We start from the raw sequence: 65,251 nt of genomic DNA, 5'->3' as shown, positions 1-65,251 counted from the left end.
AACAGAGAATTCTCAACAGAGGAGTATCAAATGGCTGAGAAACACTTAAAAAATGCTTTTCAGGGAAGTGTAAATCAAAACAACTCTGAGATTCCATCTTACACCCATTAGAATGGCTTAGATCAAAAATTCAAGTGACACCACATGCTGGTGAGGATGTGGGGAGAGAGGAAGACTCCTTCATTGCTGGTGGGAATGCAAACTAGTACAGCCACTTTGGAAATCTATCTGGTGCCATCACAGAAAAATGGGAATAGGGCTTCCTCAAGACCCAGCTATTCCACTCCTTGGAATATACCCAGATGATGCTCCAGCACACAACAAGAAAATTTGCTCAACCATGGTCATAGCAGCCTTATTCATAATAGCCAGAACATGGAAACAGCCTAAGTGTCCATCAGTAGAAGAATGGATAAAGAAACTGTGGTACATATACACTATGGAATACTACTCAGCTATTAAAAACAAGGAATTCCCGAAATTTGTGGATAAATGGGTTGAGCTAGAAATGATCATAATGAGTGAGTTAACCCAGAAGCAGAAAGAATCAAAATGGTATATACTCACTTATATCTGCATACTAACCCAAGGGGCATGTCCAATGAAAGCCTTCACTTACCAGCAAACTGGGACAAAGGAAGGACATCCTATTGGGACTCTAGATGAGAGAAGCATAGGAGAATAGCAAAGTAGAAGGATCCAGAGGGCCCTAGAAACCTACAAGTAGAACATTATGATAAGGAAATTTGGGCCCAGGGGTCCTGCTCAAACTAAGGCACCAGCCAAGGACAATACAGGCAGTAAACTTTAAACCCCTACCCAGATCTAGCCAATGGACAGAACATTCTACACAGTTGTGTGGAGAGTGGGATATGACTTTCTCACATACTCTGGTGCCTCACATTTGACCATGTTCCCTGGAGGGGGAGACATGGTGGCACTCAGAGGAAGGACAGCAGGTTACCAAGAAGAGACTTGATACCCTATGAGCATATACAGGGGGAGGTAATCCCCTTCAGGAACAGTCATAGGGGAGGGGAATAATGGGAAAATGGGAGGGAGGGAAGAATGGGAGGATACATGGGATGGGATAACCATTGAGATATAACAAGAATAAATTAATTTTAAAAATTTTAAAAAGGAGTTATCAAAAAAAAAAAGATAGAGTGTCCCTCTTTGGTGTTGACAGACCCAAGCCAGAACATAGCAGATGTCAGAGCCGGAATGAGCTGTTGCTCTCTGAGGTCACAGGGATGCTTATCAGCCTTGTTGCTCAATGTGTTGCTTGGGGGAAAAAGGTAAAGACAAAAGTTGAGAAGGATGCGCAGGCAGCACTTAAAGTGGAAGGGACATAGCAGCTCCTTAGACATAGACCCCACCCCTCACAGTCTGTGGGATTCTTTGAAGCGCTCCTTCCTGAGAAGACAATCAGCTGAGAGCAAAGACAGACATCAGAAGCTGGGAGCCTTTCTGGAGTTGGAGCTCTTCTCCCCAGGGTACATCACAGTGAGAAGTCAGATGAAGGTGTCTCCCATGCTTTCATTCAAAGAGTGGCAGGGGATCCTGCTCATGGGTAAGTGACACCAATCCCTGACTGTGTGTTGGTGGAGGGGAACTTAGAGTGAGGCTCGAGTCTTCTAAAGAGGACAGGAACCCAAGATGAGACTCAGTGTTTCTGCTTGAAATAGTAGGGGGAAAAGTACAATTGATTCAGCCTCCTGAAGCTCTCTGGGGACAGGTAATGATGAGTAGAAAAGAGCCCCAATAATCTCTATTCAAACCAAATCACAGAGGCTGCTCTGTTCTGTAGACCGATGCTCCCAACCAGGACCAGGTGACTCTTCAAGTAGAAATCAAACAGTAGTGTCCAGCAAAATATCTCAGTGTGTGGAGGCCATGGCAACCTGAATTCAGTCTTCAGCTCCCACACATTAGATGAATGAAGAGACTCACAGATTCTTTTCTCTGCCCTGTACACTGTTGCTGTGGTATGCACTCTCATGTGCATACACTGAGATATGAGCAAGCCTTCACAAACCCACACATACAATACATAAGTAATATAAGAATATTTACATTCCCTTTGAGTATAACTATTTGTTTAGCTACAAACCTGGGAACTTTGTAGATTAACACATGGGCACACTTTTCATTCCTCCATTCATTCTTTCCTTCCTTCTGCCATTCATGTCCAGATGTTTTCCAGGAAGTTAACCATCCTAATATGGCAGACTAACCCCTGTCCTCCCATAGCCCTGGTCATAGTGGACCAGAAATTAGAGTATCTGCAAGATGATATTAGGGATTTCCTGGTACCACAAATGGAAAAAATGTCAGAAAGTGAAGACCTTCTAGAGAAAGAGGTTGATGAAGCATCCTCACACCAAATATAGTGACAGTGAAGGGTGAGCCAGGCATATACTTGAGCAGAGAATTGCTAAGAGAGGTAAATACACACTGAAAGATTCTCAGAAAATGGTGGTAATATTCCTGACTTCAATTTAGGTGGGTAGGTACACCCCTACCCACACACGTGAGTGATGATCACACCCACTCAATAGTAAATTGTTTCTCTTTCTTTCCTTCTAGCCTCCCTTGTAACATGCTGGCACCTGTCTACCACTACCTATGTCAAGATCGAAATAGTGCCACGCAAAGTGTTTGAGGGAGAAAATGTCCTTCTACTGGCTAAAAATCTGCCAAAGAATCTTAAATCCTTTGTCTGGTTCAAAGGGAAGGTAGAAAAGAGCCATCAGATTGCACTGTATGCAGTGAATGCTGAAGAAACTGTGACAGGGCCTGAATACAGTGGCAGAGAGACAATCTACAGTGATGGATCTTTGCAGATCCGGAAGGTCACCCAGAAGGACATAGGATTCTATATTCTACAAACGTATAATAGGCAAGAAAAAATTGTATCAACATCACCCATATACCTCTACGTGTACAGTAAGTGATTCACCCTGGATGCTGGGTAGGGATTATTCTACCAGACACACACATTGCCAACAGAATCATGTTCCTTTCTCCCCTTTATGTATTTCCTTTGGGAAAGACCTAAGTGGAGGTCTAAGGCATTTCAGAAAGGCCCAGGGACCACATGGGCAGACACATCACACAGCTGAGAAAGTGGTAGCATCATCTTGAAGCACTGCATGGGATGGTGCAGGCCAGAGCCCTCTTTCAGGGACTCAGGTCACCTCCTCACACACACCCAGGTTGTGAGAGGCTCCTGATACATCTGCTCCTGGGCATGTTTTCTGTGTCATAAGTCTGACTTGTGCTTGTAGAGAGAATGGGACAGTCCTCTCCCCCACTTAACACTCAGCTGGTTCTTTTGGATACCTCACAGGAATTTATGAAACATGCATGCTGAAAGCAAACTCCATGTTTCCAGAGCATTGAGAACACAGGTCAGACTTGGTTCACAGCTGGTTTTCTGTGTCACACAGTGAATGCTGAGGGTTCTTCATTGTTGCTGACAGATCAAGGCCAGGACACACTAGAAGACATATGGATGCTCAGCAGTTTGTAGCTCATTGTGTGGACTCTACGACTGAATAGTAAAGACAGAAGGGAGAGGAACAGCAGGAAGCATGGAGAGTGTTGCATGGTCTGAGGTCATTCATTCATTCACTCATTCTTTCATTCATTCGTTTGTTTTCCACAGGTGTTGAAATTTGTTTTGAGAGGTGATTTTTTCATTAATTTGTTTATTTAATCTCTTTAAGCCAGACCCTAGCCCCCTTCCTCCTCACCTCCCTGTCACACCCTCATGTTCCCTACACTCCCCACTTTCCTATTTATTTATTATGTATACAATGTTATGTCTGCATGTACAACTGTGTACCATAGGAGGGCATCTGATCTTACTATAGATGGTTGTGAGCTACCATGTGGTTGCTAGGAATTGAACTACAGACCTTTGGAAGAGCAGCCAGTGATGCTAACCTCAGAGCCATCTCTCCATCCCCTCTTTCCTTTTTATCAGAAAATGGGAAGACCCCAAAGGGGAATAATCCACTCAGGCACTTCAAATTGTAGCCAGATTAAACACATCCTCTTCAAATTTTGTTTCACAAGGCAACACAGCAAGGGGAATGGGATGTAAAGTCAAGCCACAGAGTCAGAGACTGCCTCCACACTCATTGTTAGGGAAGCCACATGTTGACCATGATGCACATTAGCCATATATGTGTAAGGGGTCTAGCTCCAGCCCATGCATGCTCTTTGGTTGGTGGTTCAGTCTCTCTGAGCTCCCATGGGCCCGGAGTATTTGACTCTGTAGGTCTTCTTGTGGTGTCCTTGACCCATCCAGCTCACTCCATTCTTCTTCCCACTCTTCCACAAAACTCCTTGAGCTCTGCAAATTTTTTGTCTGTGAGTCTCTGCATATGTTTCCATCAGAAGTTGGATGAAGTCTCTCAGAAGACACTTATCCTAGTCTCCTGTCTGCAAGCATAGGAGGGTGTCATTAACAGTGTCAGGGGTTGGTTCTCTCCCGTAGGGTAGATTGCAAATTGGGCCAGTCATTGGTTTGCCATTCCCTCAATCTCTACACCTTTATGCCTACACTTCAAGAAGGTAAAACAAATTTTGAGTCAAAGGTTTTATGAGTGGGATGGTGTCCCCTTCCCTCCACTGTAAGTCTCACCTGGCTACAGGGAGTAGCCACTTTAGACTCCTTAACCCTCAGTGGTAGAAATATCAGCAAGGGTTATAGATTCCTGGGAGCCTACCCTGTCCTGTCCTACCCAGTTTTTCGGGACTGTGTTTCTATATGGAGCTCTGGCTGTCCTGCATTCCCTATGTAGACCAGGGTAGCCTCCTACTCACTGTGATCCAATGGCATATGCCTCCTGAATGCTGGGATTAAAGGTGTGTTTCACCATGCCTGACCTTTTTACCCCATTCTTAAATTGGGTTATTTGTTATGTTGTTGTTTAATTTCTTGAATTCTTTATATAATTTAGATATTAGTCTTCTGTATGGTTGGGAAAGATGTTTTCTGATAGTGTAGGCTGTCATTTTTTCCTATTGACAGTGTCCTTTGATTTGCAGAAGCTTTTCAGTTTTATGAGGTTCCATTTATTTATTGTTGATCTTAGTGCCTAAGCTGTTGGTGTTTGTTCAGACAGTTGTCTCTTGTGCTAAGGGGTTCGATGCTATCCCCCACTTCCTCTTCTAATATATTTAGTGTTAGTTATTGGCTTGGTGTATATTTTCTTTATTGTGTTTAGGTATGCTCTTTGTATCTCTGATCTCTTTAAGACTTTTATCATGAAGGTGTGTTGGATTTTGTCAAAGGTTTTTCTACATCTAATAAGATGACGATGTGATTTTTACTTTCAGTTTGTTTATATAGTGGATGGCATTGATACATTTTCATTTGTTAAATACCCCCTGCCACCCTGGGATGAAGCTTTATAGATCATGGTGGATAATATTTTTGATGTGTTCTTGGATTTGTTTTGTGAATATTTTATTGAGTAGTTTTGCATCAATGGTCATGGAAGATATTGGTCTGGAATTTTCTGCCTTATTTGAATCCTTGTGTGGTTTAGGTATCCGGATGACTCTAACTCCATAGAATAAACTTGGAAATGTTCCATCTGTTTCTAGCTTGTGCAATATTTTAAGGATTAATTTTTTAAGATCTGGAAGAATTCTGCTCTAAAAACATCTGTCCCTGCGTTTTTATTTTGGTTGGGAGATATTTTAAACACTACTTCTATTGCTTTTGGTGTTATAGGACTATTTAAATATTTTACATGATTTTTATTTCATTTTTGTAAGTGGTATCTATCTAAAAATTTGTCCATTTTGTTCAGATTTCCAAATTTTGTGAATTATAGGTTTTTTCACATAAGACTTAATGATTCTCTGGATTTCCTCCGTGTCTGTTCTTTGTCCCCTTTCATTTCTGATTTTGTTCATTTAGATGCTGTCTCTTTGCCTCTTAATTAGTTGGGTTAAGTGTTTATCTATCTGGTTGTAATTATCAAAGAACCATCTCTTTTTATTGTTGATTCTTTGCATTGTTATCTTTGGCTCTATTTTACTGAATCAGCCATGAGTTTGATTATTTGCTGCCATCTACTCCTCTTGGTGTGGTTTTTCTTTTGTTGTTTTTCTGGAGCTTCGTGTGGGCTGTTAATTCAGTAGTGTGGGATCTCTCCACTGTCTTTATGAAGGTGCTTAGTGCTATGAGCTTTCCTGTTCTGGCTCCATGTACTGTATCCCATAGATTTGGGTATGCTACACCTTCATTTTCATTGAATTCTAGAACTTCTTTAATTTCTTTCTTTTTTCTTTCCCAACTAATGATTGTTGAGCATACACTTATACAGTTTCCATGGTCTTTTAGGCTTTCTGTTGTTTCTATTGTGGTTGGAGTCCAGATTTTATCCACAGTGGTCTTATAAGATGCAAGGGGTTATTTCAATTTTTTTGCATCAGTTGAAGTTTGTTTTGTGATCATATATATTCTCAATTTTGATGAAGGTTCCATGAGCGGCTGAAAAGAGTGTTGAAGTCTCCTACTATTAATGTGTGGGGTTCATTGTGTGATTTAGGCTTTAGTAATGTTTCTTTTGAGAATGTGTGTGCCCTTGCATTTGGGGCATAGATGTTCAGAATTGAGACATTATCTTGGTGGATTTTTCCTTTGATGAGTATGAAGTGTCCTTTCCTATCTCTTTTGATTAATATTGATTGAAAGTCTATTATGTTATATAGGAGAATGGGTATTCCATCTGGCTTCTTGGGTAAATTTGCTTGGAATTTTTTCCCAGACCTTTATCCTGATGTAATGTTTATCTTTGCTGCTGAGGTGTGTTTCTTATATGCAAAACAAGGATGGATCTTGTTTTCTCAGCCATTCTCTTAGCCTATGTCTTTTTATTGGAGAATTGAACCCAGTGATGTTGAGAAGTATTAATGACCAACGATTGTTAATTCATGTTACTTTGATATTGGTGGTGTGAGTGTGAATGTTTTTGTGTGCCCCCCCATATTTTGTTTTTGCTGGTATAAAATTATATTTTTCCTGTGTTTTCTTGAGTACAGTTAATCTCCTTATTGGTTTTGTTTTGTTTGGGGGTTTTTTTGGATGGTGGTGGGGAGGGTTGCTTCTAGTATTTTCTATATGGCTGTATTTGTGGATAGATATTTTTTAAATTTGGTTTTGCCATGGAATATCTTGGTTGTCCATCTATGGTTAATGAAAGGTTTACTGGATATAGTAGTCTGGGCTAGTATCTGTGTTCTGTTGGGGTCTACCTGATATTTGAGCAGGCCCTTCTGGCTCCTAGAGTCTCTGTTGATGAGTCTGGTTTAATTCTAATAGTCTGCCTATGTATGTTATTTTTGCCCTTATCCCATATGGCTTTTAATCTTCATTCTTTGTTATGTATATTTAGTGTTTTGATAATTATGTGTTGAGGAATTTTATTTTTTATTCTCTTTTTGGTTTTGGTTTTTGGTTATTTCAAGACAGGGTATCTCTGCGTAGCCTTGGCTGTCCTGGGCTCACTTTGTAGAGCAGGATGGCCTTGAACTCACAGTGATCCACCTGCCTCTGCTTCGCTGAGTGCTGAGATTGCAGGCATGTGCCACCACACCCAGTGAGGATTATATTTTTGGTCCAATACTGTTGGTGATCTGTAAGCTTCTTGCATGTTTATAAGTATGTCTTTCTTTAGGTTATGAAATTTTTCATCTGTGATTTTATTGAAGATGTTTACTGTGCCTTTGAGCTGACCACCTCATTCATCTATTTGTATTTTTTCTATGTTTGGTCTTTTCATGGTGTCCAACATTTCTGCATGATTTCTAATAGAAATTTTATAGACCGAGCATTTTCTTTTACTGATGTATTAATTTCGTCTATCATATCTTCTGTGCCAAATATTCTCTCTCCCATCTCTTGTATTCTCTTGGTGATGCTTGTGTCTGTAGTTCTTGTTCTCTTTACTAGGTTTCTATTTCTAAGATTGCCTCAGTTTGTGTGTGTGGGTTTTTTTTCCTTCTATGTTCATTTTCATGTTTTAGAAAGATATATTCATTTCCTTCTCCTGTTTACTTGTATTTTCCTGTTTCTTTAAAGGATTTATTCATTTCTTTCATCTGTTTGATTATATTTCCTAAATTTCTTTGAGGGATTTATTCATTTCTTGTTAAAAGGCCTCCATCGTTTTCATAAGATTAGATTGAAGGAGGTTTTCTTGCTTTTTTGTTGTCTTAGAATATCCATCGCTTGTTTTAGTAGGATAACTGGGTTATGGTGATGACATACTGCACTGAATTTTGTTGAGTGTGATCCTATTCTGGCCTTTAGCCATCTGGCTTTCACTGGTGTTGGCAGGCTTGGTGGAACCTGATGGCAGTATGCCTCTGGGATTGCAGGTAGATCTGGAAGTCTGTGATGGATGCGGGCCTCTGGTAGTCCCACAAGATGGTGGCTATGGTCTTGGTAGTACCTAATGACTGCCACTCCTAGAAATGAAGGTTGAGCTGGGTCTTGGTAAAATGGCATGCTGATAATTGTTTGTATTAGAAAACATCATGTTTTTTCCTTTTCATCCCCTTAAAGGTCAGTAGAATGCCTGACTTTTTAAGAGCAGCATTTTAAAAAGGCATACAGATATCAGTTCTCATAATAACCTAGTCATAGTTGGCTTAAAGTAAATGAAGGTAAAAGGTGAAGTGTAGTGTTGATAAAAACACAAGAGGAACAGAACAACAACAATAAGAGTTAGAGAGTGAAGTTCCAGATCTTGTAGGGAGGGAAGTTTTGGAGGAACCACACAATATCAATCTACATAGAGTATAAGCAGGGAAATGAGAGCACTAAGTTACAGCTATACTGATACACAAGAAAGAGTTCCATGTACGTGAAACACCAAATGCAGGAACACTGAGTTTATGGAAGTAATTTGCAGACCTCCATAAAGTAGGGTAGGAAGATGATCACCCACACAGCTTGGCTGAACAATGAACACATCTCAGGACATAGAGCTCCACCTTAAAAAAATACAAAAGTTCTAAGATCAATCTCTATTTTTCCTTCTAGATTACATTTTGACACTTGGATGTCCTCTCGCCTCTGTCCATCCCAGCATTGAATTAGTGCCTCCCTATGTTGCTAAAGGAGAAAATGTCCTTCTACGCGTTCACAATCCCCCAGAGAAGATTCAAGAAATTTTCTGGTACAGAGGGGTATTTGTGTTGAGTTACAAAGAGGTTTCTCGATACATAATAGCCAAGAATTCAAGTGTGGATGGACCTGCACACAGTGGTAGAGAGACCATGTACAGCAATGGATCCTTGCTAATCCACAATGCTACCGGGAATGACACTGGATACTATACCCTACGAACTCTGAGTACAGATGTGAAAGATGAAGTAGTGCATGTACAACTCCTGGTGGGTGGTAAGTGATTGTCTGTGATCAGTCAGTGCTGGGTGGCATGTAGACACGCAGGACTGTCACACATGGCAAGTGACCTCTCTTTCTCTGCACTGTGTCTCCATGTTGGAGTTTCAGTACTTAGCGCTGTACATGCATGGTGAAGAAAGGTGACATAGATTAGACTACTTTTCTAATCCAACTTTCATAGATGATGAGAGAGAGGGAGAGAGAGAGAGAGAGAGAGAGAGAGAGAGAGAGAGAGAGAGAGAGAGAGAGAGAGAGAGAGAGAATGATAGGAAATAGTTACTTAGTCAAGGAGCAGCAGATTCATTCCAGTTTCTTGAGGTTCTCACTCCGAACATGGTATTGAGAAAGATCCTGTTGGCTACTGGCAGATTTTGTGTCATAACAGAGAAGTGAGCACCAGGAAGGACTGGCTCCAGATCTCTGTTCTAGCTTGGACTACAAATGATCCTGAAACGTATTTTGCCAAGATTGGAGTTTTACTTTTGCAGTCGACAAGGAACAATGGTTTTCAGTCTCCCATATTTCATGGGAAATGAAATAGTGAACTGATTTGAGAGCCTTTGCTGAGCAAGATCATCTGTGCACCCCCTGAGACTTGGTATGAACAGCAGAGCAGACCAGGCCATGAGCCAATTGTCCATATCAGCTTATGAGATCTCACATGATGTTCAGGGTACCCAAAGGGAAGAACAGAGGACTTAGGTCCTGCTGGCAAGTGCTTGTCCTCTGAAGTCCAGCCATTCTCTCCTGTAGCCAAAGAGTAACAGGCTCTGCTAGTCTTGACAGCTCCCAGATGTAAGTGTCAGTCATCCTATTGATTAACAGGGAGCAGTGTTAGCTCATGGTCAAATACTGAGAAGCTGGTTTGCTGGAGAAGATGGAAGAAATGGTTTCCATTTCTGTCCCAACAGACATGGAAGTCTCTCCCAGAAGGACAGTTTGACCTACTTGCTGTTTCCTCTAGCCCAGAAAATTACTAGGGGACCCTGTTCAATATTTCTCCTTTCTAGCATCTTGAGTTGTGGAGAGAGTGATGACAGTGAAATTGCCAATCTAAGGACAGAGGCATCCCTAAAAAGTCAGGGTGGATGTGAGCAGACCTACACAATGTCTCAACCAACAAAGAAGGCTGGAATTCAGGGTCCTCACTGAACTGCTCCACCTCAGAGTGAGCCTACTCCTCTTCAGGCCTCGGAAGACCTGCTTCACATGCAGAACATGGATCTCCTGATACAACTAACCGATCCTGAATGTTTGTCCTGGAGCAACCCTGAATAGTAACACTAGTGATAATGGATGAGTGTCCTATCCCTGGTGTCACACAGCATGTCTCTTTCCAGCCCTCACAGACATCTCTGCCATCTTCTGGCTATGGATAAATTTCACCTTCCCAGATTTGAGGACATGGGGATTACTTGGTGCCCAATGGAGGTTCTGTGTCACCAAGGATGAATAGGGATCACAGAGTGCCCTTCTTGGTTGTGATAGAGCCAAGGCCAGTCAAAGCAGGGGTCAGCCCTGGGGTGAGATGTTGGATTCTGGCTCACAGTGGTGCTTATCAGCCTATTGCTCACTGTTTAGACTGGAGACTGAAACATAAAGAGAATGAGAGAGAGAGATGCACCTGGGAACACTGAGGAGAGAAGACAGCAGTGCCTCAGCCAAGCACCGAACCCACAGCTCTGTGACTCTGTGAGGGACTTTTGCCTCAGTGCAGACTTGGGTCAGAAGGAGGCAGGACAACAGAGATGCTGAAGCAGAAGCTCCTCTATACTGTGTGAGGTTGGCAATGGCAACAGAGTTTGTGGTGGTGCCACTGTTACTCTATAAATGGGGCACTATGGGCAAGGGCTAGTACCCTAAGTGAAGAGAGAATTCCCTGACAGTGTGTGATAAGGCACCAATCAGGCCCTGGCTAGAGTCTCCAGGGAGGACAAGAGTCTGAAGAAATTCAAAGTATCTGCTTGCCCCTGAGTGGGGTTGACACAGAGGTGGAGAGAAATTCAGCAGCAGGAAAATCTCAATGAAAAGGACATGGTAAAAGGTGCCCACAAAGGCCAGATTGTTCTCTACTCAAAGTCAATCACATTGTCAGCTATATTCTGAAGCGTGCTGCTCCTACATTGGAGTGATTCAGAAAAAAATTGGCATGGATAGGCCAGTGGGGTGCCTCAAAAAGGAAAGGCATATCTGCCAGGCCAGAGGACCTGAGGTAAATGCTCAGCTCCCTCATAATCAGAGAGAATTCTCTGACTCCTCATGGATGTCCCTTGCAACACACAGAAATACCACGGCATGCACCCACCTATATACACATCTATGCAGAAATGCATGTGGTTCACTCCTGCATGTATTCACATACATTTGAAATAGATATCAATTTAAAAGAATTGAATGAAAGTGATGTATTCACTCACCTCAAACCTGAGTCTTTTCATAAGTAAAATTGTGCACAAGCTGGACCTTAGGACCATCAGTTTCTCGTTAATTTTCATTCATTCTCACACTCATTTCTCAGGTGCACCTGAGTTTTTCCCTAGGCACCATTTATTCCACAAAAATATTTAAGAATGAGAATGTTCCTCACAAGACTCTATTCCATGTAGACTGGAAGAGAAGCCTGTGGAGGAAGCTACAAAATGAAGTCATGTGGGTGCTGTAGCCATTAAAGGAAAACAGCTACTACAACTACTACTACTACTACTGCTACAGCTACTACTACAAGATTCAAAGAGCCCAGGGACAAAGTCTATGATGAAGGAAGTCAGTGAGGCATCACCCCACCACCAATTTACACTGAGTGTGAACAGGGATCAAAATGCAGTGAGCCGTGGCCATGTTGACACCTGAGGAGAGCGTGCCATACAGATTACATGACAAGTGCGGGTATTGTGCTGACCTCCACCGGGTAGGATAGGACCCTCAGCTATGTACCTCTGCAGACCAATGGACACATCTGCTCAGGTCACAGGGCCCCATCTTTGCTGAATAAAAAGGTCTCAATATTGATGGATGTATCTGTTCCCTTCTAGCCTCCTTTTTGCCCTGTGGACGCTCTCCCACCTCTACTCACTTCAGCATTGAATCAGTGCCACCCAGTGTTGCTGAAGGGGGAAGTGTTCTTCTACTTGTTCACAATCTTCCAAGGAATCTTGAAATGCTTTTCTGGTACAAAGGGGTGGCAATGATCAAGAACCAAGAGGTTTCTCGGTATGTAATAGCCAATAATTCAAGTGTGGAGGGACCTTCACACAGTGGTAGAGAGACATTGTACAGCAATGGATCCCTGCTGATCCACACTGTCACCAAGACTGACACTGGATTCTACACCCTGCGCACTCTGGGCACAGATCTGAAAGAGCAAATGAGGCATGTGCAACTCCATGTGGATGGTAAGTGATTGTCTGTGAACAGTCAGTGCTAGTTGGGGCTCAGAATCACAGTGGTCTTGGTCTTCTGGTCTTGGAATACTGTTTCCATGATGTTAAGGTGTGAGCACTTGTAGCAAGACACACATGATGGAGACAAATGGGCATAGATCAGACTCCATTATCGGGCTCCCTCCTGCATCAAATATGATCTTCAAGGTAAGGAACTCACCCTAGAATGTCAGATGACATCAGGCTTGTGGGAATCTCAATACATGCTTTGCTAAGAAAGACCCTGTGGGCATCAGGCAGAGGCTGGTTGGAGAAAACTATGGCATCCTAAGAGTGGTAGTGACTAGGAAACTCTGGCTGTACTCATCCACCCTAGGTTCAATTTCTAGTGATTCTAGGGAGCATTTTCCCAGGGCTGGACTATTAGTTAATATCTCTCATTGCTGACAGGGAACAATGGTGTTGTTCATGTCACCTTGTTGTGTTTATATTCTCTAAAAGTGAGGGTCATAAATCAAATCTAAGAACTGTTGCAGAGAGTGTGGAGGAGTGCTGCTTACTGGCTTGCTCCTCATTACATGCTTAGCCTTGATTCTTGTAGCCCCAGCATCCCTTAGCACAGGAGTGGAACTTTTTGCTGTGGACTGGACCCTCCTATATCAATCCGTAGTGGCAGTTTTAATTGATGCTCCAACTTTCAAATCTACAGTTTTTCTTTTTAAATTTTGGTATTGCTAGGCAATTTCTCTTTGTAGCCTTGGCTTTCCTTCCTTCACTTTGTAGAGCAGGCTGACCTTGAACTTGCAGAGATCTGCCTGGCTTTCCCTCATTGAGTGCTGGGATTACAAGTGTGTGGCATTTTGCCTAATTTCAAATCGACTCTTGCTTGTGTGAAGCTCTCAAAAATCCAGTCAGAATAGTTCCTGAGCCTTTTCTAAAACTTGAGCCTGCCACGCAACCCAGACTGTTACCTGCACTCACACATCCTGACCTGTATGCTGTAGGGCAAAGCAGAAAGAACACCTGGAAGGTTGAGTCAGGGCTTGACTAGAGCTACAAGGAAACCAAGTAAAAGTCAGAGAATGAAAATAGGTCTGTGTCCCGAGGCCGTGGTTGTGGGTAGGGTGGGAGCCTCCCCTTTGGGTGCCCGTGGGGAAAAAAAGGAAAAGAAGAAGAAAAAGGAAAAAAATAAAATAAAAATAAAAAAATAAATGAAAAGAAAAGAAAATGGGTCTGTAGAGAAAAATTCTAGGGAGTCATAATCTCAACCTACAGTGTGCATGTGTGCAGTGTCTGACAGCCATGGAGACACCTGAGGAGAGAGATCCATGCAGAAGAGATGACATATTTCAGGTCACTCAGGGAATGAAGGATATCATGTTGCTGACTTCCTCCATGTGAGATAGATTCATCCTCACTTGTATCCCTAGGCTGAGTGATGAGTCAGCCCATCAGGTGAGGATGGAGGTCGCCATATTTCCACCAAATACAATGATTCCATGTGATGTGTTTTTCTCCTTTCCCTTCCAGCCTCGCTTTCTACTTGCTGTAACCCTCTCACCTCTGCCCCACTTGTGATCAATCAAGTGCCACAGAGTGTTGCTAAAGGGGAAAGCGTTCTTCTCCAAGTTCATAACCTGCCACAAGATCTGCATGCATTTTCATGGTACAAATCTGCATATAGAAGCCAGCTTTTAAAGATTGTACTATACACCTCATCCATGAATTCCATCATGAGGGGCCCTGCACACAGCAGAAGAATGACAGTATATGCCAACGGATCCCTGCTCTTCCAGAATGTCACTGAGAATGATGCAGGATTCTACACACTAGAAACTGTAAACAGAGGGTTCAATGTTACAACAACACATGCACAACTTCATATAAGTAAGTAGCTTCTAGGGTATGGGTATGCTGTATCCTGTTTTATACAGTGAACTGTGAGGTCTTGGCACTGCCTTCTCTCTCTCTCTCTCTCTCTCTTTCTCTCTCTCTCTCTCTCTCTCTCTCTCTCTCTCTCTCTCTCTCTCTCTCTCTCTGTGTGTGTGTGTGTGTGTGTGTGTGAGTGTCTGTCTGTCTGTCTCTTCCTCATCTACTTAACTATGTATTCTATCTATCTATCATCTATCTATCTATCTATCTATCTATCTACCTATCTGCCAAATGGGACACCAGGAAGAAATATGTGTGGAAGGGACAGAGATGGGTCTAGTACTCCATCCTTGACAACAGTCAACATTACCATGGGAAGGGCTCCTGCCTGGCAGGAGGCTCATCTCAGAAAGAGGAAGATAGTAGAGCTTGGGGATAGGGGTAGATCAAATGCTGTTCTTCACAGACAAAAGGCCGAGCAAACAATAAGTGACTTGGGGACCTATTATGTACTTCTTTGTAAAGGGCACAGCTTCTGGCAGTGGATTCTGTTGACCCCCAAACACGGACAACATTGCCAGATGGTAGGAGAGGAGGAGGGGAGCTCAGAGCCTGGAGAAAGGATAGAAAAATCTCTTTTAAGTTGTTGTCTAACCTCCATATATGTATCATAATAAACACCCACACACCACACAGGATTGCATAAACCTTAACTAACACATATACTCATATCCACCTACACCCACATACTCACTCCCCACAAATGAAATAGTTAATGTGAGCTGGAAGTTCAAGCAGTGTCAGTATTTCCAGATATGAGAATTGCATTAACACCTGGATATGCAAAGCCAAGGGACTTTCATTCACCACCCACTTTTTTGTGTGTTTTGAGGCAGGGATTCTCTTTGTAGCCCTGGCTGTCCATGATGGCCTTGAACTCACATAGACCTGCCTGCCTCTGCCCACTGAGTGCTGAGGTTAAAGGTGCACACCACCATGCCCTCTCACCACCCACATGTATCTGAGCCCATCCAAGCTTCCAGAAATATCAAAGTAGTTTTTCCTAACAAGACCCTAGCCCTAGTGGACTGGAAGACAGAGAATAAATCCCTCATTGAAGTGAAGTCCATGTTTGGTTGTAACAAGGAAAGAAGAAGATTGAAGATGTCAAAAGGTGAAGCCTGGGGGTCTCTAGAGGAATAAGAGGTCAGGGAAGGTACCTCCCACATTTTCCTAGTTTGAGCAGGAATGTGACGACAATGAGGGCAGAAACTTCAGGAGGAAAGATTTCAACATAGAGGAAGTGACATGATCAGTTGCATGAAATATTTATTTGCTTACTTCCTCTGATTGGACAGACACTCCCAACCACCTCCTCTGAGTGATGAATCTAGGCATTCAGGACACAGGGCCCATCTTTTCACCAACCATAAAAGTCTCAATATTGATAAAACCTGTTTTGCCCTTCTATCCTCCCTTTTAGACTGCATTTACCCTTCCACCACTGGTCAGCTCATTATAGAACCTGTGCCTCTCAACATTGTTGATGGGAGCAACGCTCTCCTGCTTGCTCATAATATGCCAGAGAAACTTCATGCCTTTTACTGGTACAAAGGAGAAACCTTTCTCTACAAACATGAAAGTTCACGCCATGAAGTAACCATGAGTAGAAGTATGCTTGGGCCTGCATACAGCGGTAAAGAGACAGTGTATCCCAATGGATCACTGCTACTGCACAATGTCACCCAGGAAGACATTGGATTCTACACCCTAGTAATTATAAATATGCAATTATACATTCAGGAGACAGACGTGGAGCTCCACATATACAGTAAGCAATTCTCTGTGACATCTGGGTGCTGGTGGGGTTGATTTCCTTTTACACACACAGGACTCCCAAGTGTGGACTATGCCTGCCTCCCCTCTATTTTGTGTCTCTACATTGGAGTTTGAGCACTCATTGCAGGACTCACAATGAGTAGAAATACTGAAATAGATAAGAATATCTCACCTGACTCCATCTGCAGAGGAGTTGGGTAACGCAGCCCAAGGGTGCCTGTTAGCTTCAAACTCTTGTGGCTCTCACAATAAAGGTGGCCCTGAGAAGGATTCTACAGATGTCAGGCAAAGACTGGATGAGATAACCATGGTTTCATTATTATGAGGTGAATATCAGGAAGTCAAGAGTTTAGGTCTCTGTTCCAGACTCAACTCTAGCTGTCCCAAAGGAGAATCTCCTCAGGGCTAGAATTGGACTTCCTGTTACAGCTGTCATGGAACAGGGCTTTATTGACTCTCCAAATCCCATGGAGTGTGGGAGCAGCTGTGCACTGCCCAGACAGCTGCAGTCATGTAGGTCACCTGGGTATCTCTTTTTCTTGAGTCTCAGTGGAGAGGTAACAGGTCATATGCCAACTGCTCTGATGACCTTAGAGGACTTATAGGAAGGACAGGTTCTCAAGGGGAGGGACAGAAGAGACAGTTCTCCAGGAAGCCCCTTGTCCTTCTGGGTCCAGCCCAGGGAACACTCTTCAGCAGCTAAATGGTAACAGATGTCACTTATTTGAGCATCTGCCCCCGTCCCAGGTCAGGCTGTTGCTCATATCTAAGTGTAATTCATAGACACAGTAGTGATTATGTACTACAAGTGCAAGTATTGGGAAACTAAGGCACATCAGACTCTGTGTCAGAATCAGAATCCCACAGGCTGTGGGTGGAAAGTCCAAAGCAGAAGAAATGTGTCTGATATCACAGTCCCAATGTTCCACCCTGGGCTCTTTTAAGAGTCTGTTAACTATAGAAGGGCTGGTTGAGCTCTCTGAAGGAATATTGTCATTTCATCCCCTCCTCTGTTTCTTCACAGAGCCTGTGACACAACCCTTTATTCAGGTCACCAACACCACAGTCAGAGTACAGAGTTCTGTCATCCTCACTTGTGTCTCACCCGACACTGGAATCTCGATCCATTGGTTCTTCAAAGACCAGAATCTACAACTCACAGAGAGAATGAAGCTGTCCCCGACAAAGTGCCAGCTCACCATAGATCCTGTGAGGATGGAGGATGCTGGAGAGTATCAGTGTGAGGCCTCCAACCCAGTCAGTTTTATGACCAGTTTCCGAGTCACCCTGGATGTTGTGAATGGGTGACCTCTCCTCTAATCCTACAGCAGATTGGGGGTGTTTCTTTGCCAATTAGATACAAAAATTGGGAAAAAGTTACATCATAGAAATTGTTAGGTACCACTCAGGTACAGTCAGCATGTTAAGTAATACCTGTGATCCTGGGATAAACATGTACAATAACCAGCCAGGACATAAAGAGAGATTCAATTTCCTAAGGGGGGAAAATACATCAATATAGTAAAGAGACATTAAGAACTTAGCTTGTCGATCAAACATATAGCCAACCCTCAGAATGTATGAGAACTCATTTCAGGACCACCAAACTTCTGTTTGTTCAGAGTCCCCTGTTAACGTGCTACAATGTTTTCATAAAGACAAATACATTTTATATACTTAAGTGTATTCCATGAATAACTGACTCACACAGGACTGATGCTGCCAAGACACCAGTCATCCATGTGAGGTGAGGAAGAGTGACATGGGGAAGGTCCTGTTCATCTTTTCCACTAGACATAACTTGAATCTAAAAGGTTTGGATGTAGTTTGTTTGATTCACAGGTGTAAAATTGACCACAAAGGCATGACTGGACTCTATTTATGCTGGCAGTGGCTTTCACAATGTGAAGTTGTACAGAATTCTTTTTCCTCTTAACAACTTTTTGTGACACATATGGGATCCCCACTCTGGTCATATCTGAGTGGGCGATTACGTGGCATGAAGCATGCTCATATTGTCATGTGGCCGTCAACACTGTCCACTCTCAGATCCCTTTTAAACCCATCACTGTGTAAATCCATCTACTTCTGTCTCTGCATGTAACAAAACAGGGTTCTTAATTGTGGCCAATATAAGCTTACTAAAGTACAGCTCAGGAGGGTGTGTTTGCTCATGAGTTCCAGAAACTTCTGTAGAATCTTTAAGACTGTCTACAAAGAGGTTCATGTCATATACAGATGTATTTTACAGCTGATCAACTGGCTGCCTTACATTTCTTTAAGTTGCCTAAAAGTTCTGTCTAAGACTCCTAAGAAAATACTGAAAAGAAGTGACCACAGCAGCATCCAAGTGTCAATCTCCTTTTAGAGAGAATACTGTCACTTGTCCCCACCAAGTACTGCGTTGCATGTAAGTTTTCATGTACACTGCTACTGAACTAACATTTTCTTCCATCCCTAATTACTGCTTTCATCATTAAAATATTCACTTTACCTATCGGTATTGGCACACACCTTTAACTTCAGCATTCTTGAGGCAGAGGCAGGCAGATCACTGTGAGTTTGAGGTTAGGCTGCTCTACAAGCAAAGTGCAGGACAGCCAGGGCTACAAGGGGAAACCCTGTCTTGAAAAACCAAACAACCAAAAAAAAAACAAACAAACAAAAACAAAAAGGATAATATAATAGGCCCAATAATTTGTTGCACCTGGACAGGTGAGCCAGGTGTTTGATAGGTGTGATAGCCACCACACCTGGCTTTTGTCCCTATTTTCCACATGTTCCATTAGCAGTAGTCACCTGAACCTCAAGAAATCTCTCTACAAGATCCACAGATATGAGAGAAGGAATGTTAAAACTATGTCTACAAAGTGGCTCTAGTGAAAGCCTGCCCTGACACTTAACATTTGTAGATCATTCCTAGATTCATGTTTTATCCTTAAGGAATCAGTGGCTCATGTCAGTCATCATGAACCACAAAAACAGAATAGCTCATTTTTTATTCAGTTGGAGAATTGAACTGAAAGGAGAGGTTTCTGGTCACACATCAAGTCCTGAGGAGAGGCTGTGAGGCTTCTCAATGAAGCAAACTGTTAACTCTCAGAACCACCTATCTGTAGTATCCATGTAGGGTGCTTTCTTATACTGAGCAGTGGAGGTCAGTGCATCTGGAAGGGACACAACACTCTATGCTGCAATGTTGTCCTAGGTCTAAGTACCATCATCAAACTCTGTAGCTCAGCTCACACATGAAAGTCTGTGTTTCTCCCATTCAGCACATGAACTGTGAGTATGGGCACACAGATCCTATGCATCTGGCTGTGATTTGGCTGGAATTTTCTTTGGACTCTGGTTGGCAAGGAGGAACTATTTCAACACCAATGAAAAAACACTTACATGTATCAGAGGTACCATACAGGGAAATCACCATTGTGTTGTCTGCAGAGCATTGTCATATACACCCATAAGCAACAGCTTATGTCCAGTGGAAAGTGAGGATTTGGTAGCATTAACAAATGAACGTGAGACCCATGAGATAATCTATTCTGAAGCAAATAAGAGCCTCTCAGAAGGTGATACACTGAGTATTTCTGAGAGAAACAGGACTCTCCCTTTTCTCAGTATCATTAGGACTGACTGAGATCATTGTAAGTGTGTAATCCAGAATACAAAAAGTGCAACACAGCATGATCTAGTCAACAAATGATAGTTTGGGTTCCACCATAGCTACCACTGTGTAAGTTCTCAGGGCCAGAGACAGTCTGCTTTGTTCCTCTTAGGTTCACGACAGAGAACAACTTATATGAACACCTAGGTTGGCCATGTCATCTGGTTTTTTCTCACACACATCCAGCAAAGTGCATCTTAGAGCCAAGAATGACATAGAGAGAATTTTCTTGTCTGAATAAGCTCAGAGTTAGCTACTGTGATGCAGAAATGTGACATCTCATGTTCAGTTAACACATGTGAGTAGAGTTGAAGGTTTGCAGTATGTATGATGTTCTTGCACTGGAATCCAGCTGTGTGCTTGGCACAGAAGCACCTGTTTATCCAGTACACTCCAAGCCTTGGTTGGATGGTATTTTTAGAGTTTGACATGGCTTTAAGATCAACTGTAGCCTTTCAGGTACAGAAACATTGTCTCTGGTGAGTCCACATTTATATTTTTTTCTGTTTATCCCACAAACATAAACCTAACTCCTCTGATATGTGGCAATTATGAATTTAATTTATTTTTCTATTGCATTGATAAAACACCATGATCATGCCAACCTACAGTGAAAATAATTTATTAGAGTTTATGGTCCACCAGGACAGGGAAGCATGGCACAATGTGGTATGAGCCGGAAGGTAGGGTTGTCAGCTCTTGAACTACAGGCACAATGCAGAAAGACTGATTTGGAAATATTTCATACTTTTTTAGTCTCACGGCTTGCCCAACTGTCCATCTTCTTGCAGAAGTCATCCTAAAACTCACCAAACATCACCACCCGGTATGGACCTAGAGTATATGTGGCTGAGACATATGAAGGACATCTCTCATTTAAACCACCACAAGGGAAAAACATCATCCCGTTTCGATGCTGTCTCTAACTGATTTACAAAACTGTCTGCCTTGTCAATGTGAAGCCTCACACAGCCTCACCAGAACACTTTATCCTCAACATCATTTCTAAAAATGGGCCCTAAAACATAACTCTGCCACCAATCACAGTAGGATGATAGACAAGAAAATCATAGTCCTTTCTTCCAACTGGAATCCTGAAGTGTCAGCACCAATATTGGATTTTAAAATATTTTGATCTTCTGAAAAGATACAGTAGTTTTTTCCTAACTTGTGTCTGGTTATCAGCAAATCATATTCTTCCCAACTTGATGTTTCATTCCCCAGTCTCTCCTATCCTTGCTTCCCTGATTTCCACTGTCCAACTATGGACTCAGCCTGGAATGTGACTACAATGTCTGCCAGCCTTGTACAGTCTCATGTAGCCCAAAGGACTTTCCAGGGGGCAAAGTGTCTTTAAGGGAAAGTTGATTTCTTTTTCTCTCAAATTCATGACTTCTTGCCTCCATCACTAATTTTTACAACAGTCCCTATATAGAGGAGCCACCAGGGTTTTGAAACATACTCACATTTCCTGTATCTCACGTGAGAGGAGAAAAAAACCACATGTAATGGGACTAGCATTTCAGAGCCCTTCTCTTCCAGATCAGTCTCACTTGGTGACTGGTTTTAGGATGTGGGTGAAGAATGTCTCTGACAGATCTATTATGGCTCAGATTAAGACCCATCCCCAATGACTTGATAATACTATTTAATTGATTCATTTTCTTCTTCTTTTAAAACTATTTATTTATTTTAACTTTTAATGGTTTCTTTGTGAATTACACATTGTGATCCCCAGGCCAACTTACCTCTCCAACTATTCATATCTTCCTCCTCCCTTGCAACATCCACAAAAATACAAAGCAAAACAAACCCCAGATCCTGCTGCTTTCCTGGAGGCCATGCCAGCACCAGGGATTCCAGGTATGACCATGCCCCAAGCCTTCCAACTCTTTTTAAAAGCAGACCCAGCCAGCCCCAAACTGAACCCCTTCCTTGGGTTCCAAATTCTGGCACATATCTTGGGAGAAACACTCTGATTTTGTGGAGGCCACTCTGGTTCTAGGTACCACAACAGCAACATTGCCACCCTATTCACCAAATGTCACACAGACCACAAAAGGCCCAATGCATCAACGCTAATGGAAGTTAAGATTAGTTGATGACCAGAACCACAGTCTACTTAGGCCAGAGGACCAGAGAAAAAGCAGAAACAGAGGGAAAATATCTTAACCCCACCCATCCAATAAGGAGAAACTCAGCTATCAGCACCTACAGATATAATAACCCAAAAATTACATGACTAGACCAGCAAAAGAACACTATAAACAACAGCCAGGGCAAAATGGCACCATTAGAGTCCAGCTACAGCAAGATCTGGATATTCCAACTCAGCTGAAGCACAAATAATGACCTTAAACCAAACATTGTGAAGACAAGAGAGGAAATTATAAATTCCTTTAAAAATACAGGAAAATATAAACAGGTGAAATAATGAATAACTGTTCAAGACCTTAAAATAGAAATAGAAGCAATAAAAAAGTACAAATTGAGGGAACCCTGAAGATGAAAATTTTAGACAAGTAAACTGGGACTACAGACACATGTATCACTAATGGAGAGATGGAAGAGATTCTCAGGCATAGAAGATATAATAGAAGAAAATGATACTCAGGTCAGAGAAAGTTTTATTGTTAAAATGTTCCTGACATGAAACATCCAGAATATCCAGGGCGCTATGAAAAGACAAAACCTAAGAATAATAGGAATATGAGAAGATTTCCAGCACAAAGGCCCTAAATAATTTCAACAAAATCATATAAGAAAACGTCCCTAACTTAAATATTTGCCCACAAATGTAAAAGATGCTTACAGAACAATAAGTAGATTGGACCAAAAAAGAAACTCCCCATACAACACAATAACTGAAACAATAAACACACAACTAAGAAAGAATATTGAAAGCAGCAAGACAAAAGGGCAAGTAAAATTAAGAATCATATCTGACTTCTCAGAAGAGACTCTAAAAGCCAGAATTCACTGGGCAGATGTCTTATACTCCAAGGAACCACAGATGCACCCCAGACTACTATATCCAGTGATCTTTCAATCACCATAAATGGAGAAAACAGGATATTCCAAGACAAAACCAAGATTAAACTATATCTATCTAAAAATCCAGCCCCACGGAAGACACTAGAAGGAAAGTTCCACCCAAGGAGGTTAACTACAACTAAGAAAACACAGGAAACAAAAATTTCACAGCAGATAAACTGAAAGAAGGACACACACACACACACACACACACACACACACACACACACACACACCCCACCACCACCACCACCACCACCACCACCCATATCAAAGTAACAGGAATTAATAATCAGTGGTCATTACTATCTCTGAATATCAGTGGACTCAATTCCCCCAATAAAAAGGCATAAGCTAACAGACCGGATTAAGAAATAGAATCTATCCTTCTGTAGCACACAAGAAAAACACTTCAGTAACAAATGTAACATTACATCATAAAAAAAGCTGGAAAGTTATTTCCCAGCAAATGAACCTAAGAAGCAAGGTGGTGTAGTAATTATGATATTTAATTAAATAGACTGTCAACCAATATTAATAAAAAGAGATGAAGGATAAAACTACATACTCATCAAAGGAAAATCTCCTCGATCTGACATCTTAATTCTTAATATCCCTCAAAATGATGATAATGAATGAATTAACCCAGAAGCAGAAAGACTCAAATGGTATATACTCATTCATAATTGGACACTAGCCCAAGGGACATGTCTCATGAAAGTCTTCACCTACCAGGAAAATGGGATAGATGTGAGGACATTGTATCTGGACTCGAGGTGAGAGAAGCATGGGCGAATGGTGAAACAGAAGGGTCCAGAGGGTCCTAGAAACCTACAAGAAGAACTTATGACAGGCAGATCTGGGCCCAGGGGTTCTGCTCAAACTATGGCACCAACTAAGGACAATACGTGCAGTAAACATCGAACCCCTACCCAGAGCTAGCCAATGGACAAGACATTCTCCACAACTGAGGGAAGAGTAGGGTATGACTTTCATATGAACTCTGGTGCCCCATATTTGACCAGGTCCCCTTGATGGAGAGGCCGAGAGGCACTCAGAGGAAGGATAGCAGGCTACCAAGAAGAGACTTGATACCCTATGATCATATACAGGGGGAGGAGGTCCCCCTCAGTCACAGTCATAGGGGAAGGGAATAGGGTGAAAGCACAAGGGAGGGAGGAGCAGGATGGGATGGGATAACAATTGAGATGTAACATCAATGAATTAATTTTTAAAAGCCCTTCATATACTTTTTATAACATTATGTGTTTTAGTAGGTGTTTTGTTCATTTATTTATGCTCTGACATTGTTCTTTCTTTTAATGGTTTGCATTTCTACAAGGCCTTAATATGCATTAAATTACTTGTTTTAGAACCTCCCTTCCTTGCTAACATAGGCATATGGAATTGTAAATGTACCTCTTAGGATAGCCTTCATTATATCCCATAGCTTTTGACATTTTGTGGTTCATTTCACCCAATTATAGGACCTTTTAAATTGTATCTTAATTTTTTCTGAGCAATTGAGTACTCATGAGTGTGATGTTTACTTTCTGTGTGTCTTTATGCTTTCTGTTGTTTCTCTGGCTGTTGATTTCTGTCTTTACTCCTTTATACTACAATAGGATACAAAACAGTATATCTAATTACTCATATTTTTTGATGCTTCATCTGTGCTCTAATGTTAGGCCTACACCAAGACCTATGGTAAGCTTTGAAGAATATGTACCCCATACTTTTGGGTAAAATGTCCTGGAGATTTATGTTATCTATTTTGTCTATATTTCCATTTAACTCCAATGGAACATCATTACCTTTTTGACTGTGTGACTACTCTTTTGGTCAGAGCACCAAAAGAGATCGTCTCAACAACTCACAGATATTTCTAGAAAAGGGGTGAGTGAAGCTAATTTTTGGAAGCAGAATCAGCAACCATACATCATCTCTCCACCACCTATGTGCATTGCTAATTGTAGGGTCCGTCATAACCCCTAAAAATATGGGGATAATATGAAAAACCATATGATATCTGGGTCAGAAAAGTAGAAATCAAGCATCATTGACTATGGGAGTATTGAAGCACAGCAAGAGAGGCTGATCCTCAGAGACGCTCATAAACACCAGTGCTGCATCCATAGTATGAAGGATCCTGGTGTATCAGGTTTTTCTGACAGAAATTACATTTTGATATGTTTTGTTGAGGTTTATTTATTTATATTTTAAATGTATGAGTATTTTTTCTACATGTATACCTATGCATTACAAGCTTGCCTAGAGGAAAGCTCTATCCTACTGCCCAAGAGAGGTACAAGCAGCCCTCTCCAGGTATTGCAGCCACTGTGAGATACAGACAGTTCCACCACTGTCAAGTCCCAGGGGCTAGATCTTTCAACTGCTATAAATGGGATGAGGATATCTCTCCCTCATCTGTGCCACCACAGGTCCAGCGCTCCTTCACTCACACCCCTGAGGCTGCCTGCAACCCCCACATCCAGTTCCAGCTCTACTGTGCTTCCCAAGCAAGAAGCATGTTTATCTCTCCTCTGTGCTGTAGCTGGTGGGAGTCAGGCACAGCTCTCATGCTCTGATGACTAGGCCAGCTCTCCCACCTGCCACTGGTGGTAAAGACAAATACCACAACAGATGAGAGGCAGGACTGGTTCTCCCATACTCATTATCTTGGGACACCTCACCAGCAACCCGCACATACAGCACCAGCTCTACTGTGCTGCCATGATGCAGAGCAAGACCTGCTTTCCTGAGAGCTGCAGGAGGTACAAGGCAGGGAAAGCTCTTCTGCTCTATTATGTCTGGGCAAGATTTCTGCCTGTTATAAGTGACAAAGGAAAAGGAGGGCATCTCTCCCTCATCCATGTCACCACACAACAGACAGGTTGCAGTGGTAGCTCTCCCTTATTTTTGGGTCAAGCTCACACATGCCACTGCCACCAGGGTCAGCTCTATACTGCTGTCCAGGTAAGGCTTAGGGCTTGAAATCCAGAGTGCTGCAGCAGGTGAGGGCCAGGACCAGCTCTCTTGCTCTCTTGACTCCAGGGCCCCAGGGTTTCCCACCTACCACAGGTCATGAGGGGTGAAAGAGGAAGTGGGTATCTCTCCCTCACCCGTACCACCACACAGGAAATAAGTGATATCCCCAGCTGGTATATACTAGTATCCTCAGGGTCGACTCACCTGCAAATCCCACAATGTGCAGGGCCCATACTCCCAAGCACTGCACCTGGCTACACAGAGGAGCAACTCTCTTGAAATTTTGCACCCAGAGTAGGCCACTTCTGCACAGCCCTCAAACACCAACAAAATTCTTGGTGGCAGACCAGACCAGAGACATATGCCTTCCCTTTGTTTGTAACAGCCCCCTGCTGCTGCAGGACCAAGGACCCAGACATGACCCCCATGTGCAATACAGGCCAGGACTCAACCATGATCCCAGGTGGCATCACTAGATACTCACTTCAGGCTGTTTCTCTCTATCTAAGTCTCTAGTTTTGCCTCCCTTCATTGTGTCTACATCCTTCTGTTTCTCTGTCTCTTCCATTTCTCCACCATTTCTCCTCTAAGTGGAGCAAGGGTCTCTGAGTGTCTGGGATCATATCAGGAGTGGTCTTAGTAGTGCTATGTCCCACTTCACTGGCAGCAGGTAGGGGTCATCTCAGGCAACATCTTCCCTGCCACAAGGTCTATGGGCCACTGAACTGGTGGTCAACTTAGGGTAGATCCTTGCTCAGTCCACCCAAGTCACACAATGCAACGATATTCTGTCTCAGGCTCATTCCACCTGGGCACGATATCCTAGATGGGGTTCTTCTAGTCTCCAACCTTCTCCCTATCCTGGGAACTTTCCAGGGCCTGAAAAGTAATGGACTTAGTTGCCTCGGGCTACTTTCCTATCTGGGCCCCTGGCATAGAACTGGTGATCATCTCAGGATTGCTTCTTCATGGAGTGTTAGGCTACCAATCTTTCAGATGTTACCAATCAGATAACTGAGCATAGAGATAGCCTCACTCCTCTCTGCTTCACTTTGACTTCTTCCTTTCCAGTTTGCATCCCTTTTATCTCCTTTAGTTGTCCTAAAACTACAAGTACTATACTAAATAGACATGAACAGAGTGGACAGCTTTGTCTTGGTCCTGAATTAATTGAATTCCTTTAAGTTTCTCTTCATTGAATTTAATGGTGGCTATTGGCTTCCTATAACTTGCTTTCATTATGTTTTGCTATGTCCCTTGTATTCCTGATTTCACAAACACTTTTATCATGAAGAGGGGTTAAATTTTTCTAAAAGGGTTTTTTGTTTGTTTGGTTGGTTTTTTTCTTTGTTTGTTTGTTTTAGCATCAATGGAGATAATCGTGTGGGTTTTCCCTCTCAGTTGTTTATTTTGTGGGTCACACTGATGGATTTTCATATATTTAACCATGCCTGCATCTCTGAAAGGAAGTCTACTTGATCATGGTGGGTGATGTTTACGATTATATTCTTTTATTTTGTTTCCTAGTGTTTCATTGAATATTATTGCATCAATGTTTATAAAGAAATGGGTCTGAAATTCTCCTTCATTACTCCATCTTTGTATGGTTTAGTGACAGTCACATGGTGACTGTGGCCTCATAAAATGAATTTCACAATGTTTCTTCTGTTTCTAATTTGTGGGATAATTTGAGGAACATTATTATTAGCTCTTGTATGACACTTTGGTAGAATTTTGTTCTAAAACCATATGGCCCAGGGTTTTGGCAGGAGATTTAAATGACTGCTTCTGCATCCTGGGGGCTTATAGGACTATTTAAATAGTTTATCTGATCTTGATTTAACTTTGGTAAGTGGTATCTATCAAGAAAATGTAGATTTTCTAATTTTGTGGAGTACATGTTTTTGAAGGAAGACCTAATGAATGAGTCTTTGGATTTCCTTGGTGTCCTGCTGTTATGCTCCCCTTTTCCTTTCTGATTTTGTTCATTTGGATACTGTCTCACTGCCGTTTATTTAGCGTGCCTAAGGGTTTGCCAATCTTGGTTATTTTCTCAAAGAAGCAGCTCTTCGTTTTCTTGAGTTTTTGTATTGTATTCTTTTTGTTCCTATTTTATAGATTTCAGCCCTAACTTTGATTATTTTCTGCCATCTATGCCTCTAGGGTGTGTCTGATTCTTTATGTTCTATAGCTGTCAGGTATGCTGCTTAGTCATTAGAATGTGATCTCACTTATTTCTTTGTGAAGGCAATTAGTCCTAGGAAGTTTCCTATTATTACTGCTTTCACTGTATCCCATAAGCTTGTGTATATTGTGCCTTTGTTTTCATTGAATTCTAGAAAGTCATTAATTTCATTTTTATTTCCCCATTTATGTAGTGATCATTCATTAGAGAACTTTTTAGTTTCCATGAGCTTGTAAGCTTTCTGTTGCTGTTGAAGTCCAGCTTAGCCCATGGTGGTATGATAAGATACAGGGGATTATTTTAGTTTTCTTGTATCACTTGCATTGAGACCAAGAGTATAGTCAAGATTGGAGAAGGTTCCATTAGGTGCTGAGAAGGTGTATTCTTTTGTGTTTGGGTGAAATGATCAATAGATAGCAGTTAGACCCATTTGAGTCAAAGGGTCCAATAGTTCCATTGTATCCCTGTTTAATATGTCTTGATAACCTGTCAATTGGTGAGAGTGAAGTGTTGAAGTCTTCCACTATTAATGTGTGGGGACGGGTATATACTTTAGGCTTTACTAATGTTTCTTTTATGAATGTTAGTACCCTTGTATTTGGGGCAGAAGTATTCAGAATTGAGATGTCATATCGAGGAGATTTACCTTTGATAGGTATGTAGTTTTCCTCTTCATCTCTTTTGATTAATTTTGGTTGAGAGCATATTTTAATAGATATCATAATAACTACACCATCTTGCTTCTTAGGTTCATCTGCTGGAAAAAATCATTTTCTGGCCTTTTTTTCTGAGGTAATGTTATCTCTGTTACTGAAGTGTCTTACTTGTGTGCTGCAGAAGGATAGATTCTATTTCTTAATCACTTCTCTTATCCTGTGCCTTTTTATTGGAGAATTGAGCCCACTGAAGTAGAGATATAGTAATGACCACTGATTGTTAATTCCTGTTACTTAGATAGTGGTGATGGTGGTGGTGGTGTGTGTGTTTGTGTGTTTGTGTGTGCGTCTTTCTTTTGGTTTATCTGCTGTGAAATTATTTGTTCCCTGTGTTTTCTTGGCTGTAGCTAACATCCTTGGGTGGAGTTTTCCTTCTAGTGTCTTCCATAGGGCTGTATTTGTGGATAGATATTGTTTAATCTTGGTTTTGCCTTGGAATATCCTGTTTTCTCCATCTGTGGTGATTGAAAAAGTCACTTGGTATAGTATTCTGGGGTGCATCTGTGGCTCCTTGGAGTCTGCAAGATATCTACCCAGGCACTTCTGGTTTTAGAGTCTCTTCTGAGAAATCAGGTATAATTCTTATAGGTCACCTTGGTTTTACTTCCCCCTTTGTCTTGCTGCTTTTAATATTCTTTCTTAGTTGTGTGTTTATTGTTTCAGTTATTGTGTGGTATGGGGAGTTTCTTTTTTGGTCCAATCTACTTTTTGTTCTGTAAGCATCTTTTACATTTGTGGGCATATATTTAAGTTAGGGACGTTTTTAGAAATAATATTGAGGAAAAAGGGTCCTGTCAAGACTGGATAAGGCTTCACATTGAAAAGGTAAGACTATTTTGCTAACCACTTAGAGACTGCATAGAAAATGTCTGAAGCTTTTCCCTGGTCATGGTTTAAATGACAGATGTCCCCCATAGGTCTCAGCAATATTTACTCTAGGTCCACAGATGTTGGTGCTGTTTGGTGAGGTTTAGGATGACCTCTGCAGGAAGTGGCCACTTGGGCAAGCCTTGAAACTAAAAATCCCTGGAGCATTGTGCCTGTAGTTCAAGAGATGACAACCCTACCTTTCTGCTCATATCACAATGCTGGTAGCTTGCTGCCATGCTTCCCTGTCCTGGTGGACCATAAACCCTAACAAATTCTTTTCACTGTAGGTTGGCTTGATCATGGTGTTTTATCACAGCAATAGAAAAATAAACTAAATTCATAATTGCCCCATATCAGAGGAGGTAGGATTATGTTTATAGGTTAAACAGAACAAATCTAAATGTGGAGTCACATGAGGTAATGTTTCTGTCTTTAAAATGCTACAGTTGATCTTAAAGCCATGTCAAACTCTAAAAATACCATCCAACCGAGGATTGGAGTGTACTGAATAAGCAGGTACTTCTGTGCCAAGCACACAGCTGGATTCCAGTGCTAGAACATCATACATACTGAAAACCCCCAACTACACTCACATGTGTTAACTGAACCTGAGATGTCACATTTTTCCATCACAATTGCTAGCCCTGAGCTTATCCAGACAAGAAATTTTCCTCTATGTCATTCATGGCTCCAAGATGCACTTTGCTGGATGTGTGTGAGCAAGCCCAGGATGACATGGCCAACCTAGGTGTTCATATAGGTTGTTCTCTGTCATGAAACTAAGAACAGAGCAGACTGTCTCTGGCCCTGAGAACTTACACAGTTGTAGCTATAGTGGAACCTAACCTATCATCTGTTGACTATGTCATGAGGTGTTGCATTCATTGGATTCTAGATTACACACAGTGATCTGAGTCAGTCCTAATAAAACTGAGAAAAGGGAGAGTCCTGTTGCTCTCAGACATCCTCAGTCTATAGCCTTTTGAGAGGTTCTTATTTGCCACAGTGTATTTTATATCATGAACCTCAAGTTTACCTGTCAATGCTACCATAGCCTCACTCTCCACTGGACTGGATTTGTTGCTTATGGTTGTATGTAACAGCGCTGTACAGACAACACAGAGGAGATTGCCATGTATGGAACCTCTGATACTAGCAAGGGTCTTTTCACTAGTGTTGAAGTATTTCCTCCTTGCCAACCAGAGTCCAAAGAAAATGCATGAGGAGGCAAATCATAGACAGATGCAGAAGATCTGTGTGCCCATACACAGATTTCATGTGCTGTATGGGAGAAACACAGACTTTCATGTGTGAGCTGAGCTACAGAGCTTGATGATGGTACTTAGACCTAGGACAACATTGCAGCATAGAGTGTTGTGTCCCTTCCTGATGCACTGACCTCCACTGCTCAGTATAAGTATAAGAAAGCACCATCCAATGCTATTACAGATAGGTGGTTCTGAGCGTTAACAGGTCGCTTCACTGAGAAGCCTCACAGCTTCTCTTCGGGACTTGATGTGCAACCAGAAACCTCTTCTTTCAGTTCAGTACTCCAACTGAATAATACAGTGAGCCATTCTGTTCATGTGGTTCATGATGACTGATGTGAGCCACTGTTTCTTTAAGAATAAAACATGAATCTAGGAATGATCAACAAATGTTAAGGATCAGGGCAGGCTTTCACCAGAGCCACTTTGTGGCAATGGGTTTTAACATTCCTTCTCTCATATACGTGGATCTTGTAGAGAGATTCCTTGAAGTTCAATTGAATACTGCTTATGTAACATGTAGAAAATAGGGACAAAAGCCAGGTGAGGTGGCTTGCACGCCTATAAAACACCTGACTCACCAGTCCAGGTGCAACCAGTTATTGCCCCTATTTTCTTTCCTTTTAGTTTTTTTATTTGTTTGGTTTTTATGGAATATTTGGTTGGTTGGTTGGTGGTTTTTCAAGACAGGTCTTCTCCTTGTAACCCTGGATGTTCTGGACCTTGCTTGTAGACCAGGCTAGCCTCAAACTCACAATGATCTGCCTGCCTCTATCTCGAGAATGCTGAAATTATAAGTGTGTACCACTAACACCAGGTAAAGTGAACAATTTTTAATGATGAAAGTGGTAGTTATGGATAGAAGACTACGCCAGTACAGTAGGGGCACACATGAAAACCTATATCCAACTCAGTACTCAGTGGTGACAAGTGACGGTATTCTCTCTAAGACCAGATGGACACAAGGATGCGGCTGTGGCCATTTCTCTTCAGTATTCCCTTTAGGAGTCCTAGACAGAATTATGAGCCAACTCAAAGAAATGAAAGGCAGCTAATTGATTAGCTGTAAAATATGTCTATATATGACATAACTTATTTATAGACAATCTTAGAGATTCTACAGAAGTTTCTGGAACTCATGAGCAAACACACCCACATGAGCTGTAGTTCTGTAAACTTATATAGACCCCAATTAGAAGAAATGCTTTCTTACATGAATAGAGAGTGAAATAGATGGAGTTACACAGTGATGGGTTTGAAAATTATTTGAGAGTGGAGAATGTTGATGGCCACGTGACAATATGAGTGTACTTTGTGCCACTTAATTGCCCACTTAGATATGACCAAAGTGGGAAGTCCCATATATGTCTCAAAAATTGTTAACAGGAAAAAGAATGGTATATAAATTCACAATGTGAAAGCCACTGCCAGAATAGATAGCATCCAGTCATGCCTTTGTAATTGATTTTACATCTGTGCACAAACAAACTGTGCATCCAAACCATTTAGATTCAAGTTATGTCCGGTGGAAAAGATGAACAGTACCTTCCCCATGTCACTCTTCCTCACCTCACATGAATGACTGGTGTCTCAGCAGCATCAGTCTTATGTGAATCAGTTACTCACAGAATGTGCTTAAGCAAATAAAATGTGTTTATCTCTATGAAAACATTGCACCATGTTAACAGGGGACTCAGAACAAACAAAAGTTTGGTGCTCTTGAAATGTGATCTCAAAGATTCTGAGGTTTGGCTATTGTTTGATGCACAACCTAAGTTCTTAATGCCTTTGTAATGTCTGTTTACTATGTTGATGTGTTTGTCCCACTTTGGAAACTGAAGCTCTCTTCATGTCCTGGCTGGTTGTTGTACATGTTTATCCCAGGATTACAAGTGTTACTCAATGTGATAGCTGTACAGGAGTGGTACCTAACAATTTCTATGATGTAACTTTTTTCAATTTTTTAAAAACCAATTGACAAAGAAACACCCCCAGTCTGCTGAAGGATGAGAGGAGGATCACTCATTCCTAACAGCAAGGCTAACTGGGAGACTGATCTGAAAACTGGCTGGGTTGGAGACCTCACACTGATACTCTCCAGCGTCCTCCATCCTGACAGGATCTATGGTGAGCTGGCACTTTGTTGGGGACAGAGTCATCCTCTCTGTGAGCTGCAGATTCTGGTCATTGAAGAACCACTGAGTTGAGATTCCAGTGTCGGATGAGAGACAAGTGAGGACCACAGAGCTCTGTACTCTGACTGTGGTGTTGGTGACCTGAATAATAGGCTGTGTAACAGGTTCTGTGAAGAAACAGAGGAGAGCACCAAATGACAGTCATCCTTTGGAGAGCTTAACCAGCCCCTGTGTAGTCAACAGACATCTAAAAGAGCCTCCAGGGTGAAGACATTGGGACTGTGACAACAGATAAATTTCTTCTGTTTTGGACCTGCCACCCATGGCCTGTGTGACCCTGATTCTGACACAGAATCTGATGTGGCTCAGTTTGCCTATACTTTGACACATGGTACATATCCATTGCTGTGTCCTTGAGTTACACTTTGACATGAGCAAGGGCATGATTTGGGATGGGATGGCTGTTCAAAAGAGCAACATCTGTTACTCTTTACCAGCAGAAAAGAATTGTCCATTCTTGAACCATAAGGACAAGGAGTTTCCTGGAGAACTGTCTCCTCTGTCCCTCTCCTTGAGAACATGTCCTTCCTGTAAGTCTCCTAAGCCCATCAGATCAGTTGGTTTATGACCTGATACCTCTCCACTGACACTCAAGAAAAAGAGATGCCCAGCTGACCTACATAACTGCAGTTGCCTTGGTGGTGCACAGCTGCTCCCACACTTTTGGGACTTGGACAGTCAATAAAGCCCTGTTCTCAACAGGAAATCCAATTCTAGTTCTGAAGAGATGCTCCCTGGGGACAACTAGTGTTGAGTCTGGGACAAAGACTGGGACCCTTGACTTCCTGATATTCACCTCATAATTTTGAAACCATGGTTATCTCATCTAGTCCCTGCCTGACATCTGTAGAATCTTTATCAGGGACACATTTATGGTGAAACCCCAAGAGTCTGAGGCTAACTGGCACCCTTGGGCTGAGTTACCCAACACACATCCTCCTCTGCATATGGAGTCAGGTGAGGGATTCTTATTTATTTCTGTATTTCTACTCAGTGTGAGGGCTCAAACTCCACTGTAGAGACACAAAGTAGAGGGGGCGCAGGCATAGTCCACACTTGACAGTACTGTGTGTGTAAAGGGAACTGGACCCCAGCCACACCGAGATGACACGAAGAATCACTTACTGTATATGTGGAGCTGCACGTGTGTCTCCTCAGTTTCGTATTGCATATTTAAGATTTGTAAGGTGTAGAATCCAGTGTCCTCCTGGGTGACATTGTGCAGTAGCAGGGACCCATTGGGGTACACTGTCTCTCTACCACTGTATCCAGACCCCAGAATACTCCTATTCGTGGTTATTTCATTCCATGAAATTAAATGTTTGTAGAGCATGGCTACCCTTTTGGACCAATAAAAGGATCGAAGTTTCTTTGGCATATTATGAACAAGTAGGAGAGCATTGCTCCCATCAACAATGTTCAGAGGTACTGATTCGATAATGAGCTGGCCAGTGGTGGAAGGGTGAATGCAGTCTAAAAGGGAAGATAGAAGAGAATAGACATACATTTTATCAATATTGAGACTTTTATCATTGGTGAAAAATGGACCCTGGGTCCTCAAAGCCTAGGTCCACCAATCAGAAGAGGTGGTTGGGAAGCAACAAAATAACATTTTGCTGCACCTGATCAACAATGTCATTTCCTCAATTTTGAAATCTCTCCTCATGAAGTTTCTACACTCACTGTCCTCACATACCTGCTCACACTAGGAAAATGTGGGAGAGGATGCCTTCCCTGATCTTTTATTCCCCTACAAACTACCAGGCTTCAATATTTGACCTACTAAATATTCTCCTTTCCTTGTTCCAATCAACCCCGGACTTCATTTCAATGAGGGATTTATTATTTGTCTTCCAGTCCACTAGAGCTAGGGCCTTGTTAGGAAAAACTAGTTTGCTGTTTCTGGAAATCCAGAGGTTGGACAGGCTCAGATGCATGTGGGTGGTGAGAGGACATGGTGGCACACATTTTAATCTCAGCAATCAGTAGGCAGAGGCCAGTAGGTTTCTGTGTGTTCAAGGTCTTCATGAACAGCCATGGCTACAAAGAGAATCACCACAAAAAAGTGGGTGGTGAATGAAAGTCCCTTGAATTTTCAATTCCAGGTGTTAATAAAATTCTCATATCTGGACATACTGACACTACTTAAACTTCCAGCTCACATTAAGTTATTCATTTGTGGGGAATGAGTATGTAGGTTTTGGTGGGTTTGAGTATACGTGTTTGTTAAGGTGTATGAAATCATGTGTGATGGGTGGGTACTTGTCATGACACCTAGATTGAGGTCAGAGAACAACTTAAGGTTGCAACTTAAGATTTCCCTATCCTTCCCCCAGGCGCTGAGTTTCCCTCCCCATCCCTTGCCATCTGGCAGTGCTGTCCAAGTTGTCGGGTCAACAGAAGCCACTACCAGAAGCTATGCCCTTTGCACGGTAGTACACAATGGGGACACTTCGGACATGTTGCTTGTTCTGCCTCACTCTGTGGAGAACAGCATTTGATCTAGCCCTATCTCCAAGCTCAGCTGAGCCTCCTCCCAGGCAGGAGCCAGTCCCAGGGTAATGCTGACTGTTGTCAAGGATGGTGTCCTAGACCCATCTATGTCCCTTCCACACATATTTCTGCCTGGTGTCTTATTGGGCAGATAGATAGATTAGATAGGTAAGTAAATGATGGAGGGAGAGAGACAGAGGGGGGGGATGGTTCAGTCCTCCAGACCACACACAAGAAACAAGGCTAATGGACATCCCTGTACCCTAGGACAACAGCTCACCACAGGGCTTCCCTCTCTGTCCTCCTAACATGTCCTTTATAACACAGAATCCTACCTGAGAACCTAGTCTGCCCTGTGTTGTCAAGGACCTGCAGGAAGGTGACATGGCTGGAAAAGACCAGCCAAGTGATACCATGGCAAAGGGACAGAACCATTTTCTCTGGAGTAACCAGAGTGCATTGTCATGAAAGCCAGGAGCTTCATGAGTCCGGGAATTGTGCATGTGGGTGTGAAACAGGAGGTGGCTTGAGACCTGATGAGAGGACACTGACTCTATCTGCCAAGGGAGACTTTCATTGGGACTGTGCTTCTTCCTGTGTGTGCTGAACTATGCATTGGTTCTCCCCATGCCCTTCCTTGGATGCAGATGTCCTCTGTCTAGATTTCCCCATGGAAAGTGCCAGGAGAGAAGTGTGACTACACAGGATCCTCTGGCAGAGTAGTGCTGCTTAGAAACTCAGGAGTAGGTCTGAGAAGGTTGAGCCTGAGGCCTCAGGTCTGTAGGGATGGGAGTGAAAGCCAGGTTACAATTAACCTCCTGGATCCTGGAAATAATTTTCTAGGTTGTGAGTGTGTCCCTTCTATAGCCAATTAGTGATTACATGGAGAACTGCACCTCGGGTCTGAGAGCTGTCCGAAATCAGCACCTCTGTTACCAGATGTCCGCAAGAGAGAATTTCAGAGATAGACAACTAGAACAATCACTTGCAAGGAAGACTTTTGCCTTTTATCCCATTTTATCCCATCCTTTTGGGATCCTGACCTTTACAACAGTTAGTTATGGCATGGGCACCTGTCCATCTATTCTCCCTGCTGATTCACTGCACCTACACTAACCATGACTTTCATGGAAGTGTTCTGACTGGTTCCACAGGCCAATAAAGGCTTGTCCCATGTCAGCTCTAATAGGAAAGTAAGACCAAGCAGTGAGATAAAGCTTCCGAGGCTTCCTCAGGCAGGCCTGACTGACTCCCTGAGATTTTCTCAAGTCCATAGGCACAGTGAGAGACCCAAGCATGTGCTGAGTCTAACATCTTTGGGCTGAGTTTACCCCAGGACAGGTGAGGGTCCTGATCTAATGCTGTTAGCCTAACTCATGTGTGTCCTATAAGTGCCCAATCCCCAGTGGAGTGGCATGGTGCCAAGAGGAGAGAGAGAGAGGAGAGAGGAGAGAGGAGAGAGAGAGAGAGAGAGAGAGAGAGAGAGAGAGAGAGAGAGAGAGAGAGAGAGAGAGAGAGAGAGAATGAGAACAGGCACAACCCAGACATCACAATTAAGTGTATAAAGCAGGATACAACATACCCAATGATGGAAGCCACTTACTTATGTGTAGTTGTGTGTGTGTTGTTGCAATTTTGAAGGCACTGTTTACAGTTTCTAGTGTGTAGAATCCTGCATCTTCCTCAGAGACATTCTGGAGCAGCAGGGATCCGTTGGTGTACACTGCCATTCTTCTGCTGTGGGCAGGACCCTTCATGATGGACTTCGTGAAACTGCTGTATATTGCAATGTTTTGAAGCTGGCTTTTATACAAATATTTGTACCAGGAAAAGGCTTGCAGATCTTGTGGCAGATTATGAACATGGAGAAGAACGCTTTCCCCTTTAGCAACATTCTGTGGCACTTGATCGACCATTAATGGGGCAGAGGTGAGAGAGTTACAACAGGTAGAAAGGGAGGCTGGAACAGAAAGGAGAAAAACATATACCATGAGATCATTGTATTTGGTGAAAAGATGGCGACCCCCATCCTGACGAGATGGACTGACCCATCACTCAGCCTAGAGATACAAATGGGGATGAGGCTATTTCACATGGTGGAGGTCAGCAACAGGACATCCTTCATTCCCTCAGTGACCTGGAATGTGTCATCTCCTCTGCATGCTGGTCTCTCTTCAGGTGTCTTCATGGCTGCCAGACACTGCACACATTTATGCACACTGTAGGTTGGGATTATGCCTCCTCTGAATTTTTCTCCAGACCCATCTTCATTCTCTGACTATTTTTATTTCCTTTATGGCTCCAGTCAACCCCTAACTCCACTTTCTAGATGTTCTTGCTGCTCTGCCCTGCAGCTCACAGGGTGGGATGGGTGAAGACAGGGAGCAGTCTGGTTTGTGGCAGGTTCAAGTCTTGGAAAAAGCTCAGGAACTATTCTGACTGGCTTTATGAGAGCTTCACACAAGCAGGAGTAAATATGAAGGTAGGTAAAATGACACACACCTGTAATCCCAGCACTCAGGGTGGCAAAGCCAGGCAGATCTCTGTGAGTTTGAGGCCAGCCTGGTCAACAGAATGAGGGCAGGAGATCCAAGGCTACACAGAGAAACTGTCTAGAAATACCAATATTTAAAAGAAAAAGAGTAGATTTGAAAGATGGAGCATCAATTAAAATGCCACTACTGATTGATATAGGAGGGTCCAGTTCATTGCAAGAAATTCCAATCCTAACCTTAGGGATGCTGGGGCTACAAGAATCAAGTCTAAGTATGTAATGAGGAGCAAGCCACTAAGCAGCACTCCTCCACACTCTCTGCCACAGTTATTAGATTTGATTTATGTCCCTCACGTTTGGAGAATATAAGCACATCAGTCTGACATGGACAGTCAATACCAATGTTTTCTGTCAGCAATGAGAAGTATTACTGTATAGTCCACCCCTGGAAAAATGCTCCCTAGAATCACTAGAAATTAAACTTAGTGTGAATGAGTACAACCAGGTTTTGATGTAGGCCACCTCTCTTAGGATGCCATAGTTTCCCACAACCAGCCCCTGCCTGATGCCCACAGAGACTTTCTTAGCAAAATATGCATTGAGATGACCAAACAACTGGATAGTGTCTGACATTTTAGGCTGTGTTACTTTCCATGAAGACCTTATTTGATGCAGAGGGAGCGAGACAATGGAGTCTGATCTATGCCCATTTGTTTCCACCATGTGTGTCTTGCTATAAGTGCTCAAACTTCAACATGGAAACAGTGTTCAAAGGCCAGAAGACACAGAACTGTGTTTCTGAGCCCCACACAGCACTGACTGATCACAGACAATCACTTACCATCCACATGGAGTTGCACATGCATCACTTGAGCTTTCAGATCTGTGCTCACGGTGCGCAGGGTGTAGATTCCAGTGTCATTCCAAGTGACATTGTGGATCAGCAGGGATCCATTGCTGTACAATGTCTCTCTACCGCTGTGTGCATGTCCCTCAAAACTTGAATTCATGGCTATTACATACCGAGAAATCACTTGGTTCTTGAACACAACCACCCCTTTGTACCAGAAAAGCATTCGAAGATTGCTTGGGAGATTGTGAACAAGTAGAAGAACACTTCCCCCTTCAGCAACACGGGGTGGCACTGATTCAATGCTGAACTTAGTAGAGGTGGGAGAGTGTCCACAGGGCAAAAGGGAGGCTAGAAAGGAAGAGAAACACCCATCAATATTGGGACCTTTTCATTTGCCTAAGATGGGAACCTGTCTCTTGAGCAGAGGTATCCATTGCTCTGCAGAAGTATGTGGGCAAGCATCTTGTCCTTTGCAGTGGAAGTCAGCACAATACCTGCACTTGTCATTTAACTTGTATGGCACTATCTCCTCAACTGTCAACATGGCCCTGGCTCACTGCACTTTGATCCCTGTTCACACTTAGTGTAAATTGATGGTTGGGTGATGCCTCCCTGACTTCCTTCCCCATAGACCTTGTGTCTACTGTCTCTGAATCTTATTGTTCTTGTTGTTTTTGCTGCTGCTGCAGCTGTTGTTGTTGTTGTTGTTGTTGTTGTTAATGAAGTGCTCACATGACTTCATCTTCTATGTTCATCCACTGGCTTCTCTTCCAGTCTACTGGATAGGGTCTTGTAAGGATCAGAATCTGTCTTAAATTGTTTCTGGAAAAAAAATTGGTGTATAGAAAAACTAAGATACCTGAGAGGAACTAATAAGCAAATGAATAAAATTAATGAGAAACTGATGGTCCTAGGGTGGAGCTTGTTGAGGGTTTTACTTATGAAAAGACACAGCTTTGGGATGAGTGAGTACCTCACTTTGGTTTAATTATTTTACATTTATATCTACTACATTTGAATGTGAGTACATGCAGGTGTGAACCATATGCCTTTCTGCATAGACGTGTATATGGGTGGGTGCAAGCCACAATATCTACATGTATGGCAAAGGACAACGTTAAGAAGTCAGGGGGTTCTCTCCTTCTACAGTGTGGTAGCTGAGGATTTACCTCATGTCCTCTGGCCTGGCAGAAGTTGCCTTCACATATTGGGACACCTCACTGTCCTGTCCCAGCCAATTATTTTTTCTGAGTTGCTCCATCATAGTTGGGAACAGCACTCTCCAGAATATAGTGGCCAATGAGATTGACTTTGAGTAGAGAACAATCTGGCTTTTGTGCACATCCCTTACCATTTCCTGTTCATTGACAACATCCTGCTGCTGAACCTCTGTCCACCTCTGTGTCAACTACACTCAGGGGCAAGCAGACACCTTGAACTCTTTCAGATGCTTGTCCTCCCAGGAGACTCCAGCCAGGGCCTGAGCTCCACACTGCCACACACTGTCAGGGAATTCTCTCTTCACTTAGGGTATCAGCCCTTGCCCATAGTGTGCCTTGGGTGGATGAGCAGTGGGGGCTCCACGGTCTCTTGTGCATGTGTCTTCTTTGCAAAATATAGAGGAGCTTCTGCTTCAGCATCTCAGTGATGCTGCCTCCTTCTGAGATAAGTCTGCACTGAGGCAAAAGCCATTCCCAGAGTCACATGGCTGTGGGCAGGGTGCTTTTCCCACGCTCACTCTCTTTATGTCTCAGTCTCCAGACTACACAGTGAGCAACAGGATGATAAGCACCACTGTGAGCCAAAGCACAACAGCTCATCCAAGGGCTGACCTCTGCTTCATCCTGGCCTTGACTCTGTCACAACCAAAGTAGGGGACCCTTTGGACCCTATGCATCCTTGGTGACACAGAAAATCCATTGACTACCTAGAGATCCCCATGTCCTCAGTGTGTGAATGTAGAATTTATGCATAGCCATAAGGTGACAGAGACGTCTGTATGGGCTTTAAAGGGACCATCTGGGTGACACCAGGGGTAGGACACTCATCTATTATCATTAGTGTTACCATTCAGGGTCTGATCCAGAACATTCAGGAGCAGTTAGTTGTATCAGAAGATCCATGTTCTGCATGCGCTGTAGAAGTTCATCTGAGCCCTGGAGAGGTGTGGGCTCACTCTGCTGTGTGGGACTTCAGTGAGGAACCTGAATTCCAGCTTCCTATGTTGGCTGAGATATTGATCAGGTCTGCTCATATCCACCCTGACTTTTGAGGGGTGCCTCTGTCCTTTGATTGGCAATTCCCCTGTCATCACTCTGCCCAACTCAAGATGCTAGAGGGGAGAATGTTGAACAGGGTCCCCTAGTACTGTTCTCAGCTACAGGAAACAGCAAGTAGGTCAACTGACCTTGTGGGAGGCACACCCAGGTCAGTTGGGAAAGAAATGGAAACCATTTGTTTCATCTTCTCCAGGAAACTAGCTTCTCAGTGTTTGAATGTGAGCTAATACTGCCCCCTGTTGATCAATAGGATAACTGATGTATATGTCTGGGAGCTGTCAAGACCAGCAGAGCCTGTTACTGTTTGTCTACTAGAGAATTTCCTTGGCTGGACCTAAGAGTACAAGCACTTGCCAGCAGGATCTATGTCCTCTGTTCTTTCCCTAGGGTACCCCGAACTTCCTATGATGTCTCATAAGCTGATGTGAACATTTTCTTATGGCTTGGTGACCTGGTCAGCTCTGCTGTTCACACTGACTCTCAAGAAGTGCCCAGGTGACCTTGCTTAACTGAGGCTCTCAAATCAATGCACTGGTTGGTCTCCCATGAAATATTGATGGCCAAAAATCATTGATCCTTGTCAGCTGCAACAGTAAGACACCAGCCCAGGCAAAATACTTTTCAGGATCACTTGTAGTCCAAGCTAGAACAGAGGTCTGGAGCCGGGACTTCCTGGTGCTCAATCTCTGTGAGGTTACAAAACCTGCCTGTTGCCTACAGGATCTTTCTCATACCATGTTCCTGGTGAAAACCTCTAGAAATTAGACTGAGTCCAATTCTCCTTGACTAAGAACCCCTTTCCATCGTACTTTCTCTCTCTCTCTCTCTCTCTCTCTCTCTCTCTCTCTCTCTCTCTCTCTCTCTCTCTCTCTCTCTCTCTGTCATCTAGGAAAGTGGAATCAGAAAAAGAGTCTAATCTATCTCCCCTTTCTGCACCATGTGTATTCACCACTAAGTGCTCACACTCCAACATAGGGAAACAGTACTGAGGAAGAGAGATCACATGCCAGAAGTGACAGTGTTGTGTGTCTCAGCCCCACCCAGAACTGACTGATCACAAACAATCACTTACCATCCACCAGGAGTTGGACAATCACCACTTCATCTTTCGTATATGTGCTCAGAGTTCGTAGGGTATAGAATCCAGTGTCCTTCCGGGTAACATTGTGGATCAGCAAGGATCCATTGCTGTACACAGTCTCTCTACCGCTGTGTGCAGGTCCCTCCACACTTGAATTCTTGGCTATTATGTATCGATAAACCTCCTTGTTACTCAACATGACTACCCCTTTGTACCAGAAAAGGGCTCGAAGCTTCTCTGGGAGGTTGTAAACACGTAGAAGAACACTTCCTCCTTTAGCAACATAGGGAGGCACTAATTCAATACTGGGCTGAGCAGAGGTGGGAGGGTGTCCACATGTCAAAAGGGAAGCTAGAAGGAGACAGAGAGGTCCATCTTAGAACTTTTGTGTTCAGTTAAGATAGAGTCCTGTGTCCTGAGATGTGTTCATTCCTCAGCCAAGTTGTGTGGGTGATCGTCTCCCTGCCCTACTTTCTGGAGGTCAGCAAATTACCTCCATAAACTCACTGTCCCTGCACTTGGTATTTCATGAACATGGAGCTCTCACTTGGGTATCAGTATATTTCTAGATCAGTGCCCTCATTTCCCTCCTCACACTCCATGTAGATTGATATTGGGTGACTGTTCCACTACTTCCCTCCCCACAAGATCTGGAACTTTGTTCTCTAAAATTTTCTGTTGTTTGTTCCTTTTGTTGTTCCTGTCAACGCCTGTCTTAACCTTTTAGCTTCCTTTACTTCAAGCCCACTAGAACTAGGTTATTGTGAGAACTGGGTTCTGTATAATTTTTTAATGTTGCCCTGAAAAATTCGGGCATTCTGCTGGGCATTAAGGAGATGAAAAGGAAGAAAACCATAATTTCTTGTAGAACTTTCAATTATTGCCATGACATTTTGCCAGGTCACAGCTGTGCCTTCAATTCCAGAGGTGGCAGTCATTAGCTACTACCAAGGCAGTAACCATCAGGGACTCCCAGAGGCTGGCAGCCATCACAGTCTCCCAGATCTACTTGTAATTTGCAATCCCAGAGGCCTACTGTCATCAGGTTTCACCAGGCCTGCCAATACTAGAGAAAGCCAGATTGCTAAAGACCAGTGTAATAACATACTCAAAAAGATCGAGAGCAATATGTTACTATCACAACTCAGCTATCCTACTAAGCCAAGCCATGGATATCCTAACACAGCAAAACAGCATGAAAAATTCCTTAAATCTAATCAGATGAAGATAATGGAGGCCTTTAAACAGGAAATTAATACATCCCTCCAAGAAATTCATGAAAATATAGTCAAATGGGTAAAACAAATAAATAAATCCCTGAAATAAATACAGGAAAAATAGAAGGAAATAGGAGAAGAAAATGATTAAATTTGCCCAAAACATGAAAATGAAAATAGAAGTAATAAAGAAAACACAAACTGAGGCAATCCTAGAAATGGCAACTAGGAAAGAGAACAAGAACCACAGAAACAAGCATCACCAACAGAATACAAGAGATGGAAGAGAGAATATTAGGCATAAACGGTATGTTAGAAGAAATTGATACATTGGTCAAAGACAATTCAAGGTCTAAATTTTTTTACATAATTACATTTTAAAAATTAATTTATTGAGATTACAACTAAATTGTTCTCCCATCTCTTTTTTTTCATTTATTTTTTAATTAATTTATTCTTGTTACATCTCAATGGTTATCCCATCCTTTGTATCCTCCCATTCTTCCCTCCCTCCCATTTTCCCTTTATTCCCCTCCCCTATGACTGTTCCTGAGGGGGATTACCTCCCCCTGTATATGCTCCTAGGGTATCAAGTCTCTTCTTGGTAACCATACTCACTTATATCTGCTTACTAGCCCAAGGGGCATGTCCCACGAAAGCCTTCACTTACCAGGAAACTGGGACAGAGGGGAGGACATCCTATTGAGACTCTAGATGAGAGAAGCATGGGAGAATAGCAAAGTAGAAGGATCCAGAGGGTCCTATAAACCTGCAAGTAGAGCATTATGATAAGCAGATTTGGGCCCAGGGGTCCCGCTCAAACTAAGGCACCAGCCAAGGACAATACAGGCAGTAAACTTTAAACCCCTACCCAGATCTAGCCAATGGTCAGAACATTCTCCACAGTTGAGTGGAGAGTGGGATATGACTTTCTCACGTACTCTGGTGCCTCACATTTGACCATGTCTCCTGGAGGGGGAGACCTGGTGGCACTCACAGGAAGGACAGCAGGTCTCCCATCACTCTTATCCTTCCATTCTGCCTACCCTCCCACCCCAACCCTATTATCCTTCCTTAGGTCCATGTTCGAGGGGTATCGACTCCCCCACTTCATGGTCCCAGGCTAACAAGTCTCATCTTGGTGGTCTGCCTATTCTTTCTTTGAGTGCCACCAAGGCTCCCCACCAAGGGGAGGTCGTCAAATATGGGGCACCAGAGCTCATGTCAGAGTTAGTTCCTGCTCTTCACATAACTGCGGAGGATGTCCTGTCCATTGGCTGGATAAGAATAGGGGTTTGGTGTTTACAACTTGTATTGTCCTTGGTTAGAGCAATAGTCTCAGCAGACACCCCTGGGCCCTGATCCACCTGTCATTATGTCCTTCTTGTAGGTTTCTAAGATCCTCTGGATCCTTCTATTTCCCCATCTCCTATATTTCTCTTACCAAGAGTCCCAGTAGGATGTCCTCACATCTGTCCCAATGTCTTGGTCAGTGAAGACATTCATGGGGCATGTGTTTTGGGCTACTGTCCAATTGTACATGAGTATATACCATGTGAGTCTTTTTGTTTCTGGGTTAACTCACTCAGTATGATCATTTCTAATTTCATTCATTTGCCCACAATTTCTGAATTTCTTGTTTTTTATTGTTGAGTAATATTCCATAGTGTAAATGAACCACAATTTCTTCATACATTCTTCTACTGAGGGACATTTAGGCTGCTTCCAGATTCTGGCTATTATGAATAAGGCTGCTATGAACATGGTTGGGCATATGTTCTTATTGTGTGGTGGAGCAATTTCTAGGTATATTCCAAAAAGTGAAATAGCTGGGTCTTGAGGAAGCCTTATTCCAAGTTTTCTGATAAAATGCCAGATAGATTTCCAAAGTGGTTGTACAGTTTGCATTCCCACCAGCAATTAAGAAGTGTTCCTTTTTCTCCACATCCCCCCCCCAGCATGTGGTGTCACTTAAGTTTTTTATCTTAGCCACTCTGGTGGCTGTAAGATGGAATCTCAGAGTTGTTTTGATTTGCATTTCCCTGAAGACTAAGGAGATTGAGCATTTTTAAAGTGTTTCTCAGCCATTCAATATTTCTCTGTTGAGAATTCTCTGTTTAGTTCTGAGCCCCATTTCTTAACTGGGTTATTTGGTTTGGTGGTGTTTAATTTCTTGAGTTCTTTATAAATTTTCGATATTAGACTTATGTCAGATGTAGGGTTGGTGAAGATCTTTTCCCAGTCTGTAGGCTGTTGCTTTGTTCTGTTGACAGTGTTTTCTGCCTTACAGAAGCATCTCAGCCTCATGAGGTCCCATTTATTAATTGTTGACCTTAAGGCCTGGGCTGTTGGTGTTCTGTTCAGGAAGTCATCTCCTGTGCCAATGTGTTCTAGGGTCTTCCCCACTTTTTTCTCTAACTGATTTAATGTCTCTGGTTTTATGTTGAGGTCTTTAATCCACTTGGACTTGAGTTTTGTGCATGGTGGCAAATAAGGGTCTAATTGCATTTTTCTACATGTAGACATCCAGCTAGCCCAGCACCATTTGTTGAAGGTGCTATTGTTTTTCCATTGAATGGATTTAGCTTCTTTGTCAAAAATCAAGTGACCATATATGTGAGAATTCATTTCTGGGTCTTCAATTCAATTCCATTGATCAACCAGCCTATTGCTATGCCAGTACCATTCAGTTTTAATTACTGTTGCACTATACTACAGCTTGAGATCAGGTATGGAGATTCCTCTGTAGGATCTTGTATTATACAGGATTGTTTTAGCTATTCTGGGTTTTTTGTTTTTCCATATGAAGTTGAGGATTGCCCTTTCACTGTCTTTAAAGAAGTGTGTAGGTATTTTGATAGGGATTGCATTGAATCTGTAAATTGCTTTTGGTAAAATGGCCATATTTACTATGTTAATTCTCCTGATCCATGAACAAGGGAGATCCTTCCATCTTCTCATGTCATCTTCAGTCTCTTTCTTCAGGAATTTGAAGTTTTTTTGAAGCAAGACCTTCACTTGTTTGGTTAGAGTAATTCCTAGTTACTTTATATTGCTTGTGGCTAACGTGAAGGGTGTGGTTTTTCTAATTTCTTCCTCTGCATGATTGTCATTTATATAAAGGAAGGCTACTGAGTTTTTTATTTAATTTTGTATCCAGCCAATTTTCTGAAGGTGTTTATCAGCTGTAGGAGTTCGCTGGTGGAATTTTGGGGTTAACTTATATACACTATCATATCTTCTGCAAATAAGGATAGTTTAACTTCCTCCTTTCCCATTTGGATCCCCTTGATATAATTGTGTTGTCTTATTGCTCTGGCTAGAACTTCAAGAAATATATTGAAGAGATATGGAAATAGTGGACAGCCTTGTCTGGTCCCCAATTTTAGAGGAATTTCCTTGAGTATCTCTCCATATAATTTGATACTGGCTATCAGCTTGTTGTATATAGCCTTTATTATGTTTAGGTATGTGCCTTGTATCCCCTAGCGCTCCAAAACTTTAAACATGGGAGAGAGCTAACCCCTGACACTATTAATGACACCCTCTTATGCTTGCAGACAGAAGCCTAGAAAAAGTGTCTTCTGAGATGAAAACATATGCAGAAATCCACAGACAAACAATAGGCAGAGCTCAGGGAATTTTGTGGAAGAGTGGAAAGAAGAATAGAGTGAGCTAGATGGGTCAAGGACACCACAAGAAGACCTACAGAGTCAACCACTCTGGGCCCATGGGGGCCCACAGACACTGAACCACCAACCACAGAGCATGCATGGGCTGTACCTGGTCCCCTTACACATATATGGCTGATGTGCAGTGTGGACAACATATGGCTTCCCTAACAATGGGTGTGGAGGCAGTCTCTGGCTCTGTGGCTTGCCTTTGGATCACATTCCCCTAACTGTGCTGCCTTGTGAGGTGAAAGTGGGAGAGTATGTGCTTAATATGGCTTCCATTTGAAGTGCCTGAGTTGGTTATTCCTCCTTGATGTCCTGTCCTTTTCTGATAAAAAGGAAAGAGGGGATGGAGAGATTGTTCAGAGGTTAAGAGCACTGGTTGCTCTTCGAAAGGTGCTGAGTTCAATTCCTAGCAACCTCATGGTGCCTCACAACCATCTATAATAAGATCAAGTGCCCTCCTCTGGTATACAGTTGTACATGCAGACATAACACTGTATACATAATAAATAAATAAATAGATTCTAAGATGGTGACGACCAGTATGCACCGTATCTGATCTACTCAGAGGAGACCAGGGACGTGACTGGAACCACAGACAGCTGGATCTTGAGAACACCAAAACACCGCTGGGCCAAAGCCCAAGACAAGCAATAGCCCAGTGGTGCTAAGCAGACTCCCCAAACTCTGGAACAGAATCCACATGGGAGCTGCAGCTGGCATAGATAGCACAAACTCGCTGGATGGGGAGCTGGTTCTCTGGATCCCCTGGCCTGGGGAGTCTCAGGAATTAGGATGAAACTGCCCTTGGATCCCTCCAACCACACCATGCCAAACTGCGGAGGTCGCCCGTCCAGGCCAAGTGGAAGCACAGGCAGTGGGGCCCACCAAAAACAACTAGAGTGGGCGTGTAGTTCGCGGGCCGCCCTGGGCCCAATCTAAAGCCAGACACAACGAACTGAGCCTGCAAACAGGGGCAGTGAGAAACCAGCTTCGACTGCTCCCACAGGCCCAGCAGGATCTCCCACGCTATCGGGAGACATGGGTCATGATTGTAGTGTCTAATTGATGATGTAGAGGGATCTGTGAGTGGTGCAGAAAGTACTGGCACATTGGATCCCACCAGCAGCCTGAAACCGTATTGTCTTTGGCCCACCTGGCACTGATTCTGCACTCTTCAACAGACAGAACCGAGCTGGGTCAGCTCCCACAGGCTGGCAAGATCTCCCATGTTCCTGGGAGAGACTGGACACTTCTACAGGGTATAGAGGTAGAGCTAAAAGACAGCTACAGCCCAGAAGATCTGATCACCTGGCATCTTGGCTACAAACTGACAGGAAGGATAGGCAGCTGGGACCAACCTACCCAACCAGAGTGCTTGTGTGCTGACCTTGTTCTAGATTCCCAAACTGCTGATCTGAATTACAGCAGTAAGGTGAAAGGATCCAAACAGAAATCTACTTTGGCTGACTCAGTCTGGAGCCTAATGTGTAGAGAAAAATCTCCAGGAGTGGAAACCGAATCACCTGCCTGTTCCAGGGAAATACTCCCTGATCCCCATAGGCAAGGGCACCCTACCTATAATCAGTCATCAACTATCCACTTTCAACCAGGGAAGGTCACTAAAAACTATCTCCCAACATCAGGTCACCAAAAAGACAAGAGGATAGCAAAAGAACGCTAACAAAAACCAAAACATTTTGGGATATCCAGATCCCAGCAATCCCAATGAAAACAACTTGGAGAATCCAAAACAATTGATATACAAGAAAATGACCTCAAGTCCTTAGTAAGAAAGATGATAATGGAAGAAACAAATAAAATCTGTAAACAACTGCAGGAGGAGGCAAACAAAAGGACTGAAGATTTAAAAGAGTCATATAAAGAGGCACTTGAAGAATTTCAGAAAAATACAAATAACCAGATGAAGGAAATCATTGAAACAGTTCAAGACCTGAAGATAAAAATGGAAGCTGTGATAAAGAAACACACAGAAGAAAAACATGATAGAAAGGCATCAGAAAAGAAAGCAAGTATCTCAGAGGTGGCCTTATCTAACAGAATGCAAGAAACAGAGGAACGAATATTGAGACTTGAAGATACAATCATAGAACTCTAAACAACCATCAAAGAAAATGCTAAATATGAAAATTTCCTGACACACACAACGTCCTGACACACAATCAAGGACACCATAAAAAGACAAAACTTGAGAATAATAGGTATTGAGGAAAGAAAAGACAACTGACTCCATAGCCCAGAAAATATCTTCAACAGAATCATAGAAGAAAATTTCCACAATGTGAAGAAGGAGATGCATATGAGCATACAAGAGGCCTACAAAACACCAAATAGGATAGACCAGAAAAGAAAGCCTTCCTGCCACATAATAATAAAAACACAAAATATACAGAACAAGGAAAAATATTAAAAGTGGCAAGAGAAAAAGGCCGAGTAACATATGATGGCAAACCTATCAGAATTACTCCAGACTTCTCAGCAGAAACCATGATAGCCAGAAGGGCCTGGAGAGAGGTCTTGAAAACTGTAAGAGAACACAGATGCCAGGCAAGATTACTATATCCAGGGAAACTATCAATAACCATAGATGGAGAAAACAAGATATTCCATGACAAAAAAAAAAATTCAAACAGTACCTAGCCACAAATCCAGCTTTATGGAAGTTACTAGAAGGAAAACTTCACCCCAAAGGGTCAAACAACAACCAAAACTATGTAGGAAATAGATAACTACACCATCGCAAAATCACAACCTCACAAACTCTCAACTGTAACAAACAGCAAAAATGAAGGGACTTAGCAATCACTGGTCATTAATATCTCTCAACATCAATGGTCTCAATTTTTCAATAAAAAGACAGACTAAACAAGTGGATGCATAAACATGACCCAACATTCTTCTGCATTCAAGAAACACATATCAACCACAAGGACAGACATTGCCTCAAAGTAAAAGGTTGGGGAAAATATTTCAAGCAAATGGTCACAAGAAGCAAGCTGGGAAAGCCATTCTAATATCTAATAAAATAGACTTTCAACCAAGATTAATCAAAAGGGGTGAGGAAGGACACTTTGTACTCATCAAAGGTAAAGTCAGCCAAGAACACATCACGATTTTGAACATCTATGCTCCTAATACAAGGGCACCCACATTTATTTTTTTTCCTCTTTCTTTTTTATTAAAATCTGTCACTGAACTGAAATACAAATGTCTATTAAATTCCTTTTGGAAATATGTCTATAGGACTGGAGAGATAGCCTAGTCGTTAATAGCCCTTGTGGCTCTTTAAGAAAATGTGAGTTTTCTGAAAGCCACATGGTGGTTTTCAATCTTGTATAACTCAAACTTAAGAGGATCTGAGACCTTTTTTTGAATCAGTGGGCACCCACATTTATAAAAGAGCTATTAACGAAGCTTGAAACTCTCATCGATACCAACACATTAATAGTGGGAGACGTCAAAACCCCACTTTCACTTAAGGATAGGACTTTGAATCAAAAACTAAGCTGGGAAACAAGTTCATTAACCAATGTCATGAATCAAATGGATCTAACAGATATCTACAGAACTTTTCACCCAAACACAAAGGATTATAACTTCTGCTCAGCACCCCATGGAATGTTCTTTAAAATTGATCAGGTAGTAGGTCATGAAGCAAGCTTCAACAGATACAAGAAAATTGAAATAATACCTTGTATCTTATCGGATCACCATGGTCTAAGGCTGGACTTCAACAACAACAGAAATAACAAAAAGCCTACTCACAAATGGAAACTAAACAACTTTCTCCTTAATGACACATGGGTCATGGAAGAAATAAAGGAAGAAATAAAAGACTTCCTGTAATTCAATGAAAATGATGGAATAACATACCCAAATTTGTGGGACACATTGAGAGCAGTGCTAAGAGGAAAATTCATACCACTAAGTGCCTTTAAAAAGAAAATGGAAGCACCCCATATAAACAACTTAACAACACATCTGGAAGCATTAGAAAAAAAGAAGCAGAAACACCCAAGAGGAGTAGACATCTAGAAATAATCAAATTCAGGGCTGAAATAAATAAATTAGAAACAAAGAGAACAATGCAAAGCATCAAGAAAACCAAGAGCTGGCTCTTTGAGAAAATTAACAAGATACACAAACCGTTAGCCAAACTAACTAAAAGACAGAGAAACGCTATCCAAATCAACAAAATCAGAAATGAAAAGGGAGACATAACAACAGACACTGAAGAAAGACAAAGAATCGTAAGAACCCACTTTAAAGGCATTTATGCCACAAAATTTGAAAATCTAGGGGAAATGGACAATTTTCTAGACCGATTCCATTTGCCAAAATTGAATCAAGACCAGATAAACAAATTAAATAGCCCTATTTCACCTATAGAAATAGAAGCAAGCATTGATAGTCTAACAACAACAAAAAGCCCAGGGCCAGATGGCTTCAGCACAGAATTCTACCAGTCCTTCAAAGAGGAGCTAATACCAGTACTATTCAAGCTATTCCAAAAAATAGAAATGGATGGAACATTACCAAGTTCCTTCTATGAGGCCATAGTCACATTGATACCTAAACCCCACAAAGTCCCAACAAAAAAAGAGAATTCCAGACCAATTTCTCTTATGAGCATTGATGCAAAAATACTCAATAAAATACTTGCAAAATGAATACAACAACTTATCATAGACATCATTCACCATGACCAGGTAGGCGTCATTCCTGGCATGCAGAGATGGTTTAACTAAGGAAATCCATCAATGTAATCCACAATATAAACAAACTAAAAGAGAAAAACCACATGATCATCTCCTTAGATGCATAAAAGGCATTTGACAAAATCCAACACTCATTCATGTATAAAGTTCTGGAAAGATCAAGAATACAAGGCACTTATCTAAACATAATAAAGGCAATATACAGCAAGCCAATGGCCATAATTAAGTTAAATGGAGAGATACTCAAGGAAATCCCTCTAAAATCGGAGACCAGACAAGGCTGCCCACTTTCTCCATATCTCTTCAATATAGTTCTTGAAGTTCTAGCCAGAGCAATAAGACATCAAAAGGAGATCAAGGGGATCCAAATGGAAAAGGATGAAGTCAAATTATCTCTATTTGCAGATGATATGATAGTGTATATAAGTGACCCCCCAAAATTCCACCAGAGAACTCCTACAGCTGATAAACACCTTCAGCAAATTGGATGGATACAAAATTAACTCAAAAAAGTCAGTAGCTTTCCTATATACAAACGACACACAGGCAGAAGAAGAAATTAGGAAAACTACACCCTTCACGATAGCCGCAAGAAATATAAAATATCTAGGAGTAACTCTAACCAAGCAAATTACAGATTAAATGCAATCCCTATCAAAATACCTACAAAATATTTTGAAGATATTGAAACATCAATTCTCTACTTCATATGAGGCTGAGAAGCTTCTGTAAGGCAGAAGACACTCAAGAAATTAAACACCACCAAACCAAATAACCCAGTTAAGAAAGGAGGCTCAGAACTAAACAGAGAATTCTCAACAGAGGAATATCAAATGGTAGAGAAACACTTAAAGTCATCCTCATTAGTCATCAGAGAAATGCAAATCAAAACGACACTGAGATTCGATCTGACAGCCATCAGAATGGCTAAGATCAAAAACTCAAGTGACACCACAAGCTGGTGAGGATGTGGAGAGAGAGAGGAACTCTCCTTCATTGTTGGTGGGAATGCAAACAAGTACAAACACTTTGGAAATCTATTTAGCGCTTTCTCAGAAAAATGGGAATAGGGTTTCCTCAAGACCCAGCTATTCCACTCCTTGGAATATACCCAGAAAATACTGTACCACACAACAGGGACATATGCTCAACCATGTTCATAGCTGCTTTATTCATAATAGCCAGAACATGGAAACAGCCTCAGTGACCCTCAGTAGAAGAACGGATAAAGAGAGAGATCCAAGATGGTGGCGAGCAGTGTGGACCGCGTTTGGAGGCTCCAGTGAACAATTCAGGGATTTGCACAGATTTCTGAGCCAGGAACAAAGAGGGCCGAACATCACGGCAGCGGGAGTGCTCCACGGTTCAGAGGGACCAGGGTGAGGAGGACTTGCCTGCCCCTGCACATGGGAGAAGCGTGAATTTTCTCTGATCGGAGCGGCAGTGGCAGAGGCAGCAGCACCAGTGGCACCAGCAGCGGTGGCTGAGGTTTGCAGCTCATAGCCTTCCGGTGGAGGCGATTGGTGTGGTGGCTGGTGGGAGTTGCTGCGGGAGAGGGGACTCGGGGCAGGATTTGGGTCCGTGGAGCCTTCGGACCCACACTAGACTCGGCAGACAGTTCGGCCCCAGAGTCCCGGGTACTGGCACAGCCCAGCAAGCAATTCTGCCCGAGGCACTAACTCAGCTTCGGCCACAGCTCCCCTGCTGTGGCCCAGGCTTAGTTGAGCATGCAGCTCCACAATAGGCAGCGCTAACTCAGAGCAGCCGCAGTTCTCCTGCTGTGGCGCAGGCTTGGCTGAGCACTCAGTTACACCCTAGGCGCCACCTCAGCTCAGCGGCAGCTCCCCTGCAGTGACACAGTCTGGGTGGAGCACTTGGTTCCATGACTGGCGCTAACTCAGAGCAGCTGCAGTTCTCCTGCTGTGGCGCAGGCTTGGTGGCATGCTCAGTTCCATCCTAGGCACCACCTCAGCTCAGCGGCAGCTCCCCTGCGGTGACACAGTCTGGGCAGAGCACTTGGTTCCAACACTGGCGCTAACTCAGAGCAGCCAGAGCTCTCCTGCTGTGGCGCAGGCTGGACAGAGCGCTCGGTTCCACCAGCTCTAAGACTCTGGTTGGACACAGTGTGTAATTTGAATCCAGAATTCCTGGCTGAGATTGGTGGTCAGTTCGGACCCTGAGTCAATAACTGACCACAGCACGCACTTTGGGCCAAAAGGCCCTAGCGGAGCTTGGTGCATAGTCCCAGCCCAAAAATTCTGGCTGAACCCTGTGTGCATTTTGGGCCCAGAATCCCTAGCTGAGCTTGGCAGACGGTTCAGGCCCTGAGAATCTAGCTGAGTTCAGCCCGTGGTTCGGGCGCAGTGTTCCTGGTTGGACTTGGCAGGGAACACAGAAGGCTGTGGATACCTTGGCCTGACCCAACGCTCATTCAGAGACCCAGAACAATTGCAGGATCCACAGCACAGGGGGGCTGAAAATCACTGGCTGTGAGAGACCAGAACAACAGGGCTGACCTCCTAACATCCACACCAGTGAAGCTTTGAGCTCGCAGCCTAGGGAAATTGTGAGAAAACAAGTGAATCTATCGTCAGACACCCTGCATCCAACTAAGGAAGCTACCCAATAAAAACAAAGACAGCAAGATGTGTAAAGGACAACGAAAAAGCATACGCAAAAAACCTCAAAACAAAATGGCATCTCCAGTTTCCAGCTATCCCAAAGAAAACAACCCAGAGAACTCAAATACAACGGAAATACAAGAAAATGACCTCAAATCCTTAGTAATGAGGATGATAATGGAGGAAACAAATAGAATTCGTAATCAAATGCAGGAAGACGCAGATAAACGGATGAGAGACATTAAAGAAGCACATAGAGTGGAACTGGAAAAATTGCAGGAAAATGCAAACAACCAGATGAAAGAAATAAATAAAACGGTTCAAGCTCTGAAGACCTATAAAGAGGCAATGGAAGAAACTCAGGAACATACAAAAAATCAGATGAAAGAAATCAAAAAATCAGTTCAAGATCTGAAAATGAAAATGGATTCAATGATAAACACACAGACAGAAGAAAAACAAGAACGTGAGACCTCAGAGAAGAAGGCGAGAAACACAGAGGTGAGCTTTTCTAACAGAATCCAAGACATGGAAGAACGAATCTCAGGGCTAGAAGATACAATCACAGATCTTGAATCAACCATTAAAGAAAATGCCAAATCTGGAAAACTCCGGACACAAAATATCCAAGAAATTAAGGACACCATGAAAAGAAGAAATCTGAGGATAATAGGCATTGAAGAAAGAGAAGACATCAGACTCCAGGGCCCAGAAACTATTCTCAACAAAATCATAGAAGAAAATTTCCCCAATCTAAAGAAAGAGATGCCTATAAACATACAAGAGGCCTACAGAACACCAAATAGAATTGACCAGAAAAGAAAAACTGCCTGCCACATAATAATCAAAACACAAAACATGCAGAACAAAGAAAAAATATTAAAAGCTGCAAGGGAAAAGGGCCAAATAACATTTAATGGTACACCTATCATAATTACACCCGACTTCTCAGCAGAGACCATAAAAGCAGAAGGGCCTGGACAGAGATCCTGCAAACCCTAAGAGACCACAGATGCCAGGCCAGACTACTTTACCCAGCAAAATTATCAATAACCATTGATGGAAGAAACACAAAATATTCCATGACAAAAACAAATTCAAACAGTACCTATCCACAAATCCAGCTTTAAGAAGGTACTAGAAGGAAAACTCCATCCCAAAGGGTCAAGCTACAACCAAAACTACCCAGGAAATAGATAACTATCCATGGCAAAAACACACTACACAACGCTCGACTGGAAACAACATCAAAATTAAGACTCTTAACAGTCACTGGTCATTAATATCTCTCAACATCAATGGCCTCAATTCTCCAATAAAAAGACACAGACTAACTAAATGGGTACATAAACAAGATCCAACATTCTTCTGCAACCAAGAAACACATCTCACCCATAATGAAAGGCATTACCTCAGGGTAAAGGTTGGAAAAAATATTCCAAGCAAATGGTCACAAGAAGCAAGCAGGCATACCCATTTTAGTATCGAACAAAATAGACTTTCAACCAAAATTAATCAAAGGGATGAGGAAGGACACTTCATACTCATTCAAAATAAAGTAACCAAGATGACATCACAATTCTGAACATCTATGCTCCCAATACAAGGGCACCACATTTGTAAAAGATCTCCTAAAAAAGCTTAAACCACACATCGATCCCCACACAATAATAGTGGGAGACTTCATCACCCCACTCTCACTGAAGGATAAGTCATTGAAACAGAAACTAAGCCAAGAAATAACATCATTAACCAATGCCATGGGTCAAATGGATCTAACAGATATCTATAGAACCTTTCACCCAAACAAGAAAGAATACACCTTCTTCTCTGCACCCCATGGAACCTTCTCCAAAATTGATCACATCGTAGGTCACAAAGCAAGCCTCAATAGATACAAGAGGATTGAAATAATACCTTGTATCCTATCAGATCACCATGCTCTTAGGCTGCAATTCAACAACAACAGAAATAACAAAAAGCCTACACGTACGTGGAAACTAAACAACTCTCTGCTAAATGGCACCTGGGTCAGGGAAGAAATAAAGAAAGAAATCAAGGAGTTTCTGAAATTCAATGAAAATGAAGAAACAACATACCCAAATTTGTGGGATACATTGAAAGCAGTGCTAAGAGGAAAATTCATAGCACTAAGTGCCTTTAAAAAGAAATTGGAAACATCGCACATAAGCCTCTTAACAACACAACTGGAAGCCCTAGAAAAAAAAGAAGCAGAAACACCCAAGAGGAGTAGATGCTTGGAAATAATCAAACTCAGGGCTGAAATTAACAAATTAGAAACTAAGAAAACAGTCCAAAGAATCAACAAAACCAAAAGCTGGTTCTTTGAGAAAATCAACAAGATAGACAGACCATTAGCCAAACTAACTAAAAGGCAGAGAGACAGTATTGAAATCAACAAAATCAGAAATGAAAAGGGAGACATAACAACAGACACTGAAGAAATTCAAAGAATCATAAGATCCTACTTTGAAGGCATATATGCCACAAAATTTGAAAATCTAAGGGAAATGGACGATTTTCTTGATCAATTTCACTTGCCAAAGTTGAATGAAGAACAGATAAACAAGCTAAATAGTCCCATTTCCCCTACAGAAATAGAAGCAATCATCGATGGTCTCCCAACCAAAAAAAGCCCAGGGCCAGATGGTTTCAGTGCAGAATTCTACCAGGCCTTCAAGGGCGAGCTAATACCGATACTCTTCAAGCTACTCCAAACGATAGAAATGGATGGAAAATTACCAAATTCATTCTATGAGGCCATAGTCTCATTGATACCTAAACCTCACAAAGACTCAACAAAGAAAGAGAAATTCAGACCAATTTCTCTTATGAACATAGATGCAAAAATACTAAATAAAATACTTGCAAAATGAATACAGGAACACATCAAAGATATCATTCATCATGACCAAGTAGGCTTCATTCCAGGCATGCAGGGATGGTTTAATATATGGAAATCCATCAATGTAATCCACCATATAAACAAACTGAAAATAAAAAACCACATGATCATCTCCTTGGATGCAGAGAAAGCATTTGATAAAATTCAACACCCATTCATGTTTAAAGTTTTAGAGAGATCGGGGATACAAGGCACTTTCCTCAACATAATAAAGGCTATATACAGCAAGCCAATAGCCAAAATCAAAGTAAATGGTGAGATACTCAAGGAAATTCCTCTAAAATCGGGAACAAGGCGAGGCTGCCCACTCTCTCCATATCTCTTCAATATAGTACTCGAAGTTCTAGCCAGAGCAATAAGACAACAAAAGGAGATCAAGGGTATCCAAATGGGAAAGGAGGAAGTCAAGTTATCCCTATTTGCAGATGATATGATAATGTACATAAGTGACCCTCAAAATTCCACCAGAGAACTCCTAAAGCTGATAAACACCTTCAGCAAATTGGCTGGATACAAAATTAACTCAAAAAAGTCTGTAGCCTTCCTATACACAAATGACAAGCTTGCAGAGGAAGAAATTAGGAAAACCACACCCTTCACATTAGCCACAAGCAATATAAAATATCTAGGAGTTACCCTAACTAAGCAAGTGAATGACTTGTATGAAAAAAATTTCAAAACTCTGAAGAAAGAGATTGAAGATGACCTGAGAAGATGGCATGATCTTCCTTGCTCATGGATCGGGAGAATTAACATAGTAAAAATGGCCATCCTACCAAAAGCAATCTACAGATTCAATGCAATCCCTATCAAAATACCTACACAATTTTTTAAAGACATTGAAAGTTCAATTCTGAACTTCATATGGAAAAACAAAAAACCCAGAATAGCTAAAACAATCTTGTACAATAAAAGTTGCTCCGGAGGAATCTCCATACCTGATCTCAAACTGTACTATGAAGCAATAGTAATTAAAACAGCATGGTACTGGCACAGCAACAGGCTGGTTGATCAGTGGAATCGAATCGAAGACCCAGATATGAATGCACACACATATGGTCACTTGATTTTTGACAAAGAAGCCAAATCCATTCAATGGAAAAAGGATACCATCTTCAACAAATGGTGCTGGTCTAACTGGAGGTCTATGTGTAAAAAAATGAAACTGGACCCATATTTGTCACCTTGCAAAAAACTCAAATCCAAGTGGATTAAATACCTCAACATAGAACCAGAGACACTTAGCCACTTTGAGGAAAAAGTGGGAAAGAGCCTGGAACATATTGCACAGGAGACAACTTCCTGAACAGAACACCAACGGCCCAGGCCTTAATGTCAACCATTAATAAATGGGACCTCATCAGGCTGAGAAGCTTCTGTAAGGCAGGAGACACCGTCAAGAGAACAAAGCGACAGCCTACAGACTGGGAAAAAATCTTCACCAACCCTACATCTGACAAAGGTCTAATATCCAAAATATATAAAGAACTCAAGAAATTAAACACCACCAAACCGAATAACCCAACTGAGAAATGGGGCTTGGAACTAAACAGAGAATTCTCAACAGAGGAGTATCAAATGGCTGAGAAACACTTAAAGAAATGCTCAACCTCCTTAGTCATCAGGGAAATGCAAATCAAAACAACTCTGAGATTCCATCTTACACCCATCAGAATGGCTAAGATCAAAAACTCAAGCGACACCACATGCTGGCGAGGATGTGGGGAGAGAGGAACACTCCTTCATTGCTGGTGGGAATGCAAACTAGTACAGCCACTTTGGAAATCTATCTGGTGCTATCTCAGAAAAATGCGAATGGGGCTTCCTCAAGACCCAGCTATTCCACATCTTGGAATATACCCAGAAGATGCTCCAGCACACAACAAGAAAATTTGCTCAACCATGTTCATAGCAGCCTTATTCATAATAGCCAGAACATGGAAACAGCCTAAGTGTCCCTCAGTAGAAGAGTGGATAAAGAAACTGTGGTACATATACACTATGGAATACTACTCAGCTATTAAAAACAAGGAATTCCCGAAATTTGTGGATAAATGAATTGAGCTAGAAATGATCATAATGAGTGAGTTAAGCCAGAAGGAGAAAGAATCAAATGGCATATACTCACTTATATCTGCATACTAGCCCAAGGGGCATGTCCCACGAAAGCCTTCACTTACCAGGAAACTGGGACAGAGGGGAAGGCATCCTATTGGGACTCTAAATGAGAGACGCATGGGAGAATAGCAAAATAAAAGGATACAGAGGGTCCTAGAAATCTACAAGTAGAACAATATGATAGGCAGATTTGGGCCCAGGGGTCCCACTTAAACCAAGGCACCAGCCAAGGACAATACAGGAGGTAAACTTTAAACCCCTTCCCAGAACTAGCCAATGGTCAGAATATTCTCCACAGTTGAGTGGAGAGTGTGATATCACTTTCTCACGTACTATGGTGCCTCACATTTGACCATGTCCCCTGGAGGGGGAGACCTGGTGGCACTCAGAGGAAGGACAGCAGATAGCCAAGAAGAGACTTGATACCCTATGAGAATATATAGGGGGAGGTAATCCCCCTCAGGAACAGTCATAGGGGAGGGGAATAATGGGAAAATGGGGGGAGGGAGGAATGGGAGGATACAAGGGATGGGATAAACATTGAGATGTAACAAGAATAAATTAATAAAAAAATAAATAAAAATAAATAAATAAAAAAAAGAATGGCTAAAGAAACTGTGGTGCATTTACACTATGGAATACTACTCAGCTATTAAAAACAAGAAGTTCCCAAAATTTGTGGATGTCATCTTGATGGGGAGGCCTGGTTGCACTCAGAAGAAGGATAACAGGTCACCAAGAAGAGACTCGATACCTTATGAGCATATACAGGGGGAGGAGGTCCCCCTCAGTCACAGACATAGGGGAAGAAAGTAGGGTGGAAGCAGGAGGGAGGGAGGAATGGGAGGATACAAGGGATAGGCTAACAATTGAGATATAATATGAATAAATTAAAAATTAAAATTTTTAAAAAGCCACATGAAATCCCAAAAATAAATAAATAAATAAATAAATAAATAAGTAAAATCACAATAAATAAATAAATAAATAAGAAAGGGAGCAATGAATGTGGCATGAGGGTGGGACTTGGAGGGGACAGGATTCTGGCTATAAAGAGATTAATAAGCAAATTAATGAAAATGAAAAAATCACCTCTCATAACAAATTTCAACACCTATGGAAAATAAATGAATGAATGAATGAATGAAGTCTCAGACCATGCATTACTCTTCATGCTTCTTGATGTCCCTCTCTGTTCTACCTTTCTTCAGTCCTAGAGTTCATATAGTGACCTACAAATGATGAGCACCAGATGTAACGAGAATAAATTAATAAAAATAAAAAAAAATAAGCCCTGAGGGAACAGCCATTCAACCTGGGACAGCTCTCTGCTCTGTCCTAAAGTTGATCTGTCAGCAACAATTAGGGAACCTCAGCATTCCCTGTGTGACACTGAAAACTAGCTGTGGACCCAGTCTAACCTGTGTTCTCAATGCTCTGGAAACATGGAGTTTTCTCTCAGCAAGCATGTGGCAAAAATGCCTGTGAGGCATCCAAAAGAACCATCTGAGTGATGACTAGGGGAGAGGACGCCCCTAGTCCTCTGGCCCCCCCTGACCCATTTTCACCACAATCACGAGTCATGGTTCTGACAAGGAACACAGGCCCAGGAACAGATGTATCAGGAGCCTCTCACACCCAGGGTGTCTTGGAGGAGGTGACCTGAGTCCCTGAAAGAGGTCTCTGAGCCATACTATCCCAGGCAGAGCTTCAAGACAATGCTACCACTTTCTCAGCTATGTGTTGGGTCTGCTCAGGTGCTCCCTGGGCCTTTCTGAAATGTCTTAGACATCTGTCTAGGTAATTCCCTAAGGATACCCCATCTTTCCTAAAGGAAATACATAAAGGGGGGAAGTGAACATGATCCCTTGGAAATGTGTGTGTCTGGTGGAATAAACCCCATACAGCAGCCAGGGAAAGTCACTTACAATAAACGATGAGGTATATGGATGATGTTGATACAATTTCTGCTTGTTCATTATAGGTTTGTAGAATGTAGAATCCTATGTCCTTCTGGGTGACATTGTGGATCTGCAGAGATCCATTACTGTAGATTGTTTCTCTGCCACTGTATGCAAACCCTGTCACATTTCCTTTAGCAGTCACGAAATACAGTGCAAATGCATGGCTCATTTCTGTCATCCCTTTGAACCAGATAAAGGCAATAAGATTGTCTGGCAGATTTTTAACAAGGAGAAGGACGTTTTCTCCTTCAAACACGTAGCGTGGCACTAATTTAATGGTGACGTAGGTAGTGGTAGACAGGTGCCAGCACATTAAAAGAGAGGCTGAAAGGAAAGAGAAAACAACAATCAATGTTGAGTGGGTGTGATCATCACTCAAGTGTGTGGTTAGGGGTGTATCTACCCACCTTAATGGAAGTCAGCAATATCACCACCATTCCCTCAGAGTCTCTCACTGTGTACTTACCTCTCTTAGAAATTCTCTGCTCAAGTGTGTGCCTGGCTTGCCCTTCAGGGTCCCTATATTTGGTGTGAGGATATTTCACTGACTTCTTTGTCTAGAATGTCTTCACTTTCTGACTTTTCTTTTCCCTTTGTGGTACCAGGAAACCTCTGGCATCATCTTGCAGATACTATAATTTCTGGTCCACTATGACCAGGGCTGTGTGAGGACAGGGTTTAGTCGGCCACGTAAAGACAGTTAACTTCCTAGTAAAGACTTGGACATGAATGGAGGAAGGAAGGAAGGAAGGAAGGAAGGAAGGAAGGAAGGAAGGAAGGAGGGAAGGAAGGAAAGAAGGAAGGAAGGAGAGAAGGAAGGAAGGAGAGAAGGAAGGAAGGAAGGGTTTGTTTGTAGCTAACAACAAATAATTATACTCAATGGGAACTTAAATATTGTTGTATTATGTATTATATGGGTGGGTTTGTGAAGGCTCATATTTCAGTGTGTGCACATGACAGTGCATGCTTCAGCAAGAGTGTAAAGAACAGAGAAGATCCTGCATGAGTCTGTTCTCTTAACTAATGTATGGGAGCTGAAGATGAATTCAGGTTGTCATGGCCTCCACACACTGAGCCATTTTGCTGGACACTCCTCTTTAGTTTCTGTTAAAAGAGTCACCTGGTCATGGTGGGAACATCAGTCTGAAGAACAGAGCAGCCAATGTGGTTTGGTTGGAGTAGAGAACATTGGTTCTCTTATCTCCTATCACTACCTGTCCCCAAGAACTTCAGGAAGCTTAATCAATTCCCTCTCCGTACTTTTTGTCCTATAAGATCAAGAAGAAATTCTGAGTTTGATCAATGGCTCCTGTCCTCTTTAGAAGACTCAAGCCTGACTTGGAGTTCCCCTCCGCCCACATACAGTCAGGGATTGGGGACACTTACCTGTGAGCAGCAGCCCCTGCCAGGGGTTACACACTTTGAAGGAAAGCACAGAGGACACGGCCATCTGACTTCTCACTGTGATGTCCTCTGAGGAGAAGAGCTTCAGATACAGCAAGACTCCCAGGCTCTGCTGTCCTTCCTCCCTCTGAGCTGAATGTCTTCTCAGGCAGGAGCACTTCACAGAATCCCATAGAGTGTGAGTGGTGAGGACTTTGTTCTAGAAGCTGCTCTGTCCCTTCCACTCTCAGTGCTGCCGTGGATCCCTCTCAACTTTTCTCTTTACCTTTCTCCCCCAAGCAATTCATTGAGCAACAAGGCTGATAAGCATCCCTGTGACCTCAGAGAACAACAGCTTATCCCAGGGATGACATCTGCTGTCCTGGCCTTGGGTCTTTCAGCATCAAAGAGGGAAGCTCTATCATGTGTGTGTCACTGTGACACAGAGACAAAGCAGAGCACACAGTCTACCCTGGGTCCCCATTGCTCTGGGAATGTGGGATTTCCCATCAGGAAGGTGACAGATGCTTCTGAGGGCTTGAAAGAGTCCAGGTGAGTCATGATCAGGGATGAATATCAATCCTTTATCACTAATATCACCAAATTCCTGAGCCAGATGAGAAGCCCAGGAGCATTTGTGTGAGGAGTTTCTCTTCCTCAGTGTTGGGGAAGAGGTTGTGAGTGTGTTCTGGAAAGGACTGTGGGCTCCCTCTTCCTATGGACGGTTTCAAGACAGCCTTCCCGCGTTGTGTTTTAGCTGAGATGTATGATGAGAGAGCCTAGGTTCACTCTGTCTGCATCACCTCTGCACTTGGTCCAAATGATTCCCCTGCATAAATCCTGTATTCTTCGATGGAAGGTGATGGGAAGCAGGGCACTTTAAGGGTCCCCAGACATGGGTGTCTTCAAGCAAAAGAAACTGAACAGGGTCTTGAGAGGGAGCTCCAGATTACTAGGGACAGGTGGGTAACAGTCTCCTAGGCAAGGTCATGGCTTAGGGAAACAATTTTCTGAGTGTTGAGTGTATGGTCTCATATTGCCCCCTGGAGATCCCTGAGAGAACTGAAACCTCATGTCTAGGCCAAAAGCAGGGATGGTCCACAAGTCAAATGTGATCTGCCCTGGTCCTTTCAGTACAGGTGGGATGTAAGGCCTGTCATCCTGCCTACTGTGCACTACAGAGCTCCTGTTTCCATCTATTGCATGTTGGATCTAGATAAGGTCCAGATTTTTCCTGGGAAGCCCTGGACTAAGGGTGGAATAAGAGTTCATACAAAGGAAGAACATTTTGCTCAGATGGTTTCAAACAAATGTTCTAGAACATTGACTATGTTTTCAAAGGAAAGGAGTCTTACAAACGGACTGTACCTTCACTTTCTGGCTCAACTGTAATGTCTAACTTGTTCCTTCTTTTTGCCCACTGGGTTCTTAGGGGATTATCTTGACTACATACAGCATTGATTCAAATGGATACATCCTCTGCTCTTCCCTACACACTGTTCCGGTCTCTTTTTGTTGTTGTGATTTAAAAAACACTTTGAGAGACAGCACATCAGGAAAGAGTAAATAACAAATTTCCCTTCTGGGTCTCGGTCATTTTGTAGCACTGAAAGCAATCAAGACAGAAAACAGGATTCTGGCTGGCTCTTCCACTGGCTGGATCTCTGGCTCAAACTTAGCTAGCTAGATTTCTTATATAACCAGGGACAATCTTCCTAGGGATAGTGCTGTCCACAGTGGCCTGGTCTCTCCTGCATCACTTAAGACAATCCCACACAAACATGTCCACAGCCCAACCTCATAAGGAACTTATTCAGTTGAAACTCTTTTCCCCCAAGGCAACTCTGTGCTTTGTCAACTAGACTAACTACAGCACTATTTCAGACTTTTAAGGCTTCCTTGTCCACTGGGGGACTCCAAAAGAAAGTTCCCCATTCTCCAAGTAAAAGTCCCC

At 42.5% G+C, this 65,251-nt stretch overlaps 2 protein-coding genes and 1 pseudogene across 2 annotated transcripts; 1 reads left to right on the top strand and 2 right to left on the bottom strand.

The window, feature by feature from the left end:
- Positions 1-1,518: 1,518 nt before the first annotated feature.
- On the top strand, positions 1,519-17,838 carry LOC127203200 (carcinoembryonic antigen-related cell adhesion molecule 3-like). Its single transcript, XM_051161996.1, has 7 exons — positions 1,519-1,573; positions 2,590-2,949; positions 9,074-9,433; positions 12,472-12,831; positions 14,350-14,706; positions 16,175-16,522; positions 17,555-17,838. The coding sequence occupies exons 1-7, from the start codon at positions 1,519-1,521 to the stop codon at positions 17,836-17,838; spliced, it is 2,124 nt and encodes a 707-aa protein (XP_051017953.1).
- A 9,352-nt stretch (positions 17,839-27,190) lies between these two features.
- LOC127204044 (uncharacterized) lies at positions 27,191-27,290 on the bottom strand (annotated as a pseudogene).
- Positions 27,291-33,275: 5,985 nt separating this feature from the next.
- LOC127203656 (carcinoembryonic antigen-related cell adhesion molecule 3-like) lies at positions 33,276-63,376 on the bottom strand. Its single transcript, XM_051162480.1, has 7 exons — positions 63,301-63,376; positions 61,879-62,238; positions 42,644-43,003; positions 39,281-39,640; positions 37,549-37,905; positions 34,578-34,925; positions 33,276-33,559 (listed from the first exon to the last, which is right to left on the bottom strand). Exons 1-7 carry the CDS (start codon positions 63,362-63,364, stop codon positions 33,276-33,278), a joined length of 2,133 nt encoding a protein of 710 aa, XP_051018437.1. The 5' UTR covers positions 63,365-63,376.
- Positions 63,377-65,251: the final 1,875 nt, after the last annotated feature.

This window comes from Acomys russatus, chromosome 19 (genome assembly GCF_903995435.1).
Source record: "Acomys russatus chromosome 19, mAcoRus1.1, whole genome shotgun sequence".
Taxonomy (NCBI): domain Eukaryota; kingdom Metazoa; phylum Chordata; class Mammalia; order Rodentia; family Muridae; genus Acomys; species Acomys russatus.
The sequence above is the reverse complement of the archived record's forward strand: the minus strand, read 5'-3'. Positions and strand labels throughout refer to the sequence as shown.

Bases quoted from the DNA above. Each gene is read 5' to 3' on its own strand.
- LOC127203200 (XM_051161996.1), top strand. From the start codon at position 1,519: ATGAAGGTGTCTCCCATGCTTTCATTCAAAGAGTGGCAGGGGATCCTG. The intron at 2,950-9,073 runs GTAAGTGATTCA...TTTTCCTTCTAG, and splicing joins CATATACCTCTACGTGTACA to ATTACATTTTGACACTTGGA. The intron at 16,523-17,554 runs GTAAGCAATTCT...GTTTCTTCACAG, and splicing joins CGTGGAGCTCCACATATACA to AGCCTGTGACACAACCCTTT.
- LOC127203656 (XM_051162480.1), bottom strand. From the start codon at position 63,364: ATGGCCGTGTCCTCTGTGCTTTCCTTCAAAGTGTGTAACCCCTGGCAG. The intron at 62,239-63,300 runs GTAAGTGTCCCC...CTTTCCTTTCAG, and splicing joins GCAGGGGCTGCTGCTCACAG to CCTCTCTTTTAATGTGCTGG. The intron at 43,004-61,878 runs GTAAGTGACTTT...GTCTCCTTCTAG, and splicing joins CATATACCTCATCGTTTATT to CTTCCCTTTTGACATGTGGA.